Source organism: Cololabis saira, chromosome 16 (assembly GCF_033807715.1).
Source record: "Cololabis saira isolate AMF1-May2022 chromosome 16, fColSai1.1, whole genome shotgun sequence".
Lineage (NCBI taxonomy): Eukaryota > Metazoa > Chordata > Actinopteri > Beloniformes > Belonidae > Cololabis > Cololabis saira.
In genome coordinates this window covers 37,507,315-37,579,403 of record NC_084602.1, presented here as the reverse complement: position 1 = coordinate 37,579,403, position 72,089 = coordinate 37,507,315, and the positions used below count along the sequence as shown (strand labels likewise).

The following is a 72,089-nucleotide window of genomic DNA, read 5'->3' as shown; positions in this document are numbered from 1 at the left end:
GTAGGGTCGGAGCCACTGCTCTGGTCGTGGAAGCTCTAACAAGCAAAATAACCAAGGTATAAAAAAAACACAAAATTCATTACATTCTTTATAATATAGTTAACTTACAGGTGAATGAGACATGGGGTAGTTTTGTTGTGAATGTGCTGTCCAAAATGTCGTTTAAAAATCGCTCTCCTCTGCCCTGTTGAATCCTGCAAATGCGCGTTCATGTTTGTGGGGGCGTGGCTTTGGACGGAGCGCTGACGGGTGGGGGAGGAGGGGGTGGAGCTTAGAGGAGGTGCCACTTTCAAATCAAGCTAACTCTCTTGCTAGCTCTCCAACATTACAGACTATACCTTTTTAAAGAACCTAAAATTTGTTTAACCTTTTTTAGTGGAGTCAAACTTGAGGATGGTTCCATAGGTTGACGTGATATGAGCCTGAATGTCCGTCAGTCTGGTCAGGATATCTTGTGTGTACACGGACAAGAGCCACTTGCAGCTCCGGAGGTTCTGGAAACCAGTGTGGCACCAGTGCAGGATCTGGAGGAAGGCCGTGCATTCTGTGGTTACCTCGCCACTCGCTGCAACCATTCTTCTGAGTGGCTCTCCTTTAACTGTTTGAGGACCCGTGTGGGGCTGTTCCCTAAGCCCCTCTCCCGCAGAAGCCGGATCACTCGAACGTCACAGGTGACCCTTGGAAGAGGCTCTTCAGCAACAGCAATGGCTGGTGGGACCGTGGTGCCTTGTAGCAGCACAGACAGCTCCTGTCCCTTACTCCTGCTGTGGAACCAGCTTATCAGAGTGCTCTGGTTCACCTCCACAAGTTGGATTTGAGTCTCTTGCATGACCTTAGCATTGCCCACTACACGCTGTCGGATATGCCTGTACGCCTGCCAAACCTGTGACCACGATGACTCAGTCTCAGGCTTATTCTTTTTCCTCTTTGGGGAAGGGAAGAGAGTGCAGAGCCTGATGAAAATGCACTCTACCAGTCGACAACAATTTGGCCACTGAGCAGGCGAACTAGATGCACTAAGGAAGCAGCGTGTGGTCTCTCCACTCCTGGTGTCGCTCAGGGCTTTTTTAGCGTCCTGAAACGTCCAGTCAAGAGTCGCTCCTGATGCCTCGCTGCATACACCACCCGAGACTTGTCTCTGCTGTCCAGACTTTCCCACAGGTGTATGAATGTGTCTGCCTGCTTGTTGCTGAGACAGAGAGAGGTCTCACTCCGCAGCTCTACCAGGTACCAGCCTGTCAATGTGCTGGTATCCTGGCACATGTGGTCATCAACGGCCTGCAGAAATAGTTACACAATATACAGTAGATTAATATCAAACATTAGTAACCTGGTTTAAAGAACCTAAAATTTGTTTAACCTTTTTAGTGGAGTCAAACTTCAGGATGGTTCCATAGGTGGACGTGATATGAGCCTGAATGTCCGTCAGTCTGGTGAGGACATCTTGTGTGTACAGGGCTCCAGACTAACTTTTTTCACTAGGAGCACAGTAGCCCCTAACTGAAAATGTTTAGGGGCACAATCAGAAATCTTAGGAGCGCACATCGTTTATCGACACGCTAACCAAATGTTTACATTTCTACTACATTTCAGTGTATTAGTAATACGGATTTCATAATAGATTAATGAATTACCACAATGTGCTGTTTCAAATGCAGTTAAACATTTTATTGTGCACTTTTAAAGATGCCGCGAGATTGTAGAAATGATCCACCATGGAATTTTTCCTTTGCACAGATAGCATTGCCAGCTCCAATCTACAATTACAATGAATAGAACTTAAATGTAAAGATGCATTGTTAAGGGTACTACCCTACTTTTATCCTGAAAGTTCAAATGTAACCTACCTATGTGGCATGCAATGAAATGGGACAATGTAAGCCCCTGCCTCAGCTTGGAGGAGGGCTATGACCCCTCCTTTGTGCCCAAGATTGACAGCTGCACCATCAGCCCCCATGGCAACTGTCTTCTCTAACCACTCTGTGTCTGTCCCTAGATGCTGGAAGGCCTCTTTGGTGGCATCATATACACCTTAAAATGAAAGCACATGTTATGACTATGGAATAACATTAATCTATATTACATTCACTGGACATAAACACCAGTTATCTGAACTAGGGCTGCAGCTATCGAATATTTTAGTAATTGAGTATTCTACTGAAAATTCCATCGATTAATCGGATAAAACATATTTTTGTTTAGTTAAAGAGCGATTATAAATATACATAAGATGTTAGATGTTAATTGACATCACTAAGACTAAATTATATAATCCAGTAGGTTCATGGCTGTGCATTAAAAAACCCTGAACTTACACCAGTCGACCAAATTCACTGCCTTCACTCAAAAAACTATGGATCTTACCAAGAAATATTCTTATTTCTAACCTAAAAATGACCATTACACCTGATAATACACATCACTTAAAAAGGTTAGGTGTTTTTCCCACGTGTTAAAATGTAACTTTTTTTGTGTCAAGCAAATTTTAAGTTCTAGTTACGTTTTAAGTTAGAGTTTTGGCAGTGTTCAAAATAAAATTATGAGACCTGCTGTATTGGAGCACATTTTCTTTTAGTTAAAACTGTAGCGGGGACAGATGTTTAGAGGAACATATGTATGTACCGGGTGAAGGCTGATTTATGGTTCCGCGTTACAACAACGCAGAGCCTACGCCGTAGGCTACGGCGTAGGCTCTGCGTCGATTTAAGGCGGACCCATAATTCAGGCTTTAGTGGAACATATCGGAGAACAATCAGAAGAATATAGAGTGGATTAAAAATAAAAGTTAAGCACTGAGCTACATGTGTCTCCCGTCTGGGCCATTGCAGACTCATTGCCTGAGCATGATATTACTAAAACCAAACATACCCGCCATCTCTTTGTTCTAATTTACGTGGCGTTGTCGCATTAAATGTAGTCCGGGCGTAATACCTGCTTTGAGCTGGTGACATTAAACGAAAATAAATAAATAAATAGATAAACAATTCCTCCGCATGATTTACAGCCTCTTGCCTTCTAAAAGCAGCAGACAGTGTGGTTGCTTTTTCAGTTATTAGCATATCTCGGCATACTCTATGCTTGAGGCTTTGATTGTGTTTAATTATGGTATCGTGTTTAAACTGCGAAGTGCCTTCACTGTCGGCAAACTTCGTGTTCCCCGCAGCTTTGGGTTAGCGACTGCAACACTCGCAGTTCATGGTGTTCGTCTCCTTACAGTACCTCAACCAGGAGAATTCTCGCAGCTAGTCTTGTCGAAATGAGTGAGTTTGAAACTTTTTTGCCGCTGTAGCCTGTGCCTCTGACTCGGAATCATCGTCCGATTGTGGCTGTGCCGTTTGCACTGGCACACTAGCAGCAGGCCGGAAAAATGAGTCAATTGTTCGCTTCATCGTTCAAACGCCGCACCTCTCCTCTCGACTACTTTACGGAAGTCCATGCTCACACTTAATTATGTGTAGGCCGTAGGCCCCTCCCCCGACTCATTCCCTTTCAGTCATTGACGCACCCCTTCCACGTTTAACCTGTAAAAAAAAAAAGAAAAAACTGGCAAATGTGCGACCAGTAAGTGTGCGAGTGGACATGAAATTCAGTCGCACATACTAAAATTTTGGTCGCAAGCATTTGGTCACAGTCTGGAGCCCTGGTGTACACGGACAAGAGCCACTTGCAGCTGGGCACCACGCCAGGCTCCGGAGGCTCTGGAAACCAGTGTGGCACCAGTGCAGCATCTGGAGGAAGGCCGTGCATTCTGTGGTTACCTCGCCACTCGCTGCAACCATTCTTCTGAGTGGCTCTCCTTTAGCTGTTTGAGGACCCGTGTGGGGCTGTTCCCTAAGCCCCGCTCCTGCAGAAGCCGGATCACTCGAACGTCACAGGCGAACCTTGGTCAAAAACGAACAAATATAGGTAAAAATGCAAGACGTAATTTTTCACGGCATAAGAGGAGAAACACTACTTACTTTTGGGTCAGGATAACCCGGAACTCAAGCCTGTGAGCCAAATTGAACTGTTGCAGTAAAGTCTGGCTCCAGGAGACATAGGTTGTCTTGCATCTAGAGCAGCCCAGATCCTCTCCCACAATAAAGTAGACCCGGTCGATGTCCAGGACCTGCCGTGCCCTCTTGTGCAGGCCCGCACCTGATGCATAAACAGACAGAAAGACAAACAGAAACACAAGTACGAACCCGTACACACACACAGACAATTATTTGTCTTTTCAGAAGTTTTAGGTGTTCACAGCACATCAGAGAAACACATTACAAAAACAGTAATTTCACAGTAACAAAAAAAGCTTTACCTTTGAGCTGTCTCTGCCCACACGCTGGGTTGATGCAGACACACTTCACCTTCCAGAGCCTGTATGGCATTGTTACGGCCCCTAACAGGCTCAATAAAGAGGTCGAACATAATTACCAGAAGTCAAGAATGGAAAAATGAGTTTATTCATAACCAAACAAAAATAAACTCCAAACCACAAAACAACAATTCCTAACAAATGATGATGAGCCAGCAAAAGAAACAAAGGAAGGGAAAGAGACACAGACCAACCCACAAAGGGCCGTCAGATCTGGGGCCTGTACTACGAAGCGGGATTTGGGGTTAGCGAGGTAACTTCAGGTTTAACCCTGGGTTTTCAGGACTACGACGGTGGTTCACTTCTTACCGGGGTACATCGCCATGGTAACTTAGGCTGAACAGCTAACCTGCTCCGGAGCAGGTTATGTTCGAGATACAGATCGCCGGGTATAAAAGCACCGCCCACTGACCAACCAGCTCTCTTGGAAAATGGCATGCCCTTTCGAAGAGAATCCAGTGGAGCTCGGTGCGCGGATCCTGAGAGGATCCCTCCGAAGAGAACGCGTATTCAGGGACCCTCCTGTCTTCTTCTTGTCATTTTTTTTTCTGTTTGCTGCAAGTAATGTCAATGCTATTTCATTATGCTTTTGTATACTGATATCATCCTAAAACAGAGAGTGATAGAAACACTAAAGCCTTGTACTTGTTGTACTTCTAAGATATGAAAGTGAGCCTACTTACCGCTTTGAATTATGTTTTTATATTTATTTTTTATTTGCTCCCATGTGCGTTTCACTCCGCTGGGGTTGCGGCTGAAGGAATGAGGCTACAATTGTCATACACGCCATACGAATACATCTAAGCAACACATGCATTTAACAGAATAGACAACTGTAATTATAGTCAGATCTACTTATGCCCTAATGATGGGGCAGTGATGTTTATATCCCTATGAACTTACACATTTACACAGTCAGCGATCTTTTGCCAGCTGTCCTTCCTGGATTTTGCAGCTGCAACTGTGTTGCTTTTTGCCTGTATAATGTTCCTATACTCATCGTATTTCTGGAGAATTAAAGTTTGCTCTTCACTGCTGAAGTAAGCGGCTCTGACAGCGGACTTCTCCATGCTTGCGATTGGTCATGCGCTGAAAACACCGCCCCTTTTATGTGCACGCGCTCATATCCAGGTTGGAGAAACCTGGGTTGATATACCGAGTTGATAACCACCGTCGTGTGACCGCTTAGCGTGATTGCAATTGTCCGGGTTAGTGAATCTGGATAAGGAAAAGATATCCTGGGTATGTTGAACTTGCTTCGTAGTACAGGCCCCTGGTCTGAGCACATGCAGCGTGTTAAGGCTCTCTTTGAGAGATTGGTCTGGGCACGACTGACTATCAATTTGGCAAAATGTTTATGTTTATTAAGGATCCCCATTAGCCGACGCACAAACGCCAGGCTAGTCTTCCTGGGGTCCTATTTAAAAAGTACAATATAAACAACAATAACATACCATTCCAGTTACAAAACATACACAGATCCAATTGCAATTAAAAAGAAAAGATGAAATCACAGTTCCCAAAATGATAACATAACACTATTAACTCTCCAATCTAAAAAATGACTTAACATGTTTTTTGAATGATTTCTTGTTTGGAATGCTCCTAATATTTAAAGGAAGAGTGTTCCATGATGAAATTGCTCTATATACAACAGTGTTTTTCATTGAATTAGTTCTTGGTAATGTAAGTTGACGCTGAGTTGAAGCTCTGGTACTGTAATGATGAACATCTGCACTGTAACTAATCTGATTTGAGAAGGCAGTGGGATGCCTGCTATGAATGTTTCGAATAAATAATGATAAACTGGTAGATAACCTATGATTCACCTTCAGCCAACTGAGACAAGAATGCATTCGGTCAACACTATTTCTATAAGAACAATTAAGAGAAAGTCAAGCTGCCCTATTTTGAGCTGTTTTTAACTTTGTAAGCTCAGACTTAGGTGCAGATGCCCAGATAACTGAACAATAATCAAGATGACATAACACCAATGTTTGTACTACCTGTCTGCGAATTTCAGGAGTTAGATAGTTAGCACATTTCCTAACAGCAGCAATGCTTCTACTCATCTTAGTGACAATCTGATTAATGTGTTCAGACCATGAAAGTGTGTTACTAATGGTAATGCCCAAAAGCCTTACTTTATCATGTTTGATTGATTGTCCTAAAAACTGTAAGTCAAGTGTAGGATTTTTAGCCAGACTGTGTCGTGAGCCAAAGACAATACTTTTAGTTTTTAAAATATTCAAAACCAGTCTGTTACTTGTAACCCAATCAGACACTGCATTCAAGTCCTTTGAGAGGACAGAGTTAAGTTCTCCTATTGTAGGTGATGAGAAATATAACGTAGTGTCATCAGCATATAATACCAAACTGGATTTCTTACAAGAGGAATATCATTTGTAAAAATAGAAAATAAAAGTGGTCCCAAACAACTGCCTTGCGGCACCCCACAGCTTAATCTTTTGCTGCTAGATAGTGTACCTTTTAAATATACACATTAAGCTCTATTGCCCAAATAGCTCTCAAACCATGAGACAGCCATAGAACCAAAACCATAACACCTCAGTTTTTCAATCAACAATTCATGATCTATGAGATCAAAAGCAGAAGTAAAATCCAATAAAATTGCACCTGATAGCAAGCTCTTGTCAATTCCCATTAGCCAATCAGTCATTCTGACTAGTGCTGTACATTTTGAATGTCCAACTCTATAGCCATGTTGAGAATTATCCATCAAATTTATTTGTTGTAAAATAATCTTGAATCTGTTTGAATACAATATTTTCAAGCAGTTTACTGAGAATTGATAAGATTGTAATTGGTCTACTGTTCTGACAATCCAGAGGGAGTTTTGGGTATTTTATTATTGGCAGTATTTTACCTTCTTTCCATAGCTTTGGACAAATCCCACTCACCAGACAGGCATTGAATAGGTGACATACAGTTGTTGATATGTAAAGGGCAGCTGTTCTTAATAATTTACCATCCAGACAGTCTGTACCAGCACAGTTTTCCACAGAAATGGTCCTTAACAAATTCTCAACCTCGTCAATTTAAACACAAACTTACAGTTTTTATTTCTCATAATGTGATGATCAATTAATGTGCATGTTTTACTATTATACTCCATGCCCATTTTATTCCTTAATTTATTAAAATAATTGGCCATTGGCTATAGTGTTATTAGATTCATCCATTAGCCTACAATAATGTCTACATTAAATTTATTAACAATATCATTACAGGTGTTACATTTGCACATAAGCAAAAGACCAACAAGCACATTTGTAGAAGGTTTTTTAATTTTTCAGAAGTTGCACACAAAACTGCAATATACAATAATATACATAATAAATGATAATAATGTAATATACATTTACAAAGGCTTAGGCTGCTTGGGAAATGTGGCTTTCATCTCTTCCTTCCATTGCTCTTTTGTTTGTGGTTCAGTGAATGGGCAATAGACCCTGCCACTGGCGTTGCCCTGTTTCCTGATTGCGAAACTGTCCACACTTTTTGCAGGTATTTCCCTCAACAGTCCTTTGGTATGAGCGTTTTGTGTGATAAGAGGGTGCTGTGGCAGGTGGTGGAGTTGTCAGGACCATGGGTTGTGGGGTCGTGCCTGGTGGAGCTGTGAGCACAAACTGATAGACTAACGGGGAAAGTGCTGAGGGAGTTTGGGGAGGAGGAATGGGAGGGGCTGAGAATGCAGGGCCTGGGGGGCCTGGACGAGCTACAAACAGCTGCCTTGTCACATGTAAATGCAAATGTAATATAATGACTGCACAATGGACACAGTTCAAGTAATAAGTTCACAATAAATACTGAAAACTCGTCATTAAATTAACAATGTTTTACAGCATTCTTACCAGTGTAAGGGGTGGGAGGAGTAAACTCCTGTACCACCTTTCTGCCAAACAGCCGTTGATAATTTTTGTTCTCACAGTGCACCAGGTCACTGGAGTAGCAGCAACACGCAGGTCCTGGTTCCATCTGTAAAGCCCTTCCAACAGGTAAGCCTGAAAATTCAGGCTGTTGGCACTGGTCCCTGAATGTACATTGGAAAATCATAAATGACACATCATCGATTAGAATGTGGGACACTTTTAAGCTACGAAAAATATAACACTTGTCAGACACAAACCTGGAATGAAGCGAGCTAAGTGCAGATGAAACGACTCCAAGGATGTGGAGCCTCTCGCACACCTGTACACAGGGAGCCGCACTCCTCCTTTTGTTAGCTCGCCGGTCTTGGTGTAGAGTTGAACACCGGTTGGGTCCTGGATGCACTTGACATGTTTTCTTTGGACGTGCCAAATGTGCTCCATTTGCTCCGAGTCGAACAACGGTACGCCCGTGGAGTCGTTGCCTTGTTGACCCGAGAGCGATTGCAACAGCTGCACTGTGGTTTCCTCTCCCCTCGTCCTCCGCCGGCAGTGAAGTGCCAACTCATTCTTGTGGATATGCCTAGACCGACAGACAGAATAAATAAGTATAAGACACATGACACACATACAGGAAAACAGTACCATTGCGATAAAACCAATGTTTGTGTATATGTATGTAGCAGGGTGGATGCTACGGGGCCCGACCGAAGGATGGAGAGGACACGGAGTTTCGTGCAGACCCTTTTATTTAATCCAGTTTCACCCAACACGTGCAGAAACACACACAGCTCCTCAGCAGCAGCTTCACAGGACCCCACCTCCCCAGCTGCAGTCTCCCAGTCCTTATCAAGGCTGGCAGGCTGATGGGACACACCTGTTTCCCATCCACCTGAGTGGCTGCAGCTACTCCACTCTGCCACACACCCCCAACGACAAACTCAAGCCGGGGTCCGTCCGGCCGAGCATACTCCCCCCCCCCCCCTCGGAGCGGGAGAGGAACCCTCCGGGCTTCCCGGTCGGGGGGTCGTCCCCGGCGTCGGCCTGAGCAGTGGAACGGTCGGGGTGGTCGCCCCCGGCGTCGGCCCGACCAGCACAACGGTCGGGGGGGGCGACCCCGGCGTCGGCCCGGTCGCCGTGGACGACGCTCTCCTGGCCGGGCCCGTGGTGGCCTCGGGCCACACGGTGCACCCCGGACCGCCTCCTCCGTGGCGTAATCCTGCGCCAGCTGCCGGTCCGCCTCCGGGACCGCCTCCTCCTCCTCCTCCGCAACGCAGCCCTGCTCTGGCTGGTGGTCCGCCTCCGTCCCCGCCGTCGCTGATGGCGGCTGCGCCTCCGCAGCCGCCTCCCCAGCCAACTCCTCCTCCGTCTCCCCCTCCGTCTCCGCCGCTGACTCCATCCCCGGAGCCGTCGCCTGGCGGCCCGCAGCTTCTGCCTCACGGCCTCTCAGCTGCGGCGCCACCAGCGCTGCCGCGGCGAACCTCAGACGGGGTGCAGGGATGGGTCGCTCCGCGGGTCCCACCACCTCGGGAGCCGTCGCTTGGCGGCCCGCAGCTTCTGCCTCCCGGCCTCTCGGCTGCGGCGCCGCCAGCTCCTCCCGCGTTGCTGCGGCGGCCCTCAGACGGGGTGCAGGGGCGGTGGGTCGCCCCGCGGCCACCAGGGCTTCTATGGCGGCCAGCTGCCGCTCGCCCTGGTCCCGGAAGGCAGCCGCCATGCCCGCCATGGCCCGGGCGAGCGTGTCCAGGGCCCGCTCCGTGCCTCTCTCGTCCATTCTTCGGGCCCCACGTTGGGCGCCAGATGTAGCAGGGTGGATGCTACGGGGCCCGACCGAAGGATGGAGAGGACACGGAGTTTCGTGCAGACCCTTTTATTTAATCCAGTTTCACCCAACACGTGCAGAAACACACACAGCTCCTCAGCAGCAGCTTCACAGGACCCCACCTCCCCAGCTGCAGTCTCCCAGTCCTTATCAAGGCTGGCAGGCTGATGGGACACACCTGTTTCCCATCCACCTGAGTGGCTGCAGCTACTCCACTCTGCCACAATGTAATATACAGGAATCCGGCGACCGGTTTGTGTGTGCCGCCATCTTGCGGCGGCGCCATTGCTGCGGTGACAGGTGTCAATCAATTCATGATGCTGTTATTGTAACCTGACGCTCTACACAGCATCATGAATAGCTGGATTGATGATGTTAGACAGTGGCCTCCCATAACTAATGAAGGTATCTTAAATTAATGTTGATGTTAATTTACAAATAATGATTTGTTTGAGCGATAAGCAGGAAAGAATAGAGGAATAGGGAGATAAGGGAGTGTATTAATAAACACTGTAATATAGCATACGCTACGTGTGCTGACTTTAGCAAGCTAGCAGCGCAACATTTAATCATTATGGAAAGGCTACGTGATTTAAAAAAACAACAACATCTGTACGTTTTGTTTTAGGTATCCAAGAATATTTTATTGATCGCCTGGCGTCCGATGACGAAAAAAAACGCAATTACAGGTCTCTAATTGAAGGGCAGAACTACCGTACTGTTTTTATTTGGGACAAAGTCCTTTCTGTGGATGTTTTGTATCCACCTCTGGCAAACACCTTGGTCCTCGGCACGCCCAGGAAATCGGTGTAATCCGTACGGTCTGGCACAAGGACAGTCTTCGTTTGGTAATGGACTGCGTTTTGCATTAAGTTTTTTTCCAGATTTGTAATTTTACACTGCTGTTTGAACAGCCAAGAACGGCACGAGTCCTCCCCGAATTCCGAGACATTTTAAACTTAAAGCACTCCACTTTTGGGGACCCTTTCATTCAAAAGCGCTGAAATACAAATACATTAAGAGAGCCTGGCAGGGAGCCGCCACCGCAGTAATGGCGGCCGCTCGACTTCCGGTTTTTGCTGGATTCGTGTCCACATTGTCGGTAGGGATGTCTTGGGATTGAAGCTGCTGTTTCTTTGCCAGCCGCAGCAGTGCCAAATCAGATGCATCCCACTCAAAAATGCAGAGAGGCTTTGCATGAAAAGTGGGTACAACTGATGGGCATCGGTGCTGCATCCGATGGCCATTCGCCGCATAAAATGCCAGATGTCGAGTCTGACGATGAGCCTCGCCCAACCACTGAACCTCGCCTTCAGCTTTGTGGAGTCAGCCTTCGCAGCACAGCACCCACAGTCCACATACAAGACGACAGGAGGATCCACACCAGCCTGCTGGTACCTACAGATGGAATGTTGCTTTAAGCAAAATCTGGTATACCAATCATTAAGGTTTTTTTATCAACTAATTAATAACTTAAATTAACATACCTCTTTACCAGACCATTAGCCATCTGGTCCAATCCGGCTCCCTCCTCAGCAGTGAGAACACTGAGGAGAATCTCACCAAACCCATTGCCCACAGACGACATCCAGAGAGCAGTTCCCTTGGCAGTACCAGCTAACTTCTTGGTGATCTGAAACACACAAAATGTATACACCAAGCTGGAGCTTGTTGCATCGTCTCACGAGCAACGGACTTCTGTCCTGGTGGTTCCTGGCTTGAAGCTGAGGCTCGCACTGTGGGGTCAGGGGTGATGGACTGCTGGTGCACCACAGGCCCCTGGTGTTTAACCTATAGGTAGATACACCTGTGACGACCCTGTCTAATTGAGGGCATAGGAGTCTGGTGTGAGATGAGCTGATTGGGCTGATTTGGAGCACCTGGGTCTAGTGTTCCAGTCAATAAAACCTCCCTGCCTTCAGTGTTCTCGCTCTTCCCTGCCAGCCCCTTCATTTGCTTGGTTTTGATTCTATTTTTCTTAACAACACGCACCACACATTTTCCACATTCACACACACTGACAACTGATGCTGACCTCCACACCTCACAAGTTGATTTATTTTGCGTTGCCGTATTTTTCTTTAAAATAAATAGCATATTTATTTGCGCTGTGGTGTTGTCCATTTTTGTCTAGAGCTCTAGTCTTAGGGCCAGTCATTTATGCTCGTAACAGGTGTCCAGACGGCAAGTGTTTCTCGTGCGCATCCTCGTAAAATGGGAAGAGTTTTTATTTTAGTTTGAGTTGGAGATTGCCGGTAGTCCTGTTTTATCGGTTTTGTTTGGTCATAGGTTTACCTGGGTTTTCTTATTTAGTGGGGAAAGTGCGTGGTCCGACGGCCCATTGCGTGGCTGGCCCTGTGCTGACCCCTCTTTTGTTCTTTTTGGCCGGGATCTCCATCTCCTTTTGGTTCATTACTTTTGGGTTAATCTTTTCCCTTTTGTTTTTGCCTGGCCTACTGTGCTCTCTGGTAGATGGTACTGATGCTCCTGATGGGCTGGGAGGGGTTCTGCCCGCAGCTGTCTTGCAGCAAGAAGAGGCTCTTCAGCAACAGCAATGGCTGGAGGATCATGGTGCCTTGTATAAGGCTGGGCGATTTTGGACAAAAATAAAATCAGATTTTTCCAATTTTTTTTCTCTGAAAAGTTTTTGGTAAAACTACAAAAGACAATGGAATAAATTGTTTCAAATATTTTATCTTTATTTTTAAAGAAAAATAGCAAACAAATTTCCCTATTGGGAATGAAGTGCAATTGAAAGATACTGTAAATCCTCCTTGAGTTTAGTAAAGTGGCAACATTTACAATTTTCTTGACCAAACAAAGATGACTAGACGGGCTCTGTCTGTAATGCAGCCAGCTGCAAAAAAGCAAAATCGATTTTCCTTTTTTTAACATCGATTGTGATTAATAAATCCGATTTAGATTTAAAATCGATTAATTGCACAGCCCTAGCCTTGTAGCAGCACAGACAGCTCCTGTCCCTTACTCCTGCTGTGGAACCAGCTTATCAGAGTACTCTGGTTCACCTCCACAAGTTGGATTTGAGTCTCTTGCATGACCTTAGCATTGCCCACTACGCGCTGTCAGATATGTCTGTAGGCCTGCAAAACCTGTGACCACAATGACTCAGTCTCAGGCTTTTTCTTTTTCCTCTTTGGGGAAGGGAAGAGTGCAGGGCTTAATGAAAATGTACTCTACCAGTCGACAACAATTTGGCCACTGAGCAGGCGCACTAGATGCACCAAGGAAGCAGCGTGTGGTGCTCTCTAGTGATCGGCGGGTGGGGGTTTTTCCAACCCGCGGGTCCCGCATTAATGAGAAAATATGACCCGCCCCGCACTGCCATATCTATTTGCACAACCCGCCCCAACCCACCGGTATTAATACACGATTACACGTTAAATATGCCTTTGAATAAGGCTTTTATTCAGTCTCACTCTCACAAAGGTGAAAACAGCCTTTACAGTGCACTGGAAACTGCAACAAATTCAAATCTTAAGCCTGGTAAATAAACAATAAATAAATCCAAAAATAAAATTAGGTTTTTGTGGCTATTTGCAATAATCTGAATAACGGAACATAGGCTATTAACCACATTAATCTAACCAAGGCATTGTCATTCACTGTGCAAAAAAAGAATTGCATCAACTGTGCCGGGGTTTAGTCTGTTTGGCCTGGACTCGAGCACCCGGCCGGCTGAGCTGAAGGTGCGCTCGCTCGATGCACTTGTTGCAGGGATGCAGAGAATCATTCTGGCCACCTTGCCAAGCAGAGGGAAGACCTGTGACTGAGACTCCCAGAAACTTAAAAGGTCATTCCCATCCCAGAATAGCTGGAGTAAGGGACTAGCAATGTAGCCCTGCACCTCGTCTTTCTGGTCGTCTTCTTCACCATTATCCTCCCACTCGCTGAACGCAGCCAGTTTTCTTTTGGCTCTTTCGGCGTCCTCAACTAAAATAAAATGGAATAATATAGTTTTACTATTTTGATTTAGCCTTCATTATTACGCCAAAGCGAATTGCTGTTAAATCAACCATTGTAATAAACTAAGCTGTCTAATAGACTAAGATGTAGCCTATTATTTAATAAATCTTATAACAGCGTTGTCCCAGCTGTTAAGACGGGAGTCCCGCAGGCGGCATCAGCTCGACTCGCCAAAAACTCGCGACTTCAAAAAAATGATTTAACTTATTTTACCACACAAAACATGATCTTAAATTACTTTTTTTTTTCTATATCGAAAAAAACGTTTTAGGTAACGAATTAACTTAAACAGCGGTCACAAAACTTTTTTGACTACTGCCTCTTTCCAACAAGTATCAAAACAACTCGATCTCTACCCAAACAATATTATAAAACTATATGCAGAATAATCAACAATGATCGCCCTTTGAAATGCAATAACAATAAACAATAATGATATTATTGGAACGGCTGCAACAAGCGTATTGTTTATCATTATTACGGCTATATTTTTATTAATACTTTCTTACCTTTAACCTTGGCCGGCTCAGGCTCCCCCGCTGGGAGTGGTGTTTGCGATCTGTCAAATTCCCTGGCAAGTCGTCTGGCCTGGTCGTAGACGGCGTTTCTCTCTTCAGCTGGAAACATCTTGAGGGACTTGAAACGTGGACAAAGAAACGTCCCAAGCTTGTGGGCGAAGACGATGGACAGTTTCTCGTTCAAGAGCTGCATTGTCCGTGCTCGAACATAAACCATGTACTCCGGGTCACGTACTTTGGCTCGCAGTGTTTCTTCAGTTTATAAAACCAAAGCACCACTAGTTGAATGGTTGGATACTTGTCACCTTCCAGCTCTTCACTCGCAGTTTTAAAAGGCAACAAGAACTCTGTGATCGTGTTTAACACGTCTAGCTGAATGCCATCCAGTCTGTCAAGCTGATCTTTCTCTTCCATGGCCTGTTGGATCTCACGGTACTGTTTGCTGACTGACTGCATCATTGCGACTTTACTGTTCCACCGCGTTTCACATTCCTATATCTCAGCGTGCGGGAGGTGAGCAACGGTACCGGATTTCTTTAGGTAAGTCACAAGGCTTTTGCACTTGTCAATTACATGACTCACTTCTTGCATGTATGCTGGTGTGTTCTCTTTGACATCAAATGGCCCCGTCTCCTCACCTGCTCTTTATGTTTGTAGTGTTCGAATTTAGCAACAATGGGCCTGGGTCTCTGGGCTTCCAATCCTCTTCCTCCTAGGCGATGGACGCGGTGAAACGTGATGGAGTTCGCCATATCTTCCGGAAGTTTTAGGTGGTCCCGAATGAAACCCTGGACGGTTTGTTCAGGATCTTCATCAGGTTTCTCCGGGATCCCTGAGAATACCAGGTTGTCCCTCATGGATCGCGATTGAAGGTCTAAAACGGCCTCCTTTAAAGATTTATTCTCATTCTGGAGCCGGCTAAAACCCTCTGACATGGACTTCACCGACTCCTTCAGACTGGTGTTTTCAGCCATCAATTTTTCCACCTGCTGGTTACCAAATTCCTCCGCTTCTCTTAATGACTGGAATTCCTTGTGCAGGACTTCCACCAGGGATAAACGGGCGTCGTGGGAGGCCAAACGGGCGTCGATAGACCTCAGAATGTCCTCGTGGTATTTCCTGGAGGAGATATTGCTCCAGGAGAATCCTCAGGTCGGGACCGCTTCGGCGTGGACGTCGCTGCCCCACCAGACTTCTTCACCATGACTAATCTCTCAAAATACTCGTCTAGGGGTGGGTCTAATGATTCGCTTTGCTCCAGGTTGGGTTCATAACTGTATAATCTGTCTATAAACTACCCTTTTGTTATTTTATTCTGAGTATATAATCGTTTTTAAAGCATTTATTGAAAACGAAAGTATTACCTCGCCATGTTGGATTCTGCTGCCTCGTAGCTCTCGCGATATTACCACATCTCGTGGTGCGTTCGCTGCTGCTGGGAATCCTCTCTGCTCCTCCCTAGAGAGGAGCAGAGAGATGACAAATTCTTACCACGGGGAATTTTTTTGACGGTATATCGTGAACGGTAAAATATCGCCCATTCCTAGCCAGCGCACAAAATCCATCGCCTGAAACTATAGCAAAGGGCTGGAGATCTTGACAACACAATTTAACACAGGCGTCGGTGACCTCAGATTTAACTTGAGCTGGAATTTTGTTACTCTTAAGGAATGAGGTAATCATACCACTCTGAGACGTCTTAGATCCTCCTCCACAAACATGTCTTGTCATGCTGGATGTACCCGTCTTGTGGCTCTCGTGTTTATACAGCTTATCGCTAGGGCTGTTCGATTTCCCCAAAAATAAAATCTCTCTTTTTTTTTTTTTTTTTTTTCTTTCAAAATCCGATTTACGATTATTTTGTGAATTGACAAAAGGCAAAGAAATGATTTAAAATATGCTGTTTTTTTTATTGAACATTTGCCCCATTGGGCTTTAAGTGAAAACTTTGCTCTTATTAAACCAAAAATGAATGAATAAAGTGCAAAACTCTGTAAAATAAGTTGAAAAAAAGTTTTAAAAAATATAAAATATAAAGTTTTATCTCTGGAAAAAAAAAAATCAGCAAATCAGCACTTGCAAACATACAGTAAGTTATATTTCCAATTAAATAAAACAAGACATTTTCTAATTAAACTAAACTGGGTCTTTGCATGCTAAATAATAATGCAACCCATGAAGGAGGTAGAGGTGTGTAATGTCAGTCATTACATTTGCTATTCACATTTGCAAGTTTTTTGCAAGGAACACGAGCCGGTCTACCGCATCTGGCTTAAGGGATGCCCGGTGGCATGTTAGTATATCACCATGGTTACAACGCCCCCTCCTACACTAAAGAGCCTCTCCGATGGGGCACTTGTCGCAGGTATTGAGAGGTATTTCCATCAATCATTAATATGGTATCAATCATTAATAATCATTAATATGGTATCAATCATTATGTGTGCAGACAAGGTATAAAAAAAAAAAGTGAAAAATCGATTTTACGAGTTTCACGTTTTAACATCGTTCTAATTACATAATCGCGATTACGATTTAAAATCGATTAATCGAACAGCCCTACTTGTCACATGAATTTGCACTTCACGTAACCAATGCAGCTGTCGTCTGCCTCACAGAAATGATCCCAAACTTGAGATTTAGTAGCTTGATCTTTTTTTTTTTTTTCTCAGTTTATATTCTCCTGTCCATATTTTTTTCCTCACCGTTTCATCCATCTTGATTTGTTTTTGCCGCTGTTTGCGCATTCGTGACGTCAGGTCGCAGGTTACGTGCTTGCGAGGGATCGACCCGCCCATGAAGTGAAAATCTCTTGACCGAACCCGCCCCGCGGGTTATAGGTCGACCCACGCATCACTATTACACAGTATAAACTGCAGGGCTCAAGACAATTGGTTTACACCCTACTAGGGATGAAACCTACATACTGTCCATGTGGATCTGGGTAGCGGTCTCTTATTTTCCAGACACAGCAACTAGGAATCACTACTCTGTGCCCAGCTCCCAGTGCCCCGTATTGCCACACGACGTATTGACGGTATGCTGCGTAGCGGAATTGTTTGTTGCTCTCCCCTGGGTCTGGAAGATCCTCCACAGCCCGGACATCATTCCAGATCCTTCTGGCAAGCCGTAAGACCCCCTCCTGCAACATGTACACCTCCATGTGAGGCAGCATGGAAATGCAGGAGTCGTGTTGTTGCCCACAGCACTTTCTCTCTAAATCTGTGGGCATCTCACGGCAGTTTCGGCACACACACCAAATGGGTTGACTTGGAGCTGGAGGGCATGGTGGAGCAGCATCTCCTGATGATGAGATGAGCAGGAGATCAAACATGAGGCTTGGGTCTCTTGTGAGACAGGTCTGCAGCAACTGATGGGATTCTTCCAAACTCAGTGTTTGAATTCTGGCCTGTAAGGAAATAGTCAAATCATCAAGAAGATTAGACTTTATTGTCCTCTAAGAAGAATTCTGTGTCCACAGTGCATGCCAGGCCATCAGTTATAGTTATTGGTAATATGAAATAAAAATTTAAATGCTATTATAGACAGTACTACAGTAATAGCAGTAAAACCACATTCATTGATGAAATGACATAACGGATGGAAAGGGGGGATGGCAGTTTTACAGGGGGGGTGATTTGGACCGTTTTTATTTCAGGGGGGGATGTCATCCCCCCTCAACTCCAGTACTGATTATAGATAGACTACCTGCTCATCTGCAATTCTTTGAGCTTGCAGATTCTCCACTTGCAGAATGTCCTCATGACCAAGTTGCTCTCCGGTCCCGGTCCGGCTTGCTCCCCGTCCTCTACCTCTTCTTCCTCGGATTGTACGCGGTGCAGCCCTTCTCGCACGGCCTCCTCTCGCTCTAGCACCCCTATGACCTGAAGACGTGTCCTGCTCCGGACTGTAGGTAGGGTCGGAGCCACTGCTGTGGTCGTGGAAGCTCTAACAAGCAAAATAACCAAGGTATAAAAAAACACAAAATTCATTACATTCATTATAATAATAATAATATAGTTTACTTACAGGTGAATGAGACATGGGGTAGTTTTGTTGTAAATTTGGACGGAGTGCCGACGGGTGGGGGAGGAGGGGGTGGGGCTTAGAGGAGGTGCCACTTTCAAATCAAGCTAACTCTCTTGCTAGTTCTCCTACATTACAGACTATACCTTTTTAAAGAACCTAAAATTTGTTTAACCTTTTTAGTGGTGTCGAACTTGAGGATGGTTCCATAGGTTGACGTGATATGAGCCTGAATGTCCGTCAGTCTGGTCAGGATGTCTTGTGTGTACACGGACAAGAGCCACTTGCAGTGGTGGCACAAGTGTGGCACCAGTGCAGCATCTGGAGGAAGGCCGTGCATTCTGTGGTTACCTCGCCACTCGCTGCAACCATTCTTCTGAGTGGCTCTCCTTCAGCTGTTTGAGGACCCGTGTGGGGCTGTTCCCTAAGCCCCTCTCCTGCAGAAGCCGGATCATTCGAATGTCACAGGCGAACCTTGGAAGAGGCTCTTCAGCAACAGCAATGGCTGGTGGGATCATGGTGCCTTGTAGCAGCACAGACAGCTCCTGTCCCTTACTCCTGCTGTGGAACCAGCTTATCAGAGTGCTCTGGTTCACCTCCACAAGTTGGATTTGAGGCTCTTGCATGACTTTAGCATTGCCCACTACGCGCTGTCGGATATGCCTGTAGGCCTGCAAAACCTGTGACCACGATGACTCAGTCTCAGGCTTTTTCTTTTTCCTCTTTGGGGAAGGGAAGAGAGTGCAGAGCCTAATGAAAATGCCCTCTACCAGTCGACAACAATTTGTCCACTGAGCAGGCGCACTAGCTGCACCAAGGAAGCAGCGTGTGGTTTCTCCACTCCTGGTGTCGCTCAGGGCTTTTTTGGCGTCCTGAAACGTCCAGTCAAGAGTCGCTCCTGATGCCTCGCTGCATACACCACCCGGCACTTGTCTCTGCTGTCCAGACTTTCCCACAGGTGTATGATGGTGTCTGCCTGCTTGTTGGTCAGACAGAGAGAGGTCTCACTCCGCAGCTCTACCAGGTACTCCTGTCAACGTGCTGGTATCTTGGCACCTTGTGGTCATCAACGGCCTGCAGAAATAGTTACACAATATACAGTAGATTAATATCAAACATTAGTAACCTGGTTTAAAGAACCTAAAATTTGTTTAACCTTTTTAGTGGAGTCAAACTTCAGGATGGTTCCATTGGTTGACGTGATATGAGCCTGAATGTCCGTCAGTCTGGTGAGGACATCTTGTGTGTACAGGGCTCCAGACTAACTTTTTTCACTAGGAGCACAGTAGCCCCTAACTGAAAATTTTTATGGGCACAATCAGAAATCTTAGGAGCGCACATCGTTTATCGACACGCTAACCAAATTTTTACATTTCTATTACATTTCAGTGTATTAGTAATACGTATTTCATAATAGATTAATTAATTACCACAATGTGCTGTTTCAAATGCAGTGTTACATTTTATTGTGCACTTTTAAAGATGCCGCAAGATTGTAGACATGATCCACCATGGAATTTTTCCTTTGCACAGATAGCATTGCCAGCTCCAATCTACAATTACAATGAATAGAACTTAAATGTAAAGATGCATTGTTAAGGCTACTACCCTACTTTTATCCTGAAAGTTCAAATGTAACCTACCTATGTGGCATGCAATGAAATGGGACAATGTAAGCCCCTGCCTCAGCTTGGAGGAGGGCTATGACCCCTCCTTTGTGCCCAAGATTGACAGCTGCACCATCAGCCCCCATGGCAACTGTCTTCTCTAACCACTCTGTGTCTGTCCCTAGATGCTGGAAGGCCTGTTTGGTGGCATCATATACACCTTAAAATGAAAGCACATGTTATGACTATGGAATAACATTAATCTATATTACATTCACTGGACATAAACACCAGTTATCTGAACTAGGGCTGCAGCTATCGAATATTTTAGTAATCGAGTATTCTACTGAAAATTCCATCGATTAATCGGATAAAACATATTTTTGTTTAGTTAAAGAGCGATTATAAATATAAATAAGATGTTAGATGTTAATTGACATCACTAAGACTAAATTATATAATACAGTAGGTTCATGGCTGTGCATTTAAAAACCCTGAACTTACACCAGTTGACCAAATTCACTGCCTTCACTCAAAAAACTAAGGATCTTACCAAGAAATATTCTTATTTCTAACCTAAAAATGCCATTACACCTGATAACAAACATAATTTAAAAGATTAGGTGTTTTTCCCACGTGTTAAATTTAACTTTCATTTGTGTCAAGCCAATTTTAAGTTCTAGTTACGTTTTAAGTTAGAGTTTTGGCAGTGTTCAAAATAAAATTATGAGACCTGCTGTATTGGAGCACATTTTCTTTTAGTTAAAACTGTAGCGGGAACAGATGTTTAGAGAAACCTATGTATGTACCGGGTGAAGGCTGATTTATGGTTCTGCGTTACAACAACGCAGAGCCGCCGCCGTAGGCTACGGCGGCGGCTCTGCGTCGATTTAAGGCGGAACCATAATTCTTATTAATTCTAAAGGCTTTAGGGGAACATATCGGAGAACAACCAGAAGAATATAGAGTGGATTAAAAATAAGTTAAGCACTGAGCTACATGTGTCTCCCGTCTGGGCCATTGCAGACTCATTGCCTGAGCATGATATTACTAAAACTAAACATACCCGCCTCTTTCTTCTAACTTTACGTGCGCGTTGTCGCATTAAATGTAGTCCGGGCGTAATACCTGCTTTGAGCTGGTGAAATTAAACGAAAAAAATAAATAAATAAATAGATAAATTAAACAATTCCTCCGCATGATTTACAGCCTCTTGCCTTCTAAAAGCAGCCGACAGTGGGGTTGCTTTTTCAGTTATTAGCATATCTCGGCATACTCTATGCTTGAGGCTTTGATTGTGTTTAATTATGGTATCGTGTTTAAACTGCGAAGTGCCTTCACTGTCGGCAAACTTCGTGTTCCCCGCAGCTTTGGGTTAGCGACTGCAACACTCGCAGTTCAAGGTGTTCGTCTCCTTACAGTACCTCAACCAGGAGAATTCTCGCAGCTAGTCTTGTCGAAATGAGTGAGTTTGAAACTTTTTTGCCGCTGTAGCCTGTGCCTCTGACTCGGAATCATCGTCCGACTGTGGCTGTGCCGTTTGCACTGGCACACTAGCAGCAGGCCGGAAAAATGAGTCAATTGTTCGCTTCATCGTTCAAACACCGCACCTCTCCTCTCGACTACTTTACGGAAGTCCATGCTCACACTTAATTATGTGTAGGCCGTAGGCCCCTCCCCCGACTCATTCCCTTTCAGTCATTGACGCACCCCTTCCACGTTTAACCTGTAAAAAAAAAAAAAAGAAAAAACTGGCAAATGTGCGACCAGTAAGTGTGCGAGTGGACATGAAATTCAGTCGCACTTACTAAAATTTTGGTCGCAAGCATTTGGTCACAGTCTGGAGCCCTGGTGTACACGGACAAGAGCCACTTGCAGCTGGGCACCACGCCAGGCTCCGGAGGCTCTGGAAACCAGTGTGGCACCAGTGCAGCATCTGGAGGAAGGCCGTGCATTCTGTGGTTACCTCGCCACTCGCTGCAACCATTCTTCTGAGTGGCTCTCCTTTAGCTGTTTGAGGACCCGTGTGGGGCTGTTCCCTAAGCCCCGCTCCTGCAGAAGCCGGATCACTCGAACGTCACAGGCGAACCTTGGTCAAAAACGAACAAATATAGGTAAAAATGCAAGACGTAATTTTTCACGGCATAAGAGGAGAAACACTACTTACTTTTGGGTCAGGATAACCCGGAACTCAAGCCTGTGAGCCAAATTGAACTGTTGCAGTAAAGTCTGGCTCCAAGAGACATAGGTTGTCTTGCATCTAGAGCAGCCCAGATCCTTTCCCACAATAAAGTAGACCCGGTCGATGTCTAGGACCTGCCGTGCCCTCTTGTGCAGGCCCGCACCTGATGCATAAACAGACAGAAAGACAAACAGAAACACAAGTACAAACCCATACACACACAAACACACAGACAGACAATTATTTGTCTTTTCAGATGTTTTAGGTGTTCACATCAGAGAAACACATTACGAAAACGGTAATTTCACAGTAACAAAAAAAAGCTTTACCTTTGAGCTGTCTCTGCCCACACGCTGGGTTGATGCAGACAAACTTCACCTTCCAGAGCCTGTATGGCATCCACAGCAGAAGATCGTGCGTGAAGTAGCGGACAGGAGTCGGAGGCTGGTGGGGGATGTTGCCTAACTTTCTCTCTATTTGTCTTTGAGGAGTCTGATGTGAGATGAGCTGATTGGGATGATTTGGAGCACCTGGGCCCAGTGTTTCAGTCTATAAAACCTCCCTGCCTTCAGTGTGGCTCTCTCTTCCCTGGCAGCCCCTTCATTTGTTTGGTTTTGATTCTATTTTTCTTAACAACACACACCACACATTTTCCACATTCACACACACTGACACTACTGATACTGACCTCCACACCTCACAAGTTGATTTATTTTGCGTTGCCATATTTTTCTTTGGAATAAATAGCATATATTTATTTGCGCTGTGTTGTTGTCCATTTTTGTCTAGAGTTCTAGTCCTAGGACCAGTCATTAGTTATGCTCGTAACAGGTGTCCAGACGGCAGGTGTTTCTCGTATGCATCCTCGTAACATGGGAAGAGTTTTCTTATTTTAGTTTGAGTTGGAGATTGCCGGTAGTCCTGTTATCGGTTTTGTTTGGTTATAGGTTTACCTGGGTTTTCTTATCTAGTGGGGAAAGTGCGTGGTCCGACGGCCCATTGCGTGGCTGGCCCTGTGCTGACCCCTCTTTTGTTCTTTTTGGCCGGGATCTCCATCTCCTTTTGGTTCATTACTTTCGGGTTAATCTTTTCCCTTTTTTGTTTTTGAAAAAATAGCGGGGAAGCTCCAAACCCAGCTGGGGATGTAATTGCTCGGCGCGCACAAATAATTTCACTGGCTTGCTGCACCTGTTACGTATAAAGTTGTTTGGTGGACTGGTCGTAGTTGTGTGAATTCAGGGTTGAAATGGCTGAAATTGAGGCGTTTTTCGCTGCTCCGTCTGAGGACGCCTTAGAGAAATGCACAAAGGAGCAGTTGCTTAAAATTGCTGAGCATTATTCAGTGGTTATTGTTGGGGATAAACGTCTCAAGGAGAATATTAAAGCGGCTGTGAAGGCGAAGTTAGTTGAGATAGGAGTGATGACTTTTGATCCTGGGGCATTTCTTCCAGTTTCCACTACTATGCCTATCCAGACGCACGGGCTAACTTTTGAACAACAAAAAGAGCTTCTTTTGGATGAAAGAGATATATGATCGTCGTACAGCACGTCAAGAGCTTTGCCCAGGAGATCAGGTGCTGGCTCTCATGCCTATTGTGAGCTCACCGTTTCAGGCCAAGTATGTTCGCCCGTACACTGTTCTTGAGAAGTTGTCAGACTTAAATTATTTGATTGCAACACCGAGGCGGAAAAAGTCAACACAACTTTGCCACGTTAATCTCCTAAAACCATATTACAAGTGTAATGCGGATTTTGGTCAGGCTGATGGGGATGGTGTGAGTCCTGCTCTCCTTATCAGTCCGGTGTCTGTGACACACGAAGGAGATGGAGTGCCAGAACCGGATGACGGTTTGTTTTATGGCCGATTGAAGAATTCCAAGTCACTCTGCAATTTGGACAAGTTGTTGTCTCACTTGCCTGAGCCTTAGCGTAGTGAGTTGTCTAGATTGTTGCATGACATTGATGTCGGGGACGCACTGCCGATTAAGCAGCGGTTTTACCGCATGTCACCTGAGAAGCTCAAATATCTAGACGCTGAAGTCGAGTATATGCTTCAGAATAACATTGCTGTCCCGTCTATGTCTAGTTGGGCCTCTCCCTGTATTTTGGTGCCGAAACCAGATAAGACGCCGAGGTTTTGTACGGATTTCAGAAAAGTGAATGCTGTCACCAAACCAGATTCCTTTCCATCGCCGCGCATGGACTATTGTATAGATCAGGTGGGGTCTGCCAAATTCGCAAGTAAATTCGATCTGCTTAAAGGATATTGGCAGGTGCCTTTGTCGAAGCGCGCACAGGAAATATCTGCGTTTGTCACGCCGTCAGGTCTGTATTCTTATACAGTGATGCCATTCGGGTTACGGAACGCTCCAGCCACATTTCAGCGGCTGATGAACTGAGTTGTGTCAGGTCTGGATGGCTGTTTAGTTTACTTGGATGATCTTGTAATTTTCGGTGATACTTGGCATTCTCATCTTCGGTGCATCTGTGCTCTGTTTGAACGGCTGGCCGAGGTGCAGCTTAACATAAATCTAGCAAAGTGCGAGTTTGCTATGGCAACGGTGACGGCATTGCATAGACTTGGGTTGGAATAAAGTTGTTTGCCTTCGTCGAGTCAATGGGCATTTGTCTATCTGTGAATATAAAATATATGTTGAGGTTTGAAGTGGTTAAGTCAATCTCTTTACAGTCACCACACACATTATTAGCTTTTTAAAATGTAACTGTATGAGCAGTGAATAATAGACACACCTTCTGATAAAGATCATGCCACTTCTTCTGCCTTGGTGCTGGCCGGTTTCCTGCATTTGCTGGCCATGTCCCAGTAGAAGCAAAACCTCTTAAACGGGACATCCATTCACTATCAGCCATTCCTTTATGGGACTTTGAAGCCATGTCTGTGAAAAATTATTGGGTTTAACATGAAAAGCATGAGCAAAAGCATGCACATCTCAAAAACATGATAAAAGAGTGAGGAGGCTCACACACCTGTATAAGCGCCAGGTAGTTTTATTTGCAACATTTCGTTCCCCTTATGGGACTTGTTCAGGAATAGTGACATACTGAGACCATGCATGTTATATACTAGACAGAGTAGGGGTGTGTGAGAGCACACCAGCTGCTCACAATCACTGATCAGGCTAACCCCACCCATTCCTCAGATCAAGTGCAGGTTTGCAATTCACAATGTCAAGCCTAAAACACTATAAACAAGTTCAAGGAAATTGATAGAGCGGGGGGGGGGGGTTTCAATCATGCAGAGTAATGTAAATAAACCGCAAAACAAAGGCAACATTGATAGCATTAAATATTAAAACAAACCATGTAAGACACAATGGCATCTAAAGAGCATAATAGTTTACGTTTATCTAATATTAAATATGTTTGATATCACATTAGGGTGAACCTGAGCCTCCAGTGGTGAGTCGCGGGAAGTGCAGCTTTTCAAATGGCACAAGTCAGGATGGCCGAGCGGTCTAAGGCGCTGCGTTCAGGTCGCAGTCTCCCCTGGAGGCGTGGGTTCGAATCCCACTTCTGACATCAATTTTGCAACTCATCGATCTCCATCACCATAAATAACTGAAACAGCTTTCTTTAAACTTAAACTTTATTTATTTATATAGCACCAAATCATACAATATAAATGCAACACATGGTGCCTTACATGCAGAATAAAATAACAATAAAAAACACAATTTAAAACATTCCATACGACCCCACCCCCCACCCCCACGCGTACACACACACTCACTCACACTCATACACATGTGCACACACTCACACGCCCACACACACACACGCCCACACACAGTAAGTGGACTGGTGACATGGCTTAGCACTAACGATCCAGGTGAGGAAAACACTACCTATGGGTGGCCGTCCACACCGAGAGGCTCCACCGACCACGACCACAAGGAGCTTCGCCACAGAGACCCCCCCAACCCGGACAGACCGGGACAGACCCCACACAGAAGGTGGAGTCCCTCCCCCAGCTACCCAGGCCTGAGGGACCCCCATGACGACACCCCCATGGGCGGGGCAGGCACACCTCCCAGTGTGAACGACCCCCCTGAGGAAACACTGGAGCTAAAAACTAAAAGATTAAAAGAAAGTAAGAAATGCCTAAAAGTGTAAAATTTTAGAGAAATCTATACAAAATTTAAGATGAATAATAAATAACATGAAGTAAAAAGTCACTAAAATGGATTAAAGTTTTAAAGATAATAAAAGAGCTAAAGAAGTAGACACAATACATAGCTAAAAAGACTAGGTAAATGAGATCAGATAAAAGCCAAACTAAAAAGGTGTGTCTTGAGCCTCCTTTTAAAAATATCAACATTCTCTGCGGCCCTGAGGTTCTCTGGCAGGCTGTTCCATAAAGAGGGGCCGTAATGGCTGAATGCAGCCTCACCGTGGGTTTTGGTCGCGGTTCGGGGAATGGTTAAAAGGCCGGTGCCAGAGGACCTCAGGGTCCGTGAGGGTTGATACGGTAAAAGCAGATCAGATAAATAAGATGGCCCAAGACCGTTAAGACACTTAAAAACCAGTAAAAGAACCTTAAAATCAATCCTGAAGCGGACGGGGAGCCAATGCAGCGATATTAAAACAGGTGTAATGTGGTCCCACCCTCTGGTCCTCGTCAGCATGCGTGCGGCTGAATTCTGTAGTAATTGTAGGTTCTTAATACTCTTTTAAGGAAGACCAGAGAGCAAGGCATTACAATAATCTAAACGATTAGAGATAAAAGCATGCATCAGCACCTCCGTGCTGGCCTGAGAGAGAAACGGGCGGACTCTGGCTATATTCTTAAGATGGTAAAAACCTATCGTCGTAATATTCTTTATGTGTGGAATAAAAGTGAGCTCAGAGTCAAAAATAACACCCAGGTTCTTTAGCCTGATCCAGTAGCCAGTCCACGTTAGAGCAGCTGCAGAACTTCTCAACATTTATGGAGGAATATTACGTTTCAGACATCGTTTTGATGGTTGAATCAGAAATAACTGAGTTCAGCAACACTGGTTTAGACTATAATATATAAATATATATGATAAAAGCTTACCACTGGCTAAACCGATTGCTAACCATGAGCACCAAATTAAAGCACCATATTAAAAATTATTTTATTACTTTTTAGAAAATTCACCTGATGCAGTTCAGAAGAAAAAAAATGACGTGAAAACATTCATTAAACGACTCCTCACTGGTGGGAGGAGCTTTGTGCAATATTTCATAACTTATTTTCTATTCATATAATTCTATTTATGGCGCTGCACTTTTTATTTATATTTTATCTTTTTATGGGTGTTAATTGTATATGACAGTGCTGTGTGTGTGAGATGGAGATGTCAATTTCCCCGAGGGAACCTCCCAAAGGGATTAATAAAGTCGTCTGAATCTGAATTATTGTACTAAATTGTAACTCTGGTTTAAAGGGGACCTATTATGAAAAACAGCAGAAGCAGAAGCTGTTCAACGACACCTTCAGAAGACGCACGGCCCTTCCTTGAGCCAGCAATAGTGCATACATGTTATTTATATACAACTTATGTTCTTTTATTTTTTTTAACAATATTCAGTGTTGTGATTTCTTTACAGTTAACATGATTCATTTGTCTTGTAACATAAGAAATGAAATGATGAGGAATCGGAGTAAAGAACTATTAGTCTGAATACGAGGTGACCCGTTCCCTCTTCAGGTAACTAAAGGCTGATTTATGGTTCCGCGTGTCACCAACGCAGAGCCTACGTGTCGATTTAACGCAGAACCGTAAATCAGGCTTTAAGATCCGTTTACACCGCGTAACTGAATGAGAGCGTCCGACTATCAGGTAGAGCTGCGTGACATCGGACGCTCTCTGTCCACACTGAAACCGTTAAACTCACGGCCAGTTAGGACAGTCCAATACAAAAAAAATAAAGCAATGGAATTGATTTTGTCGCTGACGCTCGCTCGCATGGGACACACTTTGTGTACGGAGCCGCTGCTCTTCAGCCCGGAGAGGCTTTGTTCCCTCCCCTGCTACACGTCATTCAGGCAGCCAATCAGCACAGAGCCTCATTATCAAACCCCCGCCCCTTGGAATCACTCATAGATGAGGTTAGAAGTGGTAAAAATAGAGACATGGCCCACAGGCTGAATTTCTGATTTATGTAGAAAAAACAAGCTTTTGATTGTTTTTAAGACATTCAAGGCCTGTTTAAAATATACATTAAATGCCATAATAGGTCCCCTTGAACGGTAAAAGTTTAACGGCAGTAGAAAGTTTGTCTGAAAGACTAAACTAGTGTCGGGAATGCTAAAGTGGTGCCTAACTGACACAAAAAGCACCTGCTGAGGATTTGTTTTCTTTGCGAATTTTATGACTTAACTTTTCTTTATTCTGCCACTGCACTGATAGCTTTTTTTCCTCCTCTTCACTTTTCATATTTTTATTACATAAAGCACCTTGAATTACCTTGTTCCTGAAATGTGCTATACAAATGTGCAAATACCGCAATTTAGGTGGTTAACTAACCGTTAAGTCTGGGTCTCTTGAAGTGTTTTGGAAGCCGACGGGAACACATTCACATCCACCATCTGTCAATCAAAGTTAGCAGTGGCTACCAGCTCTTTCTGATCCGCACCAAAATATCTCCAGATGTTTATATAGAAATATCCCGTTTCACGTGTTCATTCAATGGCAATAATCAAACAAAATAGTGTTGCATTAGTCTAACCTTCCAACGGCTTCAGTTAGTTTAGTAGCGTGATGATAGGAAGCTATAACAGCTAGCCACTGGCGGAGCAGCTAGTTTACGTTTATCTAATATTAAATATGTTTAATATCACATTAGGGGGAATCTGAGCCTCTAGTGGTCAGTTGGGGGCACAAGTCAGGATGGCCGAGCGGTCTAAGGCGCTGCGTTCAGGTCGCAGTCTCCCCTGGAGGCGTGGGTTCGAATCCCACTTCTGACATCAATTTTGCACTTCATCAATCTCCATCAACATAAATAACTGAAACGGTTTTCTTTAGCCTGATCCAGCAGCCAGTCCACGTTAGAGCAGCTGCAGAACTTCAACATTTATGGAGGAATATTACGTTTCAGACTTTGTTTTGATGGTGAAATCAGAAATAACTGCTGAGTTCAGCAACACTGGTTTAGACTATAATATATAAATATATATAATAAAAGCTTACCACTGGCTAAACCGATTGCTAACCATGAGCACCATATTAAAGAACTATATTAAAAATTATTGTATTACTTTTTAGAAAATTCACCTGATGCAGTTCAGAAGAAAAAAAATGATGTGAAATTTAAACAACATTCATTAAACGACTCCTCACTGGTGGGAGGAGCTTTGTGCAATATTTCATAACACTTATTTATTTTCTATTCATATAATTCTATTTATGGCACTGCACTTTTTATTTATATTTTATCTTTTTATGGGTGTTAATTGTATATGACAGTGCTGAGTGTGTGAGATGGAGATGTCAATTTCCCCGAGGGAACCTCCCAAAGGGATTAATAAAGTCGTCTGAATCTGAATTATTGTACTAAATTGTAACTCTGGTTTAAAGGGGACCTATTATGAAAAACAGGTTTTCTCTTGCTTTAACATATATAAAGTGATCTCCCCTCAGCCTGCCAACTCAGAGAAGGAGGAAAGCAACCAAATTCTGCAGTGTCTGTACAGTCGCCCGGAGGATCCTTCCAGTGTGATGTGACTCATACGAGCCGTTCAGAATCTGCGCCCGTTGTTACGTAACGACAGGAGCAGATTTCCATAGGTCGTCCTCCGCTGCTGAAACCACACCCACAACCAACTCCGCCGGCTGGAGCTTCCGCCATTGTTTGGAAGCGGTGGCTGCTGAACAACGAGGGACAGTAAAAATTTGGCTTTGCATTGACACTTAAGGCTGAGTTATGGTTCTGCGTCAAAACAACGCCATGCCTACGGCGTAGGATACGCGTCGACGCAGACCACACACCGTCACTGACCTGCACCTCCCAAAAAGTGTAACTACGCGTCGAGGCGACGCAGACCACACGCAGACGAGAGGGCTGTGATTGGTTCGCTTGGGAGCAACGCATTTCCGGTTTATGGTTTGAAGCAGTCGTGAACTTTCAGCGCTCTTTTCTTTGTGTATGTGTGATTTTTTTTTTTTTTTTGCACAATAGTTGTCCTTATCTCTTTGATTCACTGTGACTGGAAAAAGTCGGATAAACCATTCAGAAAAAGATCGCGAATTAGCGGTCACGGGGGGTACTGCACCACGGAGAAATGGAGTGACGGAGAAGTCCGAAAGGTTCACGACGGCGTCACGGTGACGGCGTAGGCACGGCGTTGGTTTGACGCAGAACCATAATTCAAGCTTTACCCTCATAAAAGGATCAGTTCCAACAGTACGGACCCGGCAACTGCACATGAGTCAGCGGTGAGTGATGTTAATTTTTTATGTTATTTATATTTGTCTACAAGTATGATCTTTGCATGGGCTAAGTATTTAGCTTAGCTCTGGAGCACCGGAGCTGCTCACCGGACCGGACCAGTGAGCAGCTCCGGTGCTCCGGTGTTCCCTAACGGAGCCACTCACTCGTTAGGTAACACCTGAGCTCTATTAGTAATACATTTTTCTTCTGTTTATGGTTTCAGATCTTCCAAGCACCTGAATCTGTTCAACGACACCTTCAGAAGACGCACGGTCCTTCCTTGAGCCAGCAATAGTGCATACATGTTATTTATATACAACTTATGTTCTTTTATTTTTTTAACAAAGTTAAAAAAATAATAAACATGATTCATTTGTCTTGTAACATAAGAAATGAAATGATGAGGAATCGGAGTAAAGAACTATTAGTGTGAAGACGAGGTGACCCGTTCCCTCTTCCCGTAACTAAAGGCTGATTTATGGTTCCGCGTTACACCAACACAGAGCCTACGGCGTAGGGTACGCGTCGATTTAACGCAGAACCGTAATTCAGGCTTAAGATCCGTTTACAGCGTGTAACTGAATGAGAGCGTCCAACTATCGCGTCGAGCTGCGTGACATCGGACGCTCTCTGTCCACACTGAAACCGTTAAACTCGCGGCCAGTTAGGACAGTCCAATACAAAAAAAATAAAGCAATGGAATTTATTTTGTCGCTGACGCTCTGTCGCATGGGACACGGTTTAATAGTGTACGGAGCCGCTGCTCTTCTCCCCGGAGCGAGGCTTTGTTCCCTCCCCTGCTACACGTCATTCAGGCAGCCAATCAGCACAGAGCCTCATTATCATAGCCCCGCCCACTCAGAATCCCTCATAGAGAAGGAGGTTAGAAGCGGTAAAAGTAAAGACATGGCCCAGAGATTGCATTTCTGATTTATGTAGAAAAAACAAGCTTTTGATTGTTTTTAAGACATTCAAGGCCTGTTTAAAATGTATATTAAATGCCATAATTAAATGCCCTTTAAGTCTAACTTTTCTTTATTCTGCCACTGCACTGATAGCTTTTTTTCTCCTCTTCACTTTTCGTATTTTTATTACATAAAGCACCTTGAATTACCTTGTTCCTGAAATGTGCTATACAAATGTGCAAATACCGCAAGTTAGGTAGTTAACTAACCGTTAAGTCTCGGTCTCTGAAGTGTTTTGGAAGCCGACGGGAACACATCCACATCCACCGTCTGTCAATCAAAGTTAGCAGTGGCTACCAGCTCTTTCTGATCCGCACCAAAATATCTCCAGATGTTTACATAGAAATATCCCGTTTCACGTGTTCATTCAATGGCAAAATCAAACAAAATAGTGTTGCATTAGTCCAACCTTCCAACGGCTTCAGTTAGTTTAGTAGCGTGATGATAGGAAGCTATAACAGCTAGCCACTGGAGGAGCAGCTAGTTTACGTTTATCTAATATTAAATATGTTTAATATCACATTAGGGGGAATCTGAGCCTCTAGTGGTCAGTTGGGGGCACAAGTCAGGATGGCCGAGCGGTCTAAGGCGCTGCGTTCAGGTCGCAGTCTCCCCTGGAGGCGTGGGTTCGAATCCCACTTCTGACATCACTTTTGGACCTCCTCGATCTCCATCACCATAAATAACTGAAACGGTTTTCTTTAGCCTGATCCAGCAGCCGGTCCACGTTAGAGCAGCTGCAGAACTTCAACATTTATGGAGGAATATTACGTTTCAGACGTCGTTTTGATGGTGAAATCAGAAATAACCACTGGTTTAGACTATAATATATAAATATATATAATAAAAGGTTACCACTGGCTAAACCGATTGCTAACCATGAGCACCATATTAAAGAACCATATTAAAAATTATTGTATTACTTTTTAGAAAATTCACCTGATGCAGTTCAGAAGAAAAAAAATTATGTGAAATTTAAACATTCGTTAAACGACTCCTCACTGGTGGGAGGAGCTTTGTGCAATATTTCATGACACTTATTTATTTTCTATTCATATAATTCTATTTATGGCACTTCACTTTTTATTAGGGCCCGAGCACTTACAGTGCGAAGGCCCTATTGCAGGGGTGTCAAACTCATTTTCACCGAGGGCCACATCAGCGTAATGGCTGTCCTCGTAGGGCCAGATGTAACTTACAAATGTAACTAAATGTAATTGAATGTAATGTAAAATAAATGTAAGTACCCCTTAATGTTAAATAACTCATTATTTATTATAACTTATTCAAGTGACAATTACAGTTGCATAGAAAACATGTGTTTGCTTGTTGCTCTAACATAAATCTTTTAAAATGTTATCAGTTTATGAAAACCCACATAACTCCATTAATAAAGGATCAAACTGTCCAAGTGAATAAAGAAAAAAATAACAAAACTGAGCTGCAAAGAACTTGTATGACATGTAACATTTTACAAAAAACGGCTGAACACAGCCTCAACTGATGGGTTGATAACAACAATTTGGGTTTTTCGGTTAGTTTTTGATGAGGAAATGCTGCCAGTCCTTGAACACACCAAGTGGATTCTCTCTCTACTCTCGATTGATCATGTTCTGAAAATGATAAACACAAAACCAAATGCAAGCACAATCATTAAATTGCACACAGTTTAACTGTTCTTCTTCTTGGTTGAATTACATTTTATTATATTTTAATTAAATTTTTTTACCTGTGTGTTGAGTGGATGAGGCAGGTGTATGTGCGGCGACCCGGTTGTTTTTTCCACACATCACCAGCGCTGCTGATCTGTGACTCTATGCGCGCCCATCTCACGGACAGTGTATAAAAAGAAGTGAAAAATATGAATGCGGTGCTTGCTGTTATTCCGGGAGGTCTGATGAAGGAATTCCAACCGCTGGACGTCGGTGTGAACCGGCCGTTCAAAGTGAAGCCTGAATTATGGTTCCGCGTTAAATGGACGCAGAGTACGGCAGGTCGTCCCAGGTCGGACCAGCTTCACCCTGCGAGATTTTCAGCCAAATCTGTCGGTTTGATCACCGGTAACGGGCGATTCGCATAGGATGCGCCCCGGAGTCAATCTGTGCGCCGGGCGCCCGTCGCACAGAATCCGCCGGGCAGATCCGGCTGAAATTCCGCTGGTCGGTCCCCGGGAGTCCCTGCTACCAGTCCAGGCCGGTTCCTGCAGTCCCGGCCGGTCGGAACCGGTCAGATTCCCTGGTTAAAGCCGCGGTGATGCGCGCTGCTCTAGCCTACTTCCTGGTTCCTAAAGCGCGGTCCGTCCGGCTAAATTGTCCAGGTTCCCAGCCGCTTTGGGAGCAGGGATTTCTGGGGTACGTCCCAGGCTGGACCAGCTTCACCCTCCGAGATTTTCAGCGAAATCTGTCGGTTTGATCCCTGGTAACGGGCGATGCGCCCCGGAGCCACGCCGGGCGCCCGGCGTGGCTCCGGGGCAGCGTTCAGCATCCGCCGGGATCCGGCTGAATTAGTGCATAAATGTTATTTATATACAACTCATATTTTATTTTTTTAACAATAAAGTTGCCATTTGTGAAAATTCAGTGTTGTGATAATTTACAGGCTCGGGCTGCTCTGGCGGAGCGAGGGTTTATCTTCCTCCCCTACACGTCATTCAGGGAGCCAATCAGCACAGAGCCTCATTATCATACCCCCCCCTTCCCTTAGAATGAGGCGCAGAAAAAGAGGTTAGAAGCGGTAAAACTAGTGACAGGGCCCACAGGCTGGATTTATGATTTATGTAGAAAAAACAAGCTTTAGATTGTTTTGAAGACATTCAAGGCCTGTTTAAAATATACATTAAATGCCATAATAGGTCCCCTTTAAGCGAGCAGCGTGGGGGCAATGGATGACTGAGGGGGAACACAGTTTCACAAAGACTGGAAGGCAGCGCCGGGCAAGTTATGTTACAGTTTGCAGATGGATTGGTGATGCGTGGGCTAACGCGTCTGCTGGGATTATTTTGCAAGCTTTTGCAAAAACCGGATTTTCTGAGGGGCCTCACGGCACGGAAAGTGACTCTCACAGCGAGGAAATTCGGACTGGCACAGCTGATTTAGCGGAGCTCTTTAATTCAGAAACAGAGGATGAGGACTTTGATGGGTTTGATCAATGTAAAAACTGAAATAAAGTAAATCAAAATAAGTTTTTCTCCCGCTCTATTTTTAAATACGCACACTTGTGTGTTCTGCAGCGCGCATGTGTGTGTTGACAGCACCTTTTCGTTTGGTGCGCCGTGTGTGTGTCCAAAAATGACACACAAAACTGAGAGTGCGCCTTTCCACACGGCGCTCCGAATGTTTTTTTTAAAGGCGCGCGTGCAGTGAGCAGCAGTGAGCAGCAGTGAGCGAGGTAACTAGGCAACGGAGCGCAAAGGAGCGGGCCGTCTGCAGGGCAGGCAGCGCAGAGAGCGTACCGACATAATGTTGCTGTCTTTAATAGTGCGAGTGTGTGTGCGTGTCTGTCAGACGTGCATGGGACAATTGTGAAATACAGAATCAACTTTTAATTCCCAATTATATAAAAATTCCGTATTTCAAGGCACGGGGGGCGACCCGCGGCGGGCCACATAAAATTACATGGCGGGCCACATCTGGCCCGCGGGCCTTGAGTCTGACACATGTGCCCTATTGTATCTGTAGGAAATTTTATTCTTCTGACGAAAGGAGGGCCTTTTTTCCCCCTAAACTTGCCTCAAAAGTCACCAAATTTTGCACGCAAGCCAGGCCTGGTGAAAAATGTGATATTTAATGATTTGCATTAATGGGCGTGGCAAAATGGCTCAACAGCGCCCCCTAGAAAACTTTGTGCCTCAAGCCCCACAATACAGTTTGACGTACATGCACAAAAATCGCTACACACCTGTATCATGTCCCAACTTAAAGAAAAGTCTCTTGGCGCCATGGCCGAAACCCAACAGGAAGTCGGCCATTTTGAACATTTGGAATTAATCGTGTAATTTTGGCGCAATTTATGCCATTCCTTCGGCAGTTAATACGGCTCGAACCGTAACGTGCACCCAGGTGTGTTATACATCAAAATGTGCGTCTCCATCCTGCGACTACGCGCATTACTTTTCTCTTTCAAAAGTGTTACCGTGGCGACGCTAGACGCCAAAAAGCACGCCCCCCCTTCATCTGATTGGTCCATATTTGATAGTTCCCCAAAAGTCACCAAATTTTGCACGCAAGCTAGGCCTGGTGATACATTTGATATTTCATGGTTTCCATTAATGGACGTGGCAAAATGGCTCAACAGCGCCCCCTTGAATACTATTTTCTGTCATAACTTTTGAACGGGTTGTGATAAAGACATGTGGGTGTTGTCATCGGACTCGGTTTTGAGTACTTGACCTTCATTCAATAATTACGAACTAGGAAGCTATAACAGCTAGCCACTGGCGGAACAGCTAGTTTACGTTTATCTAATATTAAATATGTTTAATATCACACTAGGGTGAATCTGAGCCTCTAGTGGTCAGTCGGAGGAACTGCAGCTTCTCAAACATCCACGTTAGCGTCAACCCAGAAGTTGTAAAATTGACTTCTAAATTGACTACTAAAATTCTGGCGAACCATCACCCACACTTTTCCCTGTAGGGCCAAATCAAACAGATACCTCAGCTCATTTATCCCATCTGCAGTTAAGTTTTTAAACAGCCTATAGGGGGAACAATGTGATGTGATGACTGTTTTTATTATATGTATTTATTTATTGTATTGTGTGTTTGAAGTGGGATATGTATGTTGTCCTGTGGTTGCAAACCAAATTGCCCTTCGGGGACATTAAAGCTTTTTCATATTGACACTTGGATAAAACCTGAAAAAAAAGACAGTTTTTCCTTTTTCATGTAATAATTGACGCACACAGAGATTCAGAAGTCACAGCACAGCACAGTTTACTCGCTAGTCGTTTTGTACAAAGAGTAGAAAGAGGGTTTTGTGTCTGAAGGAGACGAACCGCATCACATTTGCCAGACAGATGTCGACACACACGGAGACGACTTCCAGTAAACAGAATCACAGAGTTGAATGTTTCAGACGTCCCATTAAAAAAGCTTCCGCTAACTCGTTGGTGTAAAAATTAAAAAAAGAAAGAAAGAGAGCGAAGAGACTTCAGTGATCACTTACATACAGTTATAGAAAGATATTGCGGTAAAGTCAGAATAAACAAAAATAAACTTAAAAAAAAAAACAACATTCCAATACTCAGGTGTTGCCTAGCGGTAGCGCAGGTGTGAAGCTCCGCCCACCCACAAACCATCTAACACACACCTTCAGGTCCCAAAAGAAGCACAAAATATTTTTATTTTCATTTTATCTCTTTTTTTTTTAACGTTTGCACACATCACAACCTGAAGATTTGATTGGTTGACTGGTTGTCCATCAAACTTCTGGCTCCGCCTCCTCACCAACAAGCCACGCCCCCCCGTCAGAAACCAACCCCTTTAATTTTACATGTTAATTCTCTGTTTTTTTTAAATTGTTGCACTCTTAAGGTGCCGATCGAGAAATTGGGGGGCGGGGCAATGAAAGCCGCGCCCTCCCAGCTAGAAGATGTCTACGAGTTTTTGAACGTTCAGAGTCCCGCGCCGAGCGGACGGCTGAAGGGCCAACGCCGGGTTCACAGGATGGCGCAGAAGAATTTCTTCTCCCTGAACGGGTTCTCCGACGCCGGCACCGGCGACAGCAGCGGGTCCTCTTTGGCGTGAGCTTCGCAGTACGACATCAGGTCCGCCGCCGCTTTGGACACCTGCAAATAGAGACAGAAGTTCTGGTCAGGTACAGATACAACAGCAGCCCGTGAAACCTTCACAGCTCTGTTCACAGCAGCCGGTTAACCAGTACTTAGCAAGGAAGTCGGTTTTAGTTAGTTGGTTTACAGGACTGTCTCAGAAAATTAGAATATTGTGATAAAGTCCTTTATTTTCTGTAATGCAATTTAAAAAAAACAAAAATGTCATACATTCTGGATTCATTACAAATGTACTGAAATATTGCAAGCCTTTTATTATTTTAATATTGCTGATCATGGATTACAGCTTAAGAAAACTCAAATATCCTATCTCAAAATATTTGAATATTCTGGGAATCTTAATCTTAAACTGTAAGCCATAATCAGCAATATTAAAATAATAAAAGGCTTGCAATATTTCAGTTGATTTGTAATGAATCCAGAATGTAGGACATTTTTTTTTTTTTTTTTTTTAATAATTGCATTACAGAAAATAAAGAACTTTATCACAATATTCTAATTTTCTGAGACAGTCCTGTATAGAGGGAATGCGCATGACGTCACAGATGCGACTTCACAGCGGGTTACAAACACTGAGTGTCAGAAAGACTGAGTGTCAGAAAGACTGAGTGTCAGAAAGACTGAGTGTCAGAAAGACTGAGTGTCAGCGTAAACTTTCAGTTTGAGCAACTGGAAAACATCTAAAATAGGAAAGAGCTGTTGTGCGATCGACTGTACTCATAGATTTAGCAAGAAATCAGAGTTATCGTTTTACAGACTGCTGAAAAATAAGTTTAAGAGAGACAAATGGATCGCTGCAAATCACAGAAACAACTGGATTCCAGACACCGAAACGTGGATTTGTGGTTCCCATTTTGTATCAGGTAATGTTGGATTTTTGGGTAGCTAACGTTAAACGGTCACATCATAAAGTTCCGTGTCCTCATCACTTTAATTTCTACAACAAATCCTGTCTTGAAGTCGGACCAAGCGTCAAGGCTTTTGTAAGCCTTCAAGCTTTGCTTCGTGTATTTCCCCAGCGTAGAAATTAAGTACATATAAATATCAGGAAACTGGATTCGTGGCCAAATATTAATGTCCATGGACCACTGGTTCTTGGTAACTGTACCAAATATTAATGTCCATGAACCACTGGTTCTTGGTAACTGTACCAAATATTAATGTCCATGGTCCACTGGTTCTTGGTAACTGTACCAAATATTAATGTCCATGGACCACTGGTTCTTGGTAACTGTACCAAATATTAATGTCCATGGACCACTGGTTCTTGGGGTAACTGTACCAAATATTAATGTCCATGGACCACTGGTTCTTGGGGTAACTGTACGGATCACTGTCAAGTCCAACTGACGCTAATTTAAGCCGATAATCGGCTGTTATCCCGTCTTCTCCACTAGTTGCAGCTGTTTTTACCACTCAGTGTGAGTAAGGGGGCTGGTCCAGTGGGGAAGTGACGTCAATGCAGACCCTATATTCTGAAATGCTTGTTTTATTCTGAATGTGTAAAATGGAATATTTTTTGTTGTTTGGTTCTGTCTGGTTTCAACAATTTAAGGGTTGAATTCCATCACATCTCAGATCATTTTTAGTTATGTTTTAAATTGTAAGGATTGTATTTTATTGTTTTGTGTGCAATGTTGGACCCCAGGAAGAATAGTCTTCACTGCAGTGACTAATGGGGATCCGTAAATAAATAAATAAAATGAATAAACCTCAGCTACCAAGTACCGGTAAAGCTATTTTATTCCATAAATTAAAAAAAAAACATGAAAGATACCGAGTTAAAGAAGACTTGAAATTTTCAACTGAGACTTTAAACTTGGAGAAGGAAATATTTTTTTTAGATTTAGACTTTCACTTTTTATCTTATTTGAATAAAAAGTTTGATGTCTTTTAGGAAGCGGGAGGTATTTCTTTTTGTTTCCCGCCCCTGATGTTGGTTAAAGACACCTAAAAAGCAACTTTGGAGCCCCATCCTGGTTTTTTCTAAGGTTCTGAGTAGACTTGTAGTTCTCCAGACCGTTTTTTTGTGGTCTTGGTCTCTCCAGGTCTCGGTCTCGGATAACTGAGAGTCCTTTCCACACCAAGGTGAGAGAATCTGGTGATCAGCAGTTCTTCCTCTGGTTAATGTACAGTTTTGTAAACTATTTGTATTTTACATCTGATTTAATGTTTTGGTGCATCTGCATGTGTTTCTATTTAATTATAGTTTTGTGTTTATAACGGCTTTTTTGAATAAATATACGGATAATATTTGCATATCGTTGTGATTGATTAAGCATCAGGTCAATTTCAGTGATGCTGATATACGGTGTAATCTGATTACTTTAATGGTAAATAATGTAATTTCAATCTTTAATATTTAAAATTCAGGTTTCATCTCCAAATTTAGTCCAATTTAAATCAGTAACATTTACTATTCATGACTTTTCTGAGGTGGAGGGGGGTGTTGGATCTGGTTATTCTGCTAGAGGACTTTGGGACTAGTTAGTAGTCGTGTCAATCCTTAAAAGCTCTGGAGTCAATCCTCCAATAGTGTAGAAATAGCGGTAGTGCAGTCGCCACACAGATCTGATCTCAGCTGATGGATGGAAACATTTATAGTGAGTTCAACGTCATCGTCCACTTCTCTGGCAGGCGGCGTCGCCCCCTGCTGGTCACTAAAGATAAGGATGATTACCTGTATTTGGGTGATTACCAGCAGGAAGCTCAGATTTACAGGGTTAAAAAATGTAAATAAAGTGGAAAGTGTTTTTTTTTTTTTATTCCTCTGATTTTATAGTTTCTTATGAACTACCTTTATCCTGTCGATGTTGGCCTCCATCTTCAGCTGTTCCACCAGCTTCCTGGCTTGAGCGATGCTGGCGGTGTTATTGGTCGCCATGGCGACGATCGGTCCGGTTCTCGTCTGCTCAGCCTACACAGAGGAGACGGAGACATTGCAGACATTTCACTTCACCGGCGAACACAAGGAGGCGCCATGCCCCGTTTATCATCACACACAACACACACACACACACACACACACACACACACACACAATTACACTCAGGCATATTATCTATGTTGTCCGTTGCTAGGCAACCTCTGACACGAGGAGCAAGCAGAGGAGGTGGGAGGAGAGAGGGGGGGGCGGAGGTTTGTCCGGCGTGGATCTAAAACAGATGAATGAAGGAAATACGTGTTGTGAAGGACAAGAAACTGAACTGGATGTCTTCAAATGGTTTCAACTGAACAAGCTTACTCTTAATATTAAAAAATGCAACTTCATGATTTTTAGTAACAAAAACAAAACATCTCCCAAAGAAAAAACCTAGAATTATAATCAATGGCTCTGAAATTTGCCAGGTTACTCATACCAAATTCTTGGGTGTCATTATTGATCATTCAAGTTGGAAACAACATATTGATACTGTATGCATGAAATCTATGAAGATGCTTGGTATTTTGGGAAAGGTTTGTCCTTTTGTTCTTCCTTCCTCTCATTTAACTCTCTATTATAGTTTAATCTTCCCTCATCTTAATTACTGCAACATTGTTTGGGCTTCAACACATTCAACATACATTAATTATTGATAATTCAAAAAAGGTTTCTCAGAATGATATCACATGCAAACATATGAGCCATCTGCTCCCCTTTTCATTAAATATTCATTATTATCCCTCAATAAAATTAACATTTTTCAAACATGTTTATGTTCAAATTTAAAAATTATATACAAGATCTTCCTTTTCTTTTCATAATTTCTTTTGTGTTAATTCCAATATTCATTCTTATGCCACAAGGCACAAAGATGATTTTAATTTACCGTTTTGTAGAACATGTAAACATCAATCTTTCACCACTTGTGGAATTCACTCAATAAATCTCGTAAATCATCACCATCCTTGCCAATATTCAAAAAACATTTAAAGAACTTTCTTATTGTTTCATCTTTGTAGTGTTCATTATTTGATCTGAGTTACATTTTCTTGTGTTTTTTTGTTTTTTTTTACTCCCCCTTGTGTAGCTTTTATTTTGTTTTTTATTCATATATGGAAAGGATTCTATAGAAGCCACCAGGCTTCTTCCTTTCCTTGCATATTATTTCAATGTTTTTTCATTTTTTGTTAGATTTGTCTTATATTGCTAAATAAATAAACTAAACTAAACTGTTTTGGTCCTTAAGAGCAAATGTGGAGCATCGGAGCGACAAACCGATTAGTTAAAACCGTCATTCATCTCTTAAAAGAGAAATTTAGTCCACATTCTTCAGAACCGAGGCAAATATTACCCCTTAAATTCATTACTGAGCTTCAGTGATCAGAATATAAATGATTAAACCATGTTTGGTCACAGCAGGTTCATTTATTTCCTGGATCGTGTCCTGTAAATTCATTTAAAGCCACCCTATGTAGTAATACCACGTCTGACCACATGGGGGCGTTTAGCTCTGCTGTGTTGGCAAAACCACCAACAAGACTTTTATGACTCTGAATGTAACTGATAATCCCACTTCCTGTCAGTCCCAACAAGGTGAAAGTGGGCGGTACCAAACCCCACCACCACCCGTCATGGCGGAGAGTGAAATAAAAAAGATTAAATTAGCCAGTTGAGCTAACTCTGTAGTTGTGGGTGAAAACTGTTCCTCTGAAGTGGGCGGAGCAAAGCCTCAACAAGGATTTCAAAAGATACCCATCCTGTGGAAAAGCAACGGAGTCAAGTCAAGTGTACGACTCCACCCCCAAAACATAGGGCTTGGTCGCCAAGTTGTATTCTGGGAGGGGGCGGCCATTTTGGCAGCGTTGAGAGTGTAAACAAACAGCAGTGTAGTAGCAGTGTGGTAGCACGGAACGCAAAAAAAAAATGTTTAAATGCCGGAAAGCAACTGGAATTTACCGGGATACCTTAAACAAGGAAGCCAGGGAGCGGTATATGGAGAAAATAATGATTATTAATGGTCTGGATCCATATGAAATCCCTACTGAAGAGTGGAGCTCCGATGAGGATTTACTGCCGCAGTTCTGCAGAACCACCGTCTCCGGCTACCGTGTTTAGGAGTGTTTGGCAGCTGCTTTGGTAAATGTTTGACTCGCCAAGTGTTTCGATACATTTGTATAATAGTACAACATACAGTACATGTTTTGTATCACTCTTACTTTTTTCTTTTTTTTGACTGCTATATTATGCTGAAGAGGCTCCGAGCGAGGCGTGAGCAATATTTTGTTTTCCTTGTGAGATTATTTTTTTCCTCTGCAGCTACAAATAAGAGTTAATATTTTTTCCTCAACAAACTAGTTTTATCTGAAGATTGGGGTTAATCCCACCGCAGAGAGCTGGCCAGCAACTGCGTTTAGCTGGCGAAGTGGGGAATAAAACAAAGTGTGAATGATCCGACCCCGGTCTGTGTGAGTGTTTGTTTGGTTCTGCCTCCGAGCAGGAAAGCGGTGAAAAGTTAAACCATTAGCGATCTTTTCCCCACGTCTGTTATGTGTGGAGCTGCTGCACCCACAACACAGCAACGGGTTACCATGGTTACAAAATAACGGAAAGTAACGATTACAATGAAGACAATGAAGAGGGAGCACGTCTGTACACAGTGTGCAGTGGTCCAAAGAGCAGCTAAGCTAGCTTCCAACATGGCGGCTCCGCCAGGTGATGACGTCAAGACGACCAAGCCCTATTTGACCAAAACCTCAGGAAACTGCGTCAAAGCTTAAAAAAAGGCCCCGGCATCTCTCATCGTTAAGAGAACATCTAATCGTGAAAGCATCCACATCGGTCCCGCCCCCTCCCCACCGCCCTGAATAACCTTTTTGATTGAGCCCATCAGTCCCTTTGAAACGGTTCCCTCCCTAGCGGGATCAATCGTCCCCGCGGCGCCCTCGGTCGTCCATCTGTGCGCTCTGTGGTCCGCCTCCACGTGGGGGCGGTGCTTATCTCAGCGAGGAGCCGGGCATCAATAAACGCTTCGTGGTGCCACATCTGCTCCTCCGAGCGGGGAGCCGCTCAGCGCCGCGGCCCGGGTGACACCTCGTTATAAACTACACCTGTTCACGTTGACCCGAGCGCCGAGTCGTGTTGTTTATCTCCTCCGTCTTCGCCAACAAGCCAACACGAGCCGTCTCTTTCCTGGTCCACGGACCCCAAAATAACAAATAGCCACTACAACCTTTTAATCAGCGATATGTACAGTTTAAACGAGGCGTAAAGAGCTGTTGTGTTGACATAGAACCACTGACTGTGTTTCCAGCATCAATAACCCTTTTAAAACCCGAATATTAGAAATAACCCGGTTTTGCACGGCCATGTAAACACCAATAACCCCTTTGAATAACCCGAATTTGCTCATATTGGGGTTTTTAAAAACCCCAATATGAGCCCTGGGTTACTCCTTTTAAAACCCGAATATTGGGTCATGTAAACGCCAAACGGAATATCCCCATCAAACGGAACATGAATTTGTTTTCTGCACATGTTCTGTTCACAAGGAATCCTGGTCTTTTGAGTCCAGGAAGTTCTTATAAACACGGAGAAACAAGACCAGGAGGAGACTAATCACTTCATAAATGTAATGAAGGATATGAACATTTCTGCATTTGTAGACGGTAGAAAGTACAGGGATAGAAGATTTACAAGAAGGTGTGCGAAAAGAAGCAGCATTTGTTTTGATTTTGGATACAGGAAGAAGAAGCGGAAATGACGGGAATTGCGACATGATGTTCTCCGCGCGTCGCTGGTTTGATCCAGATATCCTAAATGATGAATTACCATGTAAACGGAATATTCAGAATGTTTCAGTAACTGGAATATTAGCAATAACCCCAATTTTGACTGCATGTAAACGTAGTCACTAACGATACGTTGCTAATGAGCAGGGACGGTCCGGCATGTCCCGCAATGCCACCTTGTCCCACTAGAGGTCCCAACTATTGTAACTATGGTATTGCCACATAGAGTCGCTGTATTTGACCCGATCTTTGTACGTTTTGATCGTATAGAAACGTAATTCTTACCGTTTTAAGAAAGAGATGTACCTGCTGTATTATACTGCCCTTACTTTTTAACAACTTGTGCTTTTCATTATTTTACCTCTTTCCTTATCATTTTATTTCATTGTATTTGTTATTTACTGTTTAATTATGTCTTGCCGCTTTTAATGTTGATGTAAAGCACTTTGAATTACCTTGTGTTGAATTGTGCTATACCAGGGATCGGCAACCCGCGGCTCTAGAGCTGCATGCGGCTCTTTAGCGCCTCCCTAGTGGCTCCTGGAGCTTTTTCAAAAAAGTTTGACCTTTTTTTTCCTTTTTTTTTCTCTTTTTTTTTCCTTTTTTTCTTCTTTTTTCTTTTTTTCCTCTTTCTTTCTTATTCCTTTTTTAATCTCGACTTTTTTCTCGACATTTCAACTTTTTTCTCGAAGTGCATAATGAAAAAAAAATCTTCCCCCGGCTAATATAGATACATGCAGCACGTGTTGCCTTCATTCTAGGCTTATACAAGAATTATTTTTTTGTGGCTCCAGACATATTTGTTTTTTGTGTTTTTGGTCCAGTATGGATCTAAAACATTTTGGGTTGCCGACCGCTGTGCTATACAAATAAACTTGCCTTGCCTTGATGACAATAAATCGAATTTAACTGAATAAATGAAGTGAATTAAACGTGCTAAACCTAAAGGATCATAATATTGATGCATTATAAAATAGAAATAAAATATAAAACACTGCAGCCGCGCCTCATTTACTTTGGATGTCAGCGATCCAGATTGATCCAGTTTATGAGCCAGAGGTCTTATTTTGGAAAAAAAAAAAAAAAAAAAAAAAAACAGCATTTGAAGGTGATAAATGTAAAGATTTGTCCAATTTACGATTAAACCAACCGAACACTTGTCGACATATGTGTTTGAGCAGAAGCCAGAGGTTATATTAAAAGGAAGAGTTCATCACTGGAAAAGCTCCGTTGGACGTAAACGAGGATCTCAAACGTCGACATAGTTTCCACTTGAGGTTGTTTCCCGGTAATTTCCCTCCGAGCGGAGCTGGAACGTCTCTAAACGACGTCAGCGGACGCCGGCTGACAGCGCGGAGAGGACTTGTAAGCAAATGTAACGGCGTAACATCAACAAGTGTCCCGCCGAGGCTCCTGGTTTTCCTCAGGACGCCGCCGCCGCCTTGTAGGGTCACGGCCGGCGGAAGAGAAGTAAAACTGTTTCAGGTCCTGGAGAAAGTCACGTAGCAGCTGAACATCTCGGTTAAACAAAAGCAGAGAGGACGTTCAAGTATCTGAGGTCGGCCCTTTGTCCTCCACGGAGATAAAATGGGGCAGAGACGAACAACGGAGGCACGAGGAGCGTAAACGAGTTTGGTAATAAGGCCATAGTATTGTTTCAACACTCCTGGGGGACGTGGAACCGGGCCGGCGGGTCTTCAGACTATTGATAGGGACGCATGTCCCCCTTTAAGGATTCTGGGATGCAGGAAAGTAGGTCTGTTCACACGCAAACACTCGGGTTCAGCAGCCTCATTTGTGAGGTGACAATTGAAGTGTTGTTTTTAGTAACAAAAGGAAATTAAAAAGCTGAAACAGAACTGGCTCCGAGAAGCTGATCCTGCTGCGCTAGCCTGATAGCCGTAACCCATGTACACGTGCTAAAGTTAGATTGACGTTAACACACCCACACCGCACACATTGTTTCATAGTTAGCATAGCTAAAAGGAACAAAAGCGTCTTTAGTTTTTAAGTTTTTAGGCGTCTTTGAGATCGTTTAAAAGCGCTCTATAAATAAAATGTAATATTATTTTCCCAAATTAATTTACTTGCGTTGTCCCCCTGACTCAGTCATGTTATTATTATCGGTGGGACCCAAATACGTTGAATACTCCTGTTCAAAACGCAAATACTCGGGTTCAGTAACTTAAGTTTTGAGGCGACAAGTGACATGACGCTCTTAGTAACAAGCTAAAACAGAACCAGAATTGGCTTCAAGAAGCTAATTCTGTAGTTCTAGCCTGATAGCCGTAAGCACACGCGCTAACATTAGCTCTACATTAACACGCCCGCACCACATACATTGTTTCATACTTTAACAACCTCTTCACATTTAGCATGCTAGCTGCTAGTTAGCATGGCTAAAACGGACAAAAGGTTTTTTTTTTCTAAATTATTTTACTCACGTTGTCAATATACGTTTAAATACATGTTTTCGTAGATTTTTCACTTTTCAAAAAACTGGGTCAACTCGAGCCCCCTCTCCCCCGACTCGCTTACAATCATATTATTATTATCGGTGGGACCCAAATATGTTGAATACTCCAGGTTCAAACACAAACACTCGGGTTCAGTAACCTAATTTGTGAGGCGACAAGTGACGTGACGCTCTTAGTAACAAGGAAAGGAAAAAGCTAAAACAGACCCAGAATTGGCTTCAAGAAGCTGATCCTGTAGTGCTAGTCTGATAGCCATAAGCCATGTACAAGTGCTAAAGTTAGCTGGACGTTAGCGTGATGTTAATCTCGCACTGGACACATAGCATGTTAGCATGCTAGCTGCTAGTTAGCATGGCTAAAACGGACCAAAAAGGGTGTTTTTTTCTAAATTATTTTACTTACATTGTCAACATACGTTTAAATACATGTTTTCGTAGATTTTTTTGTTTGTTACTTTTCAAGAAAGCCCCCCGACTCGCTTAAAATCATCTTATTATTATCGGTGGGACCCAAATACATTAAATATGGGGACTTTGTTGCTGCTTTGTTGTTCCAAAACATCAAAACACGAACAAAATTCTAGTATCAGACTACAGATTAAAAACCAGTTTCTTATTTTCGTAACCCCAGTTCTCTGATCGTCCCGCATCCTCGATTACAAATTCACTAAAAATACTTTATTCATCCCCGAAGGGTTTTATTTTTATCAGAATTAAGTCATATCTAATTAAAAGAAAGTTATAAAAATTTTTTATATTTTAATATTAATATTTAACCAGCTGGGACACGCCCATCTTAACTTAGCTATTTTAGCTTGGCTGTCGTACTTCATGCTAACGATTCCTTGCTACGGATGTTTTGGAAGCGACACTCGAAAAATAGGTATTTGGAAAACAATCAAAATGGACGTGAAGTGATAGTAACCGGCACCGTAGCTGTATCTTAGCATAAGCTACACCTGCCCAGGTAAAATAGCTGTGGGCGGGGCCTATTTAACGACTGTTCGTGTACGACGTTGTGCCGCTCAGCAAGAGAAGTCTTGAAAAGCAGAAAAAACTTATAAATTATGTCACAGGAGGTTGTCCAGTTCTTATTATACAGTCTACCATTTGTTTTCCGCACGGAGAGACATGAATGTCGTCATTTCACCACAACGTTGTGAAACTTGAACACAGCCGGAGGAACGTGGTCATAAATCAGCCACGATCTCCTCACAGCTGCAGGACGATCGTAGCTCTCTTTGCAGCCGTAACTCGGATAGAAAGTGCAGCTATTTGCATTTCCTCCTGATGTGGCGACTTCTCCTTCTTTCCTCCGCTCACCTCGTCTCCGTTTACTCCTCCACAAATCCGCCCCGGCGTCGGCCTTCGGCTCCGTCAGCAGTTTCCTGTCCGCAGCGGTTTCTGTGAACAAAAGGAGACGAGATAAAGAGACGAGAGTCAGAGAGGGCTCTGAGTTCCTGAACCGCACCGAGGAACCGGTTTGTGGCCTTCCACCTCCACGCCGCTCCTACAGGGGGAAGCTGCGGAGAAGAAACGCCACCGCACATCTGGGGGAGACCTGAAACAGCAGAACGTGAGGATGGACCGTACCCAGCGGCCTCGGCTCGACGAGGGAGGGGAAACAGAAAACAGGTCCAGAATGAGGAAGCGCAGCAGAACGAGTGACGTTTATCAGTTATCAGCCCCGTTTACACGTAGCAAAAAACGGTAGTGTTTTCATGCGTTTTGGCCGTTCGTTTACACGAAAACGAAGCTCAAAGTCACCAAAAACCATCATTTATGAAAACTCCGGCCAAAGTGGAGATTTGCAAAAACTCCGTCTTCACGTTTGCGTCTAAACAGAGGGAAACGGAGATTTAGTCTTCAGAACGTCACATTATGCAGAAACGTCACCACACTGCAAAAACTCAAAATCTTAACAAGAATATTTGTCTTATTTCTAGTTTAAATGTTTCATTTTTAGTCAAAAAAATCTCATTACACTTAAAACAAAACTCATCACTGGAAAAAAGTGAAATTTGAAACAGGTGAAAATTGTCAAATAATAAGTTATTAATTCTTTGACTAAAAATGAGACATTTTAACTAGAAATAAGACAAATATTCCTGGTAAGATTTTGAGTTTTTGCAGCGTCATGTGTGCGACCTGTGTTTATATTTTGTTTGGCCACCGTCAATATTTTCTTGTATTTTACCTGTTTTATATTCTAACGTCACACTTAAAAGTAACTCCACTTCTCTGTCACTCCAAACGAAAGACTCTGGTTCATCTTGGAAGTAACTGGAAGTTACTCGTGTCATTTGTTGATGTTTTTTTCCAGGATTCTGATTGGCTAGCATGACTTTATCTTCTCGTTACACTGCCCCCTGTAGGTTTGGCTGCTCATAGCACCTTAACAGATATTTATGCGGGTTCGTGTAAATGATGGTATTTGTCAAAACGTAGAGGCGGAAATATCTGTTTTTTTAAATACCTGGCTATGTGGAAACGTGGCCTCAGACTTTACCGGAGTCCAGGCCTGAACGCCTTGGATCCGAGAGCTGAGGTTTATGGGTAAAAACCATCGGTGTGTATAAAATCTAATTGGGAAGGTGAACTACAGAGCGAAATTTCAGAGTGTGAGTGGAGGATATTATGCAAAACACAACACACAGTAGCTCTACAAGCTCCAAACGCTGGAGAGAGTTTGGATGGAAAAATCTGACACGTTTCTTTGTCACGACTCAAATTAGAAGCAAACAGACTGGATTACAACAAGAATGTTGGAGACAATGTGGAAGCTATAATGCCAATACCAGTCATATTTTCTGGTCATGTGCCAAATTACAAAACATTTTTTTCCCTAAAGCCATAACCGCCCTTAATAAAATGTGAATGCCTTCATGTACAATTACTGTTTTTACCGTGCAATACTTTTTTACCCGGACTACCTGTGCAATATTCCACCACATGTGGAACAATATGTTAATATCTGTACATAGGATCTCAGGTCTTGATTTCACTATACAAATGCACCTTAATCTTTTTTTATATTTTTATATTATTTATATTTCTTCTTATATTTCTTTTTGTTTGCACTGTCTTGCACTGGAGAGGTGATGCTGCTTTCAATCTCACTGTACCCATGAATATTGACAAATAAAGTGTTCTATCCTACAATCTTTCTGGGATGACAGTATTGGACTTTTGGAGGAAATCAACCACCAGTTGTGAAGTTCTCCCAATTAAAAAGATGAGAGGCCTGTAATTTTTATCGTAGGTAAATCTCAACTATGAGAGACAGAATGGGGGGAAGAATCCACACACACAGTATATTTCATTGTAAATGATAAGGTTCCTAGGGAGCTACGGGTTCTGTATCTGGGATTGATCCCAGAAGCAGTTTTTTATGAAAGAAGATAGGTACTTCTTCAAAAGAAGAAGGCCATTACAAGCAGTATTGGAGTTGAGGGGGGATGAGGGGGGATGAGGGGGGATGGCATCCCCCCTGAATTAAAAACAGTCAAAATCATCCCCCCTGTAAAACTGTCATCCCTCCTTTCCATCCCTTATGTCATTTCATCAATGAATGTGGTTTTACTGCTATTTCAACATTTAGAGTCATCACCAGAAAAATAACACCAGAAAAGTAACTTATTTGACAATTTTCACCTGTTTCAAGTAAAATTTCACTTGAAAGGTATTGTGACATCATTTTTAACATGCTTTTAACACTATTAAAAGTCTTGGCCAACATCCCTCAAATGTGTCTAAAAGAGTGTAACAAGAAAAACTTCACTCTAGTTCTCTTTTCCTGGCTTTTTATTACAGTGTTTTTTTGCGCCGTGAAAAATGCTTCCTTTTCTCCCTTTCCTGTCAATCATTGCTCCGCTCCTCCTCCAAACCTCCTCCTCTTCCAGCCATACGCTCACAGCGGCGTCGGAGCGACAGGCGAAGCATGCACGGAAAAGCAGCACGGCGAACCACAGCAAACAATCATAAAAATAAAGCCATGTAAGCAGCACTGTCCCCTTATCTTAAGTCCAGTCAGTGGCCGCGGGTCTTCTTAGCAGTTTTCCTCCGGTGATTAGAACAAAAGAGGCTCTAAACTGCTCCGTGTTAAGCCTCATTTATGGTTCCGCGTTAAATCGACGCAGAGCCTACGCCGTAGGGTTCAGCGTACGGTGTGCGTCGTAGCGTAACCCTACGCCGTAGGCTCTGCGTCGGTGTAACGCGGAACCATAAATCAGCCTTTATGGTGCGCTGGAGAGGAGAGGAGACAGGGAGCTGGGTGGAGGGGGCGGTGATTTAGCGGGCCCTGACGTCACGGCCCGCCACCAAACCAGGTGCGCCGTTTTTGCACAGTTATGCGGAAAATCCCAGAAAGCACACAATACACTGAATGTTAAAAGTTCGTTGTTTTTTGGGTTTAATTGATGTCAAGACACCCAACAAAACACAAAAAATCAAGAAAAATTTGTTTTTCATGTCACAATCCCTTTGAAATAAGTAGGAAGATTTATCTTCTCATTACAAGCAAAAAAATCTTGTTCCACTGGCAGATTTTTCTACTTATTTTAAGTGAAAATCTACTTGAAACAGGTGAAAAATAGTTTTTTTCCAGTGATGTAAATAGGACAAATATTCTTGTTAAGATTGTGAGTTTTTGCAGTGATCCATTTTACTTATCCTGTGAAGGACAGAGTCATATTGATAAGTTCAGAAAAGTGTTTTTTATTGTTGTGTTTTGATGTATTTGATGTAAGTCCAGTGGATATTTAAAGCTTACAGAAGGCTGCATTTAACTGCTGCTATGTCATTCCTGCAGTATTTCTGCAGGTGTTTTGGTCACTGCTATTATTTGTAATATATTATATTATTTGTAATCAGCACAAATTATCTGTCCCCATATGATAAAATCCACCACCCCCCCTGATTTTGATTTACAACTCGAGTACTGGTTACAAGAAACTCGTTGAAAAGTGACGCTCCACCTTTCCTCTTTGAACCAAAGCAGGTGACTTTACACAAAACTGGAGAAAATGGACATTAATGAAAGACAAAGCTCACTCAACTTAATTAGAATTTGTATGCCCCCTCTTGTACTATTTTACTTTATTTTATGTTATGTTACTGTTACATGTATAAATATACAAAAATAACTAAATAAAGAAAGAGTTTAAAAAGATTTTCTGCCAGAATTTCGTTAAAAACGGAGTAAACTGAAACTTTCACGACTTCCTGCACCAGTTTCATCATCTATTGTTGCCCTGAGCGGTTGCCATGACGACCCAACGTCTCGTTTACAATGCAGACCCGGTGTTAATGTCATTTTGCTGCTTTTGTGTATTCGAGCCTCTCTGTGGGAGGACGTGGGTCCCGCGGGTCGGGGACGTTAGCGGCTGCAGACGTGGAGGATAAAGAGAAGAAATAAACGGCTGCGTGAGAAAGTTCCTTCGTGTTATAATAAAGTTATAATGAAGAGTATTTAACATCTGTGTTCCAGCTCCCACAGACGGACTACAGACACGGAGGAGTCGCCGCAGCAAAGACCTCGGCCGTTTTTAATCTCAACGCTGTCACGCAGGAGGATCCGAGTAAACGATAGAGACAAACAAAGCTGTAAATAAAAACAAAGGCGTGACGTCGCCGTCGTGGCTGAAAATATTCAGACGTCTTAATGAAGATCGACCACGAGGATCGACAGCAGAGTTCTCATAACCAAGTCCTGAAACCTGAACCCAGACCGACCCGAGTCCGCCGAGTCTGAGCTGCAAAGTCTCAGTCACCAGGTCTGAAAGACCAAGTCTGAATTACCAAATCTAAATTACCAAGACTAAATTACCAAGTCTAAATTACCAAGTCTGAATTACCAAGACTAAATTACCAAGTCTAAATTACCAAGTCTAAATTACCAAGTCTGAATTACCAAGACTAAATTACCAAATCTAAATTACCAAATCTAAATTACCAAGACTAAATTACCAAGTCTAAATTACCAAGTCTAAATTACCAAGACTAAATTACCAAGACTAAATTACCAAATCTAAATTACCAAATCTAAATTACCAAGACTAAATTACCAAGACTAAATTACCAAGTCTAAATTACCAAGTCTAAATTACCAAGACTAAATTACCAAGACTAAATTACCAAATCTAAATTACCAAATCTAAATTACCAAGACTAAATTACCAAGTCTAAATTACCAAGTCTAAATTACCAAGACTAAATTACCAAGACTAAATTACCAAATCTAAATTACCAAATCTAAATTACCAAGACTAAATTACCAAATCTAAATTACCAAATCTAAATTACCAAGACTAAATTACCAAGACTAAATTACCAAGACTAAATTACCAAATCTAAATTACCAAATCTAAATTACCAAGACTAAATTACCAAGACTAAATTACCAAGTCTAAATTACCAAGTCTAAATTACCAAGTCTGAATTACCAAGACTAAATTACCAAGACTAAATTACCAAATCTAAATTACCAAGTCTAAATTACCATGTCAGAGTCGCCAAGTCTGTGGGATGCTTTAAGCTTGTACTTTTATGTGCGTTAGTTGGGAAAACGTTTGTTAAATTAAAGATAACTAGAGTTAATTAAGTTAATGAGCCTGGATTAAACTTTGACGCAGAGCCAGGCTCATGTTTCCTTTTCAAACGGAAAACAAGACGAGATATAAAACAGTTATCAGTGATAATCAGAGACGAGTTCATCAGTAACATCAATAACTTCCTGCATCTTTCCTGCGAGCGAATAAATCGCCTCATCGAAAGCTCAAATGTCACAACGTCGTCCTCCTCCTCCTCCTCCTCGTTGTTTTCCTCCTCCGTTTCCAGAGATTCCTTCTCCGTCATCCGTTGATAAATGGACCAATTACGGCCCCATTAACAGCAGCGGCCAAAACCACAACGTCCATTTCCAAGAAAATCCTCCCTCAGATTTAATTTATTTATTTATTTAGTCATTAAAGAAAATCGCTTGAAAAGTGGGTGTGTCTAGTTTCCCCTCTGCTTCTTTTTTGGATCATTTTGCTGATTATTGCAGACCTGGCAACCCACCAACATGTCTCCAAAAGAGAAGAAAATTATAAAAGGTTGCTGAATTTTATTTCTTTGTAAGCCGTTGTTTCCAGTACTCGAGTTGTAAAAAGAATTCAGGGGGGATGGTGGATTTTATCATATGGGGACAGATAATTTGTGCTGATTACAAATAATATAATATATTACAAATAATAGCAGTGACCAAAACACCTGCAGAAATACTGCAGGAATGACATAGCAGCAGTTAAATGCAGCCTTCTGTAAGCTTTAAATATCCACTGGGCTTACATCAAATACATCAAAACACAACAATAAAAAACACTTTTCTGAACTTATCAATATGACTCTGTCCTTCACAGGATAAGTAACATGGATCACTGCAAAAACTCACAATCTTAACAAGAATATTTGTATTATTTCTAGTTAACCCTTGTGCTGTCTTCAATGCAAGGAAGGAGGAAGGATGGAAGGAAGGAAGGGAGAAAAGAGGAAGGGAAGAAGGAACAGGAGAATGAGGTCATTTTGACCCAAAGACAGTACAAGGGTTAAAATATCTCATTTTAGTAAAAAAAAAATCTCATTACACTTAAAACAAGACTCATTACTGGAAAAAACAACAATTTTCACCTGTTTCAAGTGGATTTTCACTGGAAATAAGTAGAAAAATCTGCCAGTGGAACAAATTTTTTTTGCTTGTAATAAGAAGATAAATCTTGTTCCACTGGCAGATTTTTCTACTTATTTCAAGTGAAAATTTACTTGAAACAGGTGAAAATGGTCAAATAAGTTATTTTTCTGGTGTTATTTTTCTGGTGATGACTCTAAATGTTGAAATAGCAGTAAAACCACATTCATTGATGAAATGACATAAGGGATGGAAAGGAGGGATGGCAGTTTTACAGGGGGGATGATTTGGACCGTTTTTATTTCAGGGGGGGATGCCATCCCCCCTCATCCCCCTCAACTCCAGTACTGGTTGTTTCATGTCGGTTGCATCATAGGTCACCCCCCCCCCCAAGGCAGACAGGTGTTCATTGATGGGATGGAAGAACTCCCAGCATGCACTGCATCAACCCATCCTTCCCCTGCCATTTCTTACTTTTTGAACCCCTCACCGCCGCTCTTCGGGGGGCCTGTGTTCACGGCGAGGGGCTCCGCCGGTGTGATTAGAGGGCGATTAGGCGCCGCAGGAAACATCCTGGGTAGGAAATATAATTCCCATTCTCCTTCCTCTAACTCACACCCAGTACTGGAGTTGAGGGAGGATGAGGGGGGATGGCATCCCCCCCTGAAATAAAAACGGTCCAAATCATCCCCCCTGTAAAACTGCCATCCCCCCTTTCCATCCCTTATGTCATTTCATCAATGAATGTGGTTTTACTGCTATTTCAACATTTAGAGTCATCACCAGAAAAATAACTTATTTGACAATTTTCACCTGTTTCAAGTAAATTTTCACTTGAAATAAGTAGAAAAATCTGCCAGTGGGACAAGATTTATCTTCTTATAAGCAAAAAAATCTTGTTCCACTGGCAGATTTTTCTACTTATTTCAAGTGAAAATCTACTTGAAACAGGTGAAAATTGTTGTTTTTTCCAGTTATGAGTCTTGTTTTAAGTGTAATGAGATTTTTTTTACTAAAATGAGACATTTTAACTAGAAATAAGACAAATATTCTTGTTAAGATTTAGAGTTTTTGCAGTGATCCATGTTACTTATCCTGTGAAGGACAGAGTCATATTGATAAGTTCAGAAAACTGTTTTTTATTGTTGTGTTTTGATTTATTTGATGTAAGCCCAGTGGATATTTAAAGCTTACAGAAGGCTGCATTTAACTGCTGCTATGTCATTCCTGCAGTATTTCTGCAGGTGTTTTGGTCACTGCTATTATTTGTAATATATTATATTATTTGTAATCAGCACAAATTATCTGTCCCCATATGATAAAATCCACCACCCCCCTGATTTCTTTTTTACAACTCGAGTACTGCTCACACCTTTCCTTTTCTCTTTTTTTTGTTAACCGTCCTCCAAAGGGAGGCAATTACGGCAGCCAGACAGGAAGCGCCGGGTCCTCCGAGAGGCCCGGGGTGTGGAATCAGAGCGCGGTAATTAAAAGTGTGTCTCCGGACCGTGTGGACCCTGGAGGGCCGGTGATTAACCTGCCAGGGTCCGGGGGGACCCGGGGAGGAAGGAAGCAGCTTTATAGAGCCGTGTTGAGGTGGCTGCCTAACGGCACCGCCCCCTTTCTGGACAGACCTGTCAAGTCTCCGTTTTGGCCGGGAAACTACCGTATTTTACCATCTTTCCAGTTAAATTTCCCTTTTATAATATAATAATAATAGTATAATAATGTCCTGTGTCATGTAATTGTCCTATGTTTACTGCTTTTATGATTTTTACTAATGTAAAGCGTCTTTGAGTGCCTAGAAAAGCGCTATACAAATAAAATGTATTATTATTATTATTATTATTATTATTATTACTACTACAGGACTGTCTCAGAAAAATAGAATATTGTGATTTTCTGTAATGCAATTACAAAAACAAAAATGTCATACATTCTGGATTCATTACAAATCTACTGAAATATTGCAAGCCTTTTATTATTTTAATATTGCTGATCATGGCTTACAGCTTAAGAAAACTCAAATGTCCTATCTCAAAAAATTAGAATATTCTGGGAATCTTGGATTTGTAATGAATCCAGAATGTATGACATTTTTGTTTTTGTAATTGCATTACAGAAAATAAAGAACTTTATCACAATATTCTAATTTTTTGAGACAGTCCTGTATAATGTTTAAACTGCAAACTGAATTGCCACTAACCTACTCTACTGCCCTTATTATTTAACAACTTTTGCTTTTTATTATTTTACCTCTTTTCTTATAATTAGTGCCACGGCTTGCGCCAAGTGGCAAGCCTCCTCCATAGCTATGCAATAGCAATGGAGGAGCAGTGCCTCTTGGCGCAGCCAGAGACACTATTGTTATCCTGCGGGTTTATTTTTCGTATTCATTTTCCGGACAGATTTCGGTTCGCTAATCCTACAGCTTTGAGAAAACGCGAAAAGTAAAAACGTAGAAACATTCGGCTTAAGCGGGAATTGTGTGCAATGACTTTTATTAGCGATTAGCGTGCACGTTTAAAAACGTGCGCGCTTACCCCCATCCGGAATGCATTGGGAGAACTTTGGGGCCTCACCACTCGCACACCGTTACTCGAAAAATTATGAACCAATTTAGAAAGTTGTAGGCCCTGAATTTAACTACAGTCCTCTGGATTTTCAGAGCGATGGAAAAAATAGTTTTTGCACGAAGTGCAAAAACATTTCCAAATTTCCAAATTAATGGGGAGCTAAATTTCCCATGTATTTCTATGGCCCCATTCAAAGCGGATTGGAACATGTCGAGAAAAAAGACAAAATTCACCTTTTTTCTGAGTCACGTATCTTTCTCATACTTGCACGTAGAAATGTCATTCAAACTTCAAAACGGAGGAAAACTTCTCTTCTCTCTCCAAACCTAAAACAGTTTTTTCCTAAGATGTACACTTTTCAAGATATGAGCACTCAAGCGAGGACTGGAAATCACTTTTTTGTCAAATTTAGAGTGAAGCTCAAATTTTTTTAGAGAGAAACAGTCAAAAAATGACCTTATTTTTTATTTGTAACTCAAGCTCACGGCCAAACCGTAAAAGGTAGATGGATAATTTTTGGTCAGAATGTAGACATACGTGTTGGGATTCATAAAATGTGACTTTGACAGGCGGGGTATGCACAAAATTCAAACGGGGGGGCCAACAGCCACGCGAAGTTTTCTTCAAAAAAATCTCACTTTGTTTTCGAACTGCCGTTACTAACACATTTTAAGGAATATCTGAATAAAATTAATATTGTCAGAATCTGCCGGGTTCTGTGTCTCTCACGATGTCTTTATTTTTCTGCTAGGAGCTACGGTTTTCTCACAAATCTGAGTTATTTGAGAACTTGTCACAAGGCAAAAGCTGTGGTTTTCTCAAAGCGAACCCGGAACATTCCTCATTTCGAGGTTCTTGTTGCCCCTAGCAACCAGAGCACAGCTGTTGACTGATTAGACTGAGCCAGACTGGTCACATGACCCAGTCAGTACAGACTTCATATACTTTAACCTGGAAAATTGAGAAATCTGAACCCTGATCTTTTGACCTTAGATAATCAACAGTCCTGCTGGGAACCGGTTCATGGGATATATATATGTATATTATTATTATTATTATTATTATTATTATTATTATACATATAAATATTTACATTTGTATATTATATATAAATTAAACAAATTAGCCCCGCCCCTTCTTCTGATTGGCCGATATGTTATAGTCCAATATCTTTTGAATGGTTTGACATACAGAGTCATGGGTGGTGTCATATGACTCAGTATCGAGTCCTTGACCTTCATTGGTGGAAATTAGCCCCGCCCCTTCTTCTGATTGGCCGATTTGAGGGTAAATCCTTCTTCCAAAGGGACTTTTACAGCCACAGCGAGCAGAAGAGGTAACATAAAACTGACCTCCAGAATTATTATATCGCACAATCGCAAAACGATATTGATTATTGATTGTAATATAGCACGACCCCCCAACACTACAAAGACAAACCTGTCCTTTACACGGTCAAAGCGAAACGACGGGGCTCAGAGCTGAGCTGTCAGGAGACGATGAGGGCAACATGTGGTGGAGGGTGAGGTTACTCCTTACCCCACCTTTAATTAATCCTCACATCATTTTCACAACTTTACCAGACTCTCATGACATAAAACCAAAATCAAAACGACGTGAAGACAGCTCTATGGTGATCCCGTTACCACGGTAACAGCGGTCAGATCATAGCTTCCCCGGTGAAATATCCAAATAATATTCTACCAATTTATATGCAGGACTGTCTCAGAAAATTAGAATATTGTGATAAAGTTCTTTATTTTCTGTAATGCAATTAAAAAACAAAAATGTCATACATTCTGGATTCATTACAAATCAACTGAAATATTGCAAGCCTTTTATTATTTTAATATTGCTGATTATGGCTTACAGTTTAAGATTAAGATTCCCAGAATATTCAAATTTTTTGAGATAGGATATTTGAGTTTTCTTAAACTGTAAGCCATGATCAGCAATATTAAAATAATAAAAGGCGTGCAATATTTCAGTTGATTTGTAATGAATCCAGAATGTATGACATTTTTGCATTACAGAAAATAAAAGGACTTTATCACAATATTCTAATTTTCTGAGACAGTCCTGTATGGTGATCCCGTTACCACGGTAAAAGTAGTCAGATCATAGCTTCCCCGGTGAAATATCCAAATAGTATTCTACCAATTTATATATTGAGCCAGTTTCAGAGTAAAAAACTGAAATATTCATGAAAATGAATGTCTTCTGAGTCCTAATTTGTGCCATTTTTTTCTTTTATGATGATGGAGAGAAAATCTAACATTTCAGTTTAGGGGAGCAGGTCTGGTCGGGTTAAGAAACCGACCAAAGGTTAATTTTGTTTCTTGTTCTACTTTAAAAAAAAAAAAAATTACTTTCCATATTATTGAACCGAGACCTTGGAGTGTCTGATTCCCCGCGTGGCTGCATCTCGGTCGGAGCACCGCCACCCACGACCTTCGATTAGCCCGGGCATCTGTGCGACCTCCGGCAGGCAGGCCACACACACACACACACACACACACACACACACACACACACACACACACACACACACACACACACAGCAGGTGGATGTTTGTTAGATCAGACTGAATCCTCGCGTGTCATCGCTTCTCCGTCCTAAAGAGCGTTTAAAGGGAAACCTATTATGGAATCTAATACCTATTTATAACAGGCCTTGAATGTCTTAACTCTTGTGCTGTCTTCGGGTCAAGGAGGGAAGGAAGGAAGGAAGGAAGGAAGGAAGGAAGGAAGGAAGGAAGGAAGGAAGGAAGGAAGGAAGGAAGGAAGGAAGGAAAGGAGAAAGAAGGAAAGAATGTACGAGGGGAGAAAAGAAGGAAGGGAAGAAAGATGGAAGGAAGGAAGGAAAACAAGGAAAGAAGGAAGGAAGGGAGAAAACAAGGAAAGAAGGAAGGAAGGGAGAAAAGAGGAAGGGAAGAAGGGAGGAAGGAAGGAAGGGAGAAAAGAAGGAAGGAAGGGAGAAAAGAAGGAAAGAAGGAAGAAAGGAAGGAAGGAAAGGAGGAAAGAAGGAAGGAAGGAAAGGAGGAAAGAAGGAAGAAACCAAGGAACGAAGGAAGGAAGGGAGAAAAGAGGAAGGGAGAAGGAAGGAGAGAGCAGGAGGAAAGAAGGAACAGGAGAATTAGGTAATTTTGACCTAAAGACAGTACAAGGGTTAAAAACAAGCTTTTGATTGTTTTTGCTAAATAAATTAGAAATTCAGCCTCTAAACCATGTCTTTATCATCACAGTCTCTAACCTCATTATCTATGCAGGATTCTGAGTGGGCGGGGCTATGATAATGAGGCTCTGTGCTGATTGGCTGCCTGAATTTCACGATACACCGCTACTAGTTGTTAGTGGTTTCAAGAATTGGAGGCCAACCTATGTAAATCACATTTTCGTTACGTAACGATGGGAGCAGAATCTTATTGGCTCGTAGATCCACATCACACTGGACGGCTCATCCGGGCGGCTGTACAGACACTGCAGAATCTGGTTTCTTTCCTCCTTCTCTGAGTTGGCAGGCTGAGGAGAGACCACTTTATATATGTTAAAGCAAGAAAAAACCTGGTTTTCAGAATAGATCCCCTTTAACTGGTTTGATTCGGGTGTTTCTGTCCTCGTCTCCTGGAAGGAGCTTCTTCCTCACGTGTCACACGATCCTTTAAACTGGTTTTCAGATGCGAGCCGACCTCGAGTGGGGATCAACGACACGGCCGTCGTCCCGGCAACATCACAAAACATCCCATGTTTGGATCTCACCGGTGTTAAGCAGAAAGATAATCAACCTGCTGTCGTTGAGTGTTTACCCCGCTGAATCACTCAAATCAATAGTGGAGAACTAAACCCACAGACGACTCGGTCACGGTAGGAGTTTCGTGCCAAAAATCAGTCGCAAACATTCAACATTATGGGTTGCAGTTCGTCTCCGCACACTTCCACTGGTACAGAACGTACCAAACCAATCACGGCGGAAATTACAAACATATTATTTTTGTTATTGTTATTTCATATTAAAAGCATTTCAACGCGATCGGACGCCACTTCAGATGCCACTACGCTAGCCGTTGCTCGGCCTACGTCGCATCGCTAAGACGGGGCAACGCGAGAACCAGAGACCAGATCACGGGAGGGGACGATGCTTGTGATGTCACCTCAAAACTTGAAGGTAAGAAGGAGAGAAAAAGGGTTTCAGAAATGTTTTTCTAAATTTGGCGGCTGCAGGGCTGCGCTACGAAGACCTGGAAGACTGCGATGAAGCACAGACCCCTAGTGGTCCGTGGTGTAATTACAAAGAGTCCGTGATGATAAAATATATATATTTATTAAAAAGATCCTCTGACATTTATTGAAATAGATTATTATTTTACTCAAGTGTGACCGAGACCTTTATTTACTTGACAAATCTATCTAATTTAATGTTTACATGATCATTGTGGAATGTGATGGCTAATTGACAGTTCATAGGCACCTGACCGAAAGTTAGATGCAAATCCATCATTGTCATCATCGCACGCTTTTTTCGCCTTTTGCGCAGCATCAATCATGTGATTGAGGTTATAGCAACGAGAGTAGGCTGTGAGTGGCTCAAACACTAATAAATAACGAACGAAACAATTTAATTTAACAAATGAATCGTTTAGCCATTACATTGCTGTGAAGGAAGAGAATGCTGCTGACCGACTGAGGTCCCGCGCGTTTCTCTTCCAAGATGCTCCACAGACACTAAACGCAGTTTCTCCAAATATCGGACTTGCGTTGCTTCTTCTTGGTTTTGTAAAGACCTTGTTTGAGTTTATTTTCCACGTCATTGATTTCCACCTTGTCGCTAGACCACATCCCGATCCCGCATTGTTTTTTTTTTGGCCGCCCGCTCCCGCCCGCAGGAGAGTTCAAACTGCCCACTCGCGCCAGATTTGCGTTGGGTCCCGCGGGACCCGATCCCAATGCAGCCCTCTAGTGGCATATACTTTGTAGACGCAGGATTCGGTCCTTGGTTTTGAAAACAAGCCATCGCTGTCTGTATCTCTTCGTTCTGATGAACAGAGTCCAGAGTTCGCGGCCCCGGTAGTCGCTCAATCGTCCCCTATGAACCCGGCGGCTCCTTGAAAGCCTTCAAGAGATTATTTGTGGTAAATTTCAATTGGGTTTGGAAACTAAGGTGGCCAGAGGGGGTGCAAACACTCTTACAAAGCATGAGACAAATTGCAAAATACGAAATGCGAAACACTTTTTCCAAATGACAAAACCAACCGGAAAGGGAATTACCGGAGCGCAATGATGACCGTGACCCAGGATGGAAAGCAATGGAGTGGCAATCCGCCTCATACTTGGTGGGAAATCCTTTCCTGGTTGTATTTGCGTTTATAAAATGTGTTTGAGACTTTAATAATTGGACAGAAGCAGGAATCACTGATCTGTATCTACAACAGAAGGACTAAACGAGAGGGATAACAAATATCCTCAGACATCACACTCTACCGTCAATATAAACTCCTCCCTCAGGTCAGATACAGATCACTAACATTCAGGACAAACATGTCAACCTTTGTGCCCTCGTCCATCACACTCATAAATAGCTGATTTACCTATTTATTTTTTGTACCTGCTTTTAAACATATTTTTAAAATCATTGCCTTTAATGTATTCATTATGCACTTAATAGGGCACTTATTTTTATCTCTGTTCTCTCTTATTTTATTTATGCTATGGTTTACAGCGTCTAAGTCTAATCCAGGGGTCGGCAACCCAAAATGTGGAAAGATCCATATTGGACCAAAAACACAAAAAACTAATATGTCTGGAGCCGCAAAAAATGAAAAGTCTTGTATAAGCCTTAGAATGAAGGCAAATGGCGAAAGGAGAAATGTCGAGAAAAAAGTCGATATGTAGAAAAGAGTCCAAATTTCGAGAAAAACATTCAAAATGTCGAGATTAATGTTGAAGTAGCCTACAATCTCAGGAAAAAAGTCGAAATGCCGAGAAAAAAATCGAAATGTCCAGAAAAAAAGTCGAAATGTCGAGGAAAAACTCAAAATGTCGAGGAAAAAGTTGAAATGTCGAAAAAAAAGTCGAAATGTAAAAAAAGAAAAGTCGAAATGTCAAAAAAAAAAAGTCGAAATGTCAAAAAAAAAAAAGTCGAAATGTCAAAAAAAAAAAGTCGAAATGTCAAAAAAAAAAAAAGTCGAAATGTCGAGATGAAAAAGGAAAAAAGAAAAGAGAAAAAAGGAAAAAAGAAATAAAAAAAAGGGAAAAAAAGGTCAAACATTCAAACCAACGGATGTTGCTTTATATTGATCGTGTGGTTTGTTTTTGTCACATATGTTAACTGTACACGCATTGATGCTGATGCTTTTACTCAAACGAAGTTCCTAACGGATACGTTATTTGATTGATTAATTGATAATAGTGTTTAACATCTTGTTAATTTGTTTTTTTTTTTAAAAGTACATTTGTCTCATGCTTTGTAAAAGTGTTTGCACCCCCCGGCCGCCGTAGGAAACCTCGTATTCCAAAACCTCATATCTCTGTCTCCAGAGTCGCGACAGGAAGTGGCAAGGCAGCATCGTACGACTTCCTGTCGCGGCTCTGAGAGGAACACGTCAGGAGTTTGATGATAACGACGACTGGAGATGACGCTGGAACGTGAGGACGCGTCGACCGCGGCGCCTCCAGCACCAACCACAGATCCTGAGAGGTTTCCTCCTCACTGGCGTTGGACACCGACACGGCGTTGGGTCTAACGAGCTTGTTACCATCTGTAGCCCCCCCCCCCCAGTACTCGAGTACTGGAACCAGTACTGGACTTGAGAAATAAAAATGGTCCAAATCATCCCCCCTGTAAAACCTCCATCCCCCCTTTCCATCCCTTATGTCATTTCATCAATGAATGTGGTTTTACTGCTATTTCAACATTTAGAGTCATCACCAGAAAAATAACTTATTTGACAATTTTCACCTGTTTCAAGTTAATTTTCACTTTAAATAAGTAGAAAAATCTGCCAATGGAACAAGATTTATCTTCTCATTACAAGCAAAAAAAATCTTGTTCCACTGGCAGATTTTTCTACTTATTTTAAGTGAAAATCTACTTGAAACAGGTGAAAATTGTTGTTTTTTCCAGTGATGAGTCTTGTTTTAAGTGTAATGAGATTTTTTTTTACTAAAATGAGACATTTTAACTAGAAATAAGACAAATATTCTTGTTAAGATTGTGAGTTTTTGCAGTGATCCATGTTACTTATCCTGTGAAGGACAGAGTCATATTGATAAGTTCAGAAAAGTGTTTTTTATTGTTGTGTTTTGATGTATTTGATGTAAGCCCAGTGGATATTTAAAGCTTACAGAAGGCTGCATTTAACTGCTGCTATGTCATTCCTGCAGTATTTCTGCAGGTGTTTTGGTCACTGCTATTATTTGTAATATATTATATTATTTGTAATCAGCACAAATTATCTGTCCCCATATGATAAAATCCACCATCCCCCCTGATTTTATTTACAACTCCAGTACCGGCTGGAACCAAACAAGCGTGGTGAGGACAAAGGTCGACCCCCCACCTGTCCGCCACCTCCCTGGACGAGTCTCACGTCTTAACCCTTGTGCTGTCTATGGGTCAAGGGAGGAGAAAGAAAGAAAGAAAGAAAGAAAGAAAGAAAGAAAGAAAGAAAGAAAGAAAGAAAGAAAGAAAGAAAGAAAGAAAGAAAGAAAGAAAGAAAGAAAGAAAGAAAGAAGGAAGGGGAAAAAAAGAAAGAAGAAGAAAGAAAGAAAGAAGAAAGAAAGAAAGAAAGAAAGAAAGAAAGAAAGAAAGAAAGAAAGAAAGAAAGAAAGAAAGAAAGAAAGAAAGAAAGAAGGAAGGGGAAAAAAAGAAAGGAAGAAAGAAGAAAGAAAGAAAGAAAGAAAGAAAGAAAAGAAAGAAAGAAAGAAAGAAAGAAAGAAAGAAAGAAAGAAGGAAGGGGAAAAAAAGAAAGGAAGAAAGAAAGAAAGAAAGAAAGAAAGAAAGAAAGAAAGAAAGAAAGAAAGAAAGAAAGAAAGAAAGAAAGAAAGAAAGAAAGAAAGAAAGAAAGAAAGAAAGAAAGAAAGAAAGAAAGAAAGAAAAAAAGAAAGAAAGAAAGAAAGAAAGAAGGGAGAAAATAAGGAAGGAAGGAAGGAAAGAAGGGAAAAAAGAGGAAGGAAGGAAGAAAAGAAAGAAGGAAGGAAGGAAGGAAGGGAAAAAGGAAGGAAGGAAGGAGAGAGCAGGAGGAAAGAAGGAAGGAAGAGAGAAAATAAGGAAGGAAGGAAGGAAGGAAAGAAGGAAGGAAGGGAAAAAAAGAAAGGAAAAAAGAGGAAGGAAGGAAAGAAGGAAGGAAGGAAGGAAGGAAGGAAGAGAGAAAATAAGGAAGGAAGGAAAGAAGGAAGGAAGGAAGGAAGGAAGAGAGAAAATAAGGAAAGAAGGAAGGAAAGAAGGGAAAAAAGAGGAAGGAAGGAAGAAAAGAAAGAAGGAAGGAAGGAAGGAAGGGAAAAAAAGAAAGGAAGGAAGGAAGGAAGGAAGGAAAGAAGGAAGGAAGGAAGGAAGGAAGGAAGGAAGGAAGGAAAAAAAGGGAGGAAGGAAGGAAAAAAAGGGAGGAAGGAAGGAAAAAAAGAAGGAAGGACAAAAAGAAGGAAGGAAAAAAAAGAAGGAAGGGAGGAAGGAAAGAAAAAAGGAAGGAAAAAAAGAAGGAAGGAAAAAAAAGAAGGAAGGATAAGAGAAGAAAAGAGGAAGGGAGAAGGAACAGGAGAATCAGGTCATTTTGACCCAAACACAGTACAAGGGTTAACGTGGTCAACGTTCAACGAGGTGGCGTTAAGAGACGTGGCAGTGCATTCTGGGATGGGAGGGAAGGCGGCGGGGGGGGTGAGCGAGGCGGCCTCCGTCCAGGTTTGTGATTCCTCTCTCCCCCCCCCACCACCCCCCCCCCCCCCGCGGAGCCGGCCCTGCTGCTGCACGAGCTGTTGCGTAATTCAGTAATTCTGTAATTCTGTTGCGTCCGGATACGCAGACGCACGGGATTGGACGACGGAGGCCAAAACAACACGTCTACGTTTGTTTTCTCGTGACCAACGCTGCTGTCGTACTGTATCACCCCCCCTTCATCTTCCTCTCCCTCCTCCTCCTCCTCCCCCTCCTCCTCTTCCTCATCCCTCTCTTCCTCCTCCCCGGTCCATCTGCTGATTCCGTCACTACGACAACACCGGCCAGGAGACCTGGCAGGAGGCGTGTTGGGTTCCTCACGCTCGTCTTCCTCACCCCTCCATCCATCCTCCCTCCCTCCATCCATCCATCCTCCATCCATCCATCCATCATCCCTCCATCCTCCCTCCATCCTCCATCAGACATCCCCAGAAACAGATGCCCTTAATTCCTCCGGCTCCACATCGTCAGATCTGCCCAATCCTGAGGGATGGAGGGAGGGATGGAGGGATGGAGGTCTATTCTCTCTGTCTTCTGACACTCCGGCGTGTTTGGACGGATGGGAGGATGAAGGGAGGATGATGGGAGGATGAAGGGAGGATGGGGAGCCGCGGCGAGGAGGAGGAGGAGGAGGAGGATGGGAGGAGGGGATCCCATGATGTCAAAAGAAGAGAAAAGCTTCGAGCTCTGATAAACGACAGAACGGGGATGAAAAAGAAAAGAAAACACCCCCCTCCTCCTCTTCCTCCCCCTCTTCCTGCACACACCCTGTCTGAGTAATAAACCGGGATGCAGAGAAACATCTGTCGTTGCAGAGTTCTTACCTCTGGATCAACGCTCGGCCCCCGGGAGCAGATCCACTCCTTCACCGCTCCTTCTCTCCGTCTCTCCTTCTCTCCGTCTCTCCTTCTCTCCGTCTGCCTCTCCGTCAGGCGAGAGGCTGATTACATCCACTCCTCTTTCTGCACGCTTTATTCTCCCCCTCTCCTCCGTCTCTCTGCTCCAGCTGAGATCCTCCTCCTCCTCCTCCTCCTCCTCTTCCTCCTCCTCCTCTGAGTCTCCTCCCTCCCTCTCTCTTTCTCTCTCTCCTCCTCTCTTACCAGAACCCCCTCCGTCTCTCAGGTCCACAGGAAAAGCTCGTCCACGTAAATAAACAACATACCAGCGATGCAGGAACAGACGCTCGTCCTTCTCAACCTTTTTCTTTAAATTATTTTTTGCCAGCATCATCATAAAAGAAACAACCCTCAGTGAAACCTCAACAACATCCTGTATTGCACACATGTCTCCGCCGGAGCGGAAGCTCGTCATGTGTGTTTGCTTCACTCAGCTAGATCAACAAAGACAAAGGAGAATTTATTTATATAGAACATTTCACACGACGACGGAGACTCAATGAGCTCTGGATTAACAAGAACAAGACCAAGTGTTTCAGTATCGCTCCTTTTTATTCCCCTCTCAGTTTCCTGTAACTAATAACGGGAATCTAATTCATGCTTATAATTCAAATTAATCAATATTTTAATAAGAAATGGTCGATATTTTATGTATTAACTCTAAAAAGCCACGTTTCCCTGACGCTCCGGTCTGACCTCACTCCTCATTACAACATATAAATGACCAATTCTAACTAATAATTATTCCTGGCATTATCATGATATATTGTTTCATAGTGTATTATTATATTAAGTTATGAAATCTCATGGGATGTTAAACTATAGTATTATATTGTTTTATATTATAGTATGGTGATATCATTTTGTTATATGTTATATTATAAAAAATATTATGTTATATTAGGATATTATTATGCTATATTTATATTATATCGTGCTACACCGCTCTATATGATAATTATTTGTTTACTTATTTATTCTCGAATTAATATTCTTAATTTATTTATCTACTTTCATCATCTTATTTACACACACACATCTAGATACATGTCATTGTAACTGTCTTTTGTCGCTGTTTGCACTGTATGTTAATAAATAAAAAAAAGAAAGGGAAATCTAAACTCTAAAAAGGTCTTGAAGCTGCAAACTGATAAACGTCCTCGTTTCAGGTGTCGAGTTAAAACGAGGATAAAACGTTAGTTAAAAGGAGCTGAAACGAGGACGAGCAGAACTCTCTACCTCTTCTGTTCTCTCCATCATTTATACAACCGGCTCCGTCTTTCTCAGTCGGGCTTTTGTCTTTTTGCGGTTCTGAAATGACGGGGGGGCGGAGTCAAGGTGTTGCAGGTGAGCTAGTAGCCCCGCCCCCTAGAAGCCCTGCCCCAAGTAGCCCCGCCCCCCGGCCACGTCAGAGCACCAAAAACTGGAGAACCAGATTATCCGTCGACTCACTCTGATATCCCTTTTCCACCAAACCGGTTCCAGGGCTAGTTCTGGTTCTGGTTCTGGGCCAGTCCTGAGTTTGGAACCGGGTTTTCTGTTTCCACCAACAAAGAACTTGCTCCGGGCCAGAAGAACCGGTTCCAAGGCAGCACCAACTCTTTGCTGGACTAGATGAGGGGTCGGCAACCCGCGGCTCTAGAGCCGCATGTGGCTCTTTAGCGCCGCCCTGGTGGCTCCTGGAGCTTTTTCAAAAATGTTTGACTTTTTTTTTCCTTTTTCTTCTTTTTTTCCTTTTTTTCTCTTTTTATTCCTTTTCCCTTTCCTTTTTAATCTCGACATTTCGACTTTTTTCTCGAGATTGTACTTCAACATTAATCTCGACATTTCAACTTTTTTCTCGACATTTCCACTTTTTTCTCGAAGTGCATAATGAAAAAAAACAATCTTCCCCCAGTTCTAACTAATATAGAAACATGCAGCATGTGTTTCTTCATTCTAAGGCTGATACAAGACTTTTCATTTTTTGCGGCTCCAGACATATTTGTTTTTTTGTGTTTTTGGTCCAATACGGCTCTAAAACATTTTGGGTTGCCGACCCGTGGTTTAGCGGAAAGAACCGCTTACGTAAGTGGAGGGGGGGAGTTATTCAGACCAACGGCAACAGCAAGACTGGGAGACGGAGACATTTTCAAATAAGAATGAATCTGGATGCAGCAAAGCATCATGGGAGGAGGAGGAGACAACCTGTCTTTTAGAGATGTGTCCACGGAGGAGCTACGTGGACCAAGTCCTATGACGTTTGCAACGGTGTAAGTGACGTTTGCAGTGACGTAATTAATGACGTGGCTCCCCTTAGCACCCGAGCTGTGGAAAAGCTAACCGGTTCTCAGCTGGTTCACAAGTTGAAGGAGTTGTGAACCAGAACCAGTACTAGAACTGGTCTGGTGGAAAAGGGGAACCAGTAGCCAATGAGCTACTAGATCCAGACTATGTGTTTCATGAAGCTCTGACCTCGATTCACGGATCTGGTTTGAACTGTGATGTCACGGTTTGGGCTCGTTTCGGGTCTTGCTGGCCCAACTTGGCGGCTGCTAATTTAGCCAAGGTTTAGAGTTGAACTAAGACTGTTAAAACCAGTTAGGTCACATGATCCACTGCTTTCTGAAGAGAATTTCTTTTTTTCGTCGCAGAATCAAATCAAAGTTAATCCATCAACGTTAGCTTTGGCGAACAGCTCCCTCAGCGGAAATGTCTGGCGAGTTGTCATGGATGTGAAATAAAACGATTGAAACCAAAACCCCCCAGTGGCCAGTCGAGGAACTGCAACCAGTCTTAGTTCCCAGACGGTTCCAGGTTGGTTAAACCCCGACTGATCAGTGGGAACTTAGGCCCAGTCCCAATCCCCCCCTAGTCCTACTTTTCAGTCCTACCCCTAAATTTTGCGCGTTCCCGTGAGGGTAGTGGTGTCCCAATTCCTCTTTGCATGTAGGGGTAGTGGGCATAACGAGGGCTAGTGTGTATGAATCTAGTCCTTCAGAGTGAGGGATTTCAGATTCTGACTCGCTGACCGAGGGCTAGAGAAAATTTCCCAGAATGTTTTACGTCATCATTTGCAGACTGAATCACACGAAAAAACATGGGACATTTCTTATTTTTTTGTGAATAAAATCAATATTTTGAGTTAGTTTCTGCATAAAAATGCGTTTTGATTACATTTCTAGCGAGAAATATATATTTTACTTTCATAATATTCACTCAGTGAATGTACATAATCACTCGCTTGCCCGAAGATCTCACCAGAATAAAGGCTGATTTATGGTCCCGCGTTACACCAACGCAGAGCCTACGGCGTAGGTTACGCGGCGACACACGCCGTATGGTGCGCGTCGCCGCGTAACCTACGCCGTAGGCTCTGTGTCGATTTAACGTGGAACCATAAATCAGTTCCCGAGCCGGCCGCTCTTCTCATCCCGAAAACATCGTAGCAAATTTCTTAACATGCGTTATTTGGATAAACTGAGCCCAGGTTGGGGATCTTAACGGTTACTTTTACGCCTGAAAAAATATTAAAACTTAATAAAGTGGCATATTAACAGCGCTACAGCTGAAATTAAAACAGCTTTTATCTCTCAGCTTCCTGATATGGTGTGACGTTTGTGCAAACGTAACTACGCAGTCGCTTACGTACCCGAACGTAAACCACGCAGTGACGTAGCAAGTGGTGTCCCAATCCCTAGGGAACATTACAAGGACCCTAAAGTTTGTGGCTTCATTTAGGGCTAGTGGTAGAAAGTAGGGGGTGTATTATTGGCCCTTACTCTCAAACTATTTTATTTAATATTTACGCTTGTTCTGGCCTCTGGAGGGCGCTGGTTCTGAAGTAACGATGCAGACGCACCACATCGGCGACGTTGACTTCGGCTCAGTATTTACATTCATGCTGCTTCTGCTTCCAACTGGCGACCCGGCGGAGCTCTTAGATGATAAACGGGACCAAACTTGACGTGTTTTACGAGTCGGTCCCGGAGGCCCGGAGGTCAACCGCAGACCGGAGCCTGTCTGGAGGACGTGGTGATGAGTTCTGCCGGCCGACCAGAGTTCACGGCGTCCGTCGGGGCCAAACGCGGGTCAAAGGAAACAGATGTGGGCCGAGTTCAGGCCAAACGGTCTCTGCCGTCTGGGCTCCCAGAATGCACTGGGAGATTCAGGAGTCCCGGAGCGGCAAAGTGACGAGAGCAACACGTTAAACTGTCCAGATATCAAACAATCAAACAAAAACCGCTGCAATCGTCACCGCCGGGAGAATCTTCTGTCGGAGACGGCGTGAACAAACGTCTGGTTCCCCCAAGCTCGTTCATGTTCGCTCTGACGTCTGAGTTCTCAGGACACGTTTCCACATAGCCGGGTATTTACAAAAACGGATATTTCCACCTCCACGTTTTGAAAACACAAACCTGCATAAATAGCTGTTAAGGTGCTATGAGCAGCCAAACCTACAGGGGGCAGTGTAACGAGAAGATAAAGTCATGCTAGCCAATCAGAATCCTGGAAAAAAACGTCAACGAATGACACGTGTAACTTCCAGTTACTTCCAAGATGAACCAGAGTCTTTGGTTTGGAGTGACAGAGAAGTGGAGTTACTTTTAAGTGTGACTTTAGAATATAAAACAGGTAAAATACAAGAAAATATTGACGGTGGCCAAACTAATTGTAAACACAGGTCGCACTCATGACGCTGCAAAAACTCAAAATCTTACCAGGAATATTTGTCTTATTTCTAGTTAAAATGTCTCATTTTTCATTACACTTAAAACAAGAGTCATTACCAGATAAATAACTTGTTATTTGACAATTTTCACCCGTTTCAAGTAAATTTTTCACTTTTTTCCAGTGATGAGTCTTGTTTTAAGTGTAATGAGATTTTTTTAGACTAAAAATGAAACATTTTAACTAGAAATAAGACAAATATTCTTGTTAAGATTTTGAGTTTTTGCAGTGTGGTGACGTTTCTGTCTCATAATGTGACGTTCTGAAGCCTAAATGTCCGTTTCTCTCCGTTTACAAGCAAACGTGAAGACAGAGTTTTTGCAAATCTCCACTTTGGCTGGAGTTTTCAGAAATGATGGTTTTTGGAGACTTTGAGCTTCGTTTTCGTGTAAACGAACGGCCAAAACGCATGAAAACGCCACCGTTTTTACTACGTGTAAACGGGGCCTCAGTGAGTCAAATTTTCCCCGGTTTTCTCCTCTGGTCCAGTGGCAGAGAGAGGTGGAGAGAGGTGGGGGGGTCGGGAAGTCACGGTCCCCCCCCGGGTCCACCAGGTTCCACCAGGCCGGCGGTTG

At 42.8% G+C, this 72,089-nt stretch overlaps 1 protein-coding gene and 3 non-coding genes across 4 annotated transcripts; 3 read left to right on the top strand and 1 right to left on the bottom strand.

Moving 5' to 3' along the window:
• The first annotated feature begins 25,837 nt into the window (after positions 1-25,837).
• trnal-cag (transfer RNA leucine (anticodon CAG)) lies at positions 25,838-25,920 on the top strand. Its single transcript has one exon. It is a non-coding gene; the product is annotated as a tRNA-Leu (tRNA).
• A 3,332-nt stretch (positions 25,921-29,252) lies between these two features.
• On the top strand, positions 29,253-29,335 carry trnal-cag (transfer RNA leucine (anticodon CAG)). Its single transcript has one exon. It is a non-coding gene; the product is annotated as a tRNA-Leu (tRNA).
• Positions 29,336-32,327: 2,992 nt separating this feature from the next.
• On the top strand, positions 32,328-32,410 carry trnal-cag (transfer RNA leucine (anticodon CAG)). The gene has a single exon. It is a non-coding gene; the product is annotated as a tRNA-Leu (tRNA).
• A 4,261-nt stretch (positions 32,411-36,671) lies between these two features.
• Positions 36,672-66,814, bottom strand: LOC133461950 (guanine nucleotide-binding protein G(I)/G(S)/G(O) subunit gamma-2). Its single transcript, XM_061742984.1, has 4 exons — positions 66,733-66,814; positions 48,064-48,144; positions 40,351-40,470; positions 36,672-37,550 (listed from the first exon to the last, which is right to left on the bottom strand). The coding sequence occupies exons 3-4, from the start codon at positions 40,435-40,437 to the stop codon at positions 37,422-37,424; spliced, it is 216 nt and encodes a 71-aa protein (XP_061598968.1). The 5' UTR covers positions 40,438-40,470; positions 48,064-48,144; positions 66,733-66,814; the 3' UTR covers positions 36,672-37,421.
• Between the last annotated feature and the right edge of the window lie 5,275 nt (positions 66,815-72,089).

What these genes read in the sequence shown, in the direction of transcription:
- LOC133461950 (XM_061742984.1), bottom strand. Translation starts at nt 40,437, where the DNA reads ATGGCGACCAATAACACCGCCAGCATCGCTCAAGCCAGGAAGCTGGTG. An exon ending in CCAACATCGACAGGATAAAG is followed by an intron (nt 37,551 to 40,350) that starts GTAGTTCATAAG and finishes CTCTATTTGCAG; the next exon opens with GTGTCCAAAGCGGCGGCGGA.